The sequence below is a fragment of the Myotis nattereri genome, assembly GCF_964212035.1.
Source record: "Myotis nattereri genome assembly, chromosome: X".
In the NCBI taxonomy this organism is placed as follows: Eukaryota; Metazoa; Chordata; class Mammalia; order Chiroptera; family Vespertilionidae; genus Myotis; species Myotis nattereri.
Window position 1 is genome coordinate 144,451,131 of NC_138078.1, and position 72,089 is coordinate 144,523,219.

Genomic DNA, 72,089 nt, shown 5'->3' on the forward strand with positions numbered 1-72,089 from the left:
TCAAGGGGAGAATCCACTGAACGTCCTCTCTGCTGTTCTGCTGGGAGACTAATCCTCACCTTCCCTAGGGCCCCTATCCCAAACCCCTCCCCCACCCCCAACGACTCTGTTTTCAGATTCTGTAATCCACAGCGTCGAGGTCTCAATTCTCTGCAGCCGCACCCTCCCCTTTTCCAGGAAGATGTGCCAGCGCGGCAGCTCTGAGGACCCCGCCCCTTTTCCCAGTGCACCCACCCCCCAGCCGCAGGTCGACAGTGCGCATGCGCGTCCGCTGCAAGCCCCATCTCAGCCCCGCCCGCTTTCCCAGCACAAGCCCTCTCTTTGATGTCCATCGTGCGCATGCGCATTGGGCAGCTGGCCGGCTCGGTGCGGGCCCTTCTCTGCACGCCCCTTTCTAACGATCCATAGTACGCATGCGCAATAGTCGAGGACTCAGTCCGGTACCCTTTCCCAGCACACGCCTCCCTCCAGGTCCGCAGGAGCAGTAGGTCCCGCCCCCTCCCCAGCGAGCCTCCTTTTTCAAATTGTCACACTGTCCGGTGGTCCCGGCTCCTCCCCTACTCACACGCAGCCCGAGTACACAGTACCGCCTGGTCCCGCCCTTTTTCATAACACGCCCCCCTCCAAACAGGCCAAGCACATCTTGGTTCTGCCCCTTCCCTGAAACACCCCCTCCTCAAATCAGTATCGAGCTAGTGATTCCGTCCCGGGCACAGCCAAACCGGGTCCAATCCCCTCCCTTCCCAGCCGGATGGATCCAGAGCAATCCGGTCCTTCGGGCAGGTTTTCTCGAGATTCCCCAGAGGGTGGGGCTGACCCCTACCGGGCTCCGATCCAGAAGAGGGCCCCGCTGCTACTCACCTCGTCCTCCTACAATTCCAGAGTGCGTCCACTCTCTCCGAGCCCCTCCGAAACTCGGAGACTGCCCTCCCCCCTCCCGGCCGGAAGTGGTCCCGCCCCTTTCCGCCTCCCTAGGGGGCCTCGGTCTCAACCAGTCTGCCCTTCCCCCACTCCCTGCTCTTCATTCCTTAAACCCCCCTCCGTATTCCCTCTGCCTTGCTTCCTGCTCCCTATTCCCCAACGCATTCCCTATTGACCCCCATGGAACTCTTTATTCCCCTTCTTACATCCCCCTCCGTGTTACCTCTGCACCCCTTTCCCCCGTATTCCTTAACCCTTCTCTGCATCCCATATTTTCTTCTCTGGATTTGCACTTCCCCTCAGAATTCCCCTTCATATTCCCTGTCCGCCATCCAACATGCCCGGCTCTCCGTTTTTCTCTCCCTTCTCCGCCAGTCTCTGCTCCCCAGTCCGTGCAGCCTACTATTCTCTAAGTTCTCCTGGTTGCCTACATGCCACGCCAGGTCACTCCTCGCACAGCTGCAGGGATGCAGTCATAATTGCCCACCTGCCTGGCTACAGGTTCGAGGGAGCTGGAACCACCGTGTGGCTGGCCAGGAAACCCCAATCTCAGCGTCCCTCACCTTGTCCTCGAGTGAGTCCGGGATGCGTCTGCCCTCTCTGAGTCCCTCTCGAAGTCTCAGCCTCCTGGACTACAGCAGCAGCCAGCCCAGCCCAGCCCAGCCCCTTTCCGCAGCCCCCTGCCACCCCCCTTCTCCTTCCTCGGGGGTGGGGCAATGAGGCCCCGCTCAGGGTTGTCTGACGCCAAAGCTCGTGTTTATGCCACTGTACCAGGCTCGGTCTGAAGCCCTTCCAACCAAAACCACTCCCTCAAAGCAATTCATTCATTGAATGTATTTATTTTTATATCTTTATTCTTTCTTATTACAAAGGTAATGTGTTGTTGTGAAAATTCAAATAATGCAGAAATATTTAACATACCAATGAAAGGCTATGCTTATCTCCCAGAAATAACCGCTACTCACATTTTGATATACATTCTTCCAGATTTTTTTCTGTTGCATATATTAATTTGGGTTTTTTGCCCACAAAGGGTACACTATATCTACTGTCCTGAGACCTGTATTTTTTCCAGTTATATATTCTAGTCGATTTTCCACATTGCACATTTTTTTGACAGCTGCATAAATTTATCTTGTATAGATGTCCCATAATTTATTTAACCAGTCCAAGATACATGAACATTTATATTGTACCCTCCCCTCGTTTTTTTTTTGTTTGTTTTTTTTTTACTATTACATGCTACAAGGAGCATCCTTGTATTTGTATTGAACTTTTGTTGTTGTTGTTATTTATGGTATTTTTTTGGCTGACTCAAATGCCACAAAAAAGTCTTCCATTTTGAGACAAAATTTGTCAACTTCTTCTCAAAAGGTACATGGAATAGCATCCCCACCAAATGACATCTCTCATACGTTTGTGTGTCACATATATTACAAATATTTGTCATGTTATTTATGATTGTCTTTGCTATACAAAAGGGTTTCATTATTATGCAGTGAAATGTATCAGGTTTTCCTTTATCACAACTGGAGTCTCCTTCATGCTTAGCGGTGCTTGCCTGCTCCCTATTCCCCACTGTTTTATTCCAAGCACTTTTATGGCTTTATTCTTTACATTTAAGTGTTCGATCATTGCAAATTTTGTTCTGTATAAGGATTCATCTCTTCCAAATCATGGCAAGCCTTAAATGCCAAGATAAAGGCTTTGGTTTTGATCCTGAGAGCACTGAGAGATTATTGAAGGGTTCTAGGCTTGGATATGGCATAGACTTAAGTTTTACAGAGAACACCCTTGCTGCCTAACCCATAAGGAGCATGGATTAGATGACTTCCTGGAAAGAGGGACAGTAGTCATCCAGATAAACGATTGTGGTTTGACCTAGAGTGGTAGCAGTAGAGATGGTGAGAAGTGATTGAATTCAGAAGATCTTAAAAATAAAAAATAAAAAAAGCAACAAGACTTTATGAATAATTAGATGTGGAGAAAGGGGTGAGGAAAGTGTCAAAGGGAACTCTTGGAGATCTGACTTGAGAGATCAAATGTGTGGATGGTAATCCCTTTCACTGATATATGGAATATGAATGTAGGGGGAACTAAGCATTGATTTTGAGGTATCTGTGGGACATCTGAGTGGCAATGTCCCACAGGCAGTTGAATATACATGTCTGAAGTTCAGTAAAGAGTTTTGGCTGAGGTTATAGAACTAGGAATCATCAATATATGAATGGTCCTTTAATCTATGGGGAAGGGCAAGAGTACCTGGGAAGAATGTGTAGCCTTAGAGGGGGCCCAGGGAAGAGCGCTAGAGACCAGCAGCAGCTACTCTATAGGTGGAGGGAAAGGAGCCTGTGAGAGAGACGGATAAGTAGTGACCACGAAGAAAGGGAGAAAGGCTGGAGAAAGCCGTGTCACCAAACCAAAGGGAGAGAATGTTTCAAAAGGAGGGAAGGGTCAGTAGTGTTGAATGCTACCAAGAGGTCAAGAAAATGCCTGAAAAAATATCTAGGGTTTTACTAATCAGGTAGTGGTCTGGTCTCTGGTGACTTCGGAAGGGATTATTTCAGTAGGGATTTGTAGCATAGGTTGCTAATTGATTACCCCCAAATCCCTTCTCCTCCCCCTCCTTAGTAATAGAATATCTAATTTTTAGCTGGACACATAGCCTTCTGGAATTAAATGGATGAGGGCAAGCCCAGCCAACGTGGCTCGGCGGTTGAGTGTTGACCTATGAACCAGGAGGTCACGGTTTGATTTCCTGTCAGGGCACATGCCTGGGTTGCGGGCTTGATCCCCCAGCGTGGGGTGTGCAGAAGGCACCCGATCAATGATTCTCTCTCATCATTGATGTTTCTCTCTCCCTCTCCCATCCACTCTGAAATCAATAAAAATATCTTTTTTAAAAAATAGAGTAGGACGAGGGTCACACCCTAAGAATAGTGGAGTAGTAAACTAAAAAGAATCTGGATCTCTACCAATTTCTTGGTGCCACCCTACCAGCTTTAGACTACCTACCTCTGGATTTCTTTTAGGTGAGATAAATACATGTATGTCTTCTTTAAGCCATTGTTATTTGGGAGTCTGCCACGCAGCAGTTTCCTGATTGAAGTGGGTTGAGATGTGAATGGCAGGTGAGGTGTTCATGACAATGACTGTAGACTACTCTTTTCAAGACGTGCCTCAGCCCCCAAAAAAGAAAAAAAGAGGCCAGAAATGCCTCTGCCTAATTTCAAGGCTTTCCAAAAATCTAGCCCTAACTAGTTTTCCAACCTTTTTCTTGCTGTTTTTCTGACCACTATCTGTATATTCCAACCAAGCAAAACAACTATTATCAGATTGCCCTGCCTTCTCTTGCTTTAGAACCTTTGCTCACATGATTTCTTCATCATGGAACACACTCTGTGACATCTACCTTCTGTTTCAACCTCCACCATTTTTAAATTCCGCATATTTCAAGTAGCCTTTGGGATCATGGAGTAACTTTCAAGGAATGCAGACTCGGGACCTTAGGAGATAATGGATGCAAGGGACTCAGGCAAAAGCTCAGTCCAAGTCCATTAGAGGGGCATTTCCAAAGATTTTCAAAGCTAAACTTCCCAGTCCCCTCTCAGTGCCACCACCTTTGTAACACAATATTATAACCACCCTTACCTGATGTCCTGGGGGGTCAGAGAACAGGGAGAAAATTTGGGAGAAAAAAAGACAAGCCCAGCCAACTTAGGGCAGTGCTTGAGAGTCGACCTATGAACCAGGAGATCAAGGTTCCATTCCTGGTCAGGGCACATGCCCGGGTTGCGGGCTCAATCACAGTTGTGGAGAGTGCAGAAGGCAGCCAATCAATGATTCTCTCTCTCCCTCTCCCTTCCTCTCTGACATCAATAATATTTTTTAAAAAAGAAAAATGTGCTCACAATCTTCACCCTTTGACCAGACCTTTGACCTCCTCCCCCTTATAAATTCTTGGAATCTTTTTTTTTTAAATATATTTTATTGATTTTTTACAGAGAGGAAGGGAGAGAGATAGAGAGCTAGAAACATCGATGAGAGAGAAACATCGATCAGCTGCCTCCTGCACATCCCCCACTGGGGATGTGCCCGCAACCCAGGTACATGCCCCTGACCGGAATCGAACCCGGGACCCTTCAGTCCGCAGGCTGACACTCTATCCACTGAGCCAAACCGGTATCGGCAATTCTTGGAATCTTTTAAAAAAAAAAAATTATTGACTTTTTACAGAGAGGAAGGAAGAAGGATAGAGAGCTAGAAACATCAATGAGAGAGAGACTTCGATCAGCTGCCTCCTGCACACCCCCTACTGGGGATATGCCCGCAACCAAGGTACATGCCCTTGACCGGAATTGAACCTGGGACCTTTCAGTCTGCAGGCTGACGCTCTATCCACTGACCCAAACCGGTTAGGGCAAATTCTTGGAATCTTTTGACCTTCAGCGTCTACCCGTAAACTCTGAAGAACCTAGATAACTGAGTCCCAGACTGGTTTCCAGCAGCCATAAATCAGCAGACAAATACCCGAGATCATGTAGATCCTACATATCAACTAAGGGAAAAGATGAAAAGCTAATTTATCACAGGCAGCTCTGTTCAGAAGATAAGGAAAGACGGAGTATCAGGGGATGAAAGTGCCTAATCCCAGGACATCCAAGATTTCAGAAGCCTGGAGCTTAAATAAGAAACCCAGAATATCCTCACCACCAATCCTCTTCTAACACATTTCCCTTGTCCCAAACTACACAAAATCAGTAAGGCTAAGAGCAGGTGGTAATAGTTTCCTTCCAAGGTTTCCTACCACATCTTTGGGCATTTAAGTCATACAGCACAGGGCCTCAGACTTTCCTGTGCTTCATATTTCCTCAGCCATTCCCATGATTGGGAAAGGCCTAATTGCCCCTCTCCAAGGCCCCACTCCTCATCACTGTTGGGCCCTTTCTCCCCCCCCCCTCAACATACAGTGGGTGCAGCTCCCCCTCCTTTCCATTTCCAGACTCCTATGTCCTCTCTTGAGCTTGGTAGAATCTCATTTTTTCCTCCTTTTATGTGCAGGGCAATTAAATTAATTTTGTGTCCTCTAAGCTCTGAGGGCTATTATTCCACAGCAAAAAAAAGACTACATGTTAAACTAAAGGCACATTGTCCATAGATAAGAAAACCAGCTCCAGCCCTAATCGGTTTGGCTCGGTGGATAGAGCATCAGCCTGCGGACTGAAGGGTCCCAGGTTCGATTCCGGTCAAGGGCATGTGCCTTGGTTGCGGGCACATCCCCAGTAGGGGGTGTGCTAGAGGCAGCTGATCAATGTTTCTCTCTCATCAATGTGTCTAACTCTCTATCCCTCTCTCTTCCTCTCTGTAAAAAATCAATAAAATATGTTTAAAAAAAGAAAAGAAAAGAAGAAAAGAAAAGAAAACCAGCTACCCACTTTTGGACCAATACTCCTTCTCCCCTGCTCTTTGCACATTGAGTTCTTCCTCAGCACACGTTTGTGAAGTACATTCAAACCATTCAACAGACACTGAACACCAACTATGTCTAAGGGACCTAGTGAATGACAAAGAAATGACTTGAATCCCATCAGGGTGATGTCAGATACTAGAGCCTTCACCACTACGCTCTACTGCCTCCAATGTTTTAAGTCCCAGCATATCCTTTCCAACTCTCTTCATAAACATATGTGAGGTACACTATAGTATGAATTTCTTCTGTGGAGGCAAGTCTAACTGGATATCCACATACACATTTGGATATTGTCATAAAGTGTCATAAGATATATAATGATTTTGTTGTTGTGAGATAAACATAATTTTTAAAGATTTTATATTTATTAAAGTAATGTGTGTACAGGGCAACAAATCAAACAGGACAGAAGAGCCTATGATAAAAACCAAAAGTCCCCTGCCTTGACCCTCCCCTTCTCCATCCTACTCTCTCAAAACAAACTTTTAACTGTTCTTGTTTTTATTCTGCTGACTGTTCCCTTCACAACTCTAGATAATATGTATATACTTTGTTTCTTGGTTTATAAAATTTAGACAATGGCCTATTGATTCCCCAGTATGGCAATGAGAATTTTGTTGATGTACGCTGCCTTACTTTTCCATTCACTCCACTGCTGTATTTAACACGGAGATTTCTGTTTGTTGTTTTTTATTATTTTCATATGGGAAAAAGCGCCCTCAAACCTCCATTCTTTATGCCACCCATTTTTAACAGATAATGTGGACTGCCCACTTTTTAGGACAAGGATATCAGGGCCACTGCCCTCCCCATGCCAATTCAATGAGCCACATTGTCAGTTCATCTTTCCTTTACATGGTCCAAGTTATTAACATTTACATCTTGTTATGCAGCCATGGCCAGGTTTTTCGTGCTTTGCTCCAGGTTGACTCTCAAACATGAAAACCAATAAACAACACCTACATTATCATTACTATGTAAATATCTTTCAAAGTCCAGCCAAGTTGTGAGCCAGGAATACACTTCCTTCTCTTCAAATCCAACGTCACAATTTTTGATCCTCTCAAAGAAGACTGTTTCCACCATCAAGATCAAAAGGAATCTCAATTATATTCCATCAGCTTCTTATAATCATTTTATATTTTATTTTGCTTTATATTTGGACCATTATTTTCTTTTTTTAATATATTTTTACTAATTTCAGAGATGAATGGGGAGAGAGAGAGAGAAACATCAATGATGAGAAAGAATCATTGATCGGCTGCCTCCTACACACCCCACACTGGAGTTCGAGCCCGTAACCTGGGCATGTGCTCTGATGGGGAATCAAACCATGTCCTCCTGGTTCATAGATCGATGTTCAACCACTGAGCCACGCTGGCAGGGCCTATTATTTTCTTATGGGGGGGGGGAGAGAGAGAGAGAGAGATTCTTAAAGTCTTTTTTTTTCTTGAATCATTGGCCTGCATTTTATTCATTCATTTAACAAATATTTATTGAGTGTCTACTATGGACCAAGGCACTCTTCTAGAAGCTGAGAATATATCAGTGAGGAATACACACATTCTTACTCCCATGGAACTAATATTCTAGTGCGTGGAGAGAGGGAAAAAAAATATATATATATATCATGTTGAAATGTGATAAATGCTATGGAGCAAAATAAATCCGTGTAAAGGGATGGGGAATGCCAGAAATGGTGGAAGTTACTGCCATTTTAAATAGGTTGGTCAGAGAAAGACTCGGAAAAGGTGAGAGAACCTGGGGAAAGAACATTCCAAACAGAAAGAACAGTCAGTGTGAAGGCCCTGGAATGGGAGTGAGCCTGGCATGTTTGTTTTTTCTCATGCCTGCCATTTTTGAAGAACATAAAGGTCAGGGTTGCCAGAGTAGTGGAGGAAGGCAAGGAAGGAAGGAATAGCAAATGAGGATAGATAAGTAATGGGACTTATAGGGCCTGTAAGCCACAGTGGATTCCACAGGAGGGATTTTTTTTCAATGACAGTTTATATTCAGTATGATTTTGTATTAGCTTCAGGTGTACAGCATAATGTTTAGACATTTACATACTTGAAAAAAGTGTCATTCCCCCCTCCCCCGCCGTGATATTTTCAGTATCCACCTGGCACCATACATAGTTTATTATTTCGTTTATATGTGGAATCTAAAGGAAAATATAAAAGAACAAACAAAACAGAAACAGACTCATAAGTACAGAGAACAGATTGATGGTTGACATGGCGAGGGGTGTTGGGGGCCTGGAGAAAAGGGTGAAGAGATTGAGAAGTACAGATTGGTAGCCACTACATAGTCATGGGGATGTAAAGTACAGCATAGGAAATAGGAGGGTTTGGAGCAGAGTTAGGAGAGGATCTGGCTTGGGTTTTAAAAGAATCCCTCTTGTTGTAGAAATATACTGGTTGGGGGTGGGGGGCAACAAAGAGGGAAGCAGGAGGACCAGTGAGGAGGCTCCTGCAATGGTAATTGCTTGGGTTGGAACCGCTGTTTCCTGGGTTTGCTGTTCTGGGCACTTGCTCTGGAGTTTCTTCTTGGGCTTTGGAAAACTAACTTCTAATGTGCTTTTGACAAGTTGTCCTTCATTTTTCTCTCTTCCCTCCGTCTAGAGTTCCTATCATTCAGATGTTAACCTGCTGGATTAATCTCTATCTCAAATTTTCTTTCATTCATTGTGTTTCTTTAGTTTTTGCCCTACATTCTGGGAAATTTCCTTAATATTACTTCCCAGACCTTCTGTTAATTTGTTTTTAATTTCAGCAACTTCTTTTCCATTTCTAAGGAGTCTTTCTCTTCTCTGACTGCAGCTGTTTTGTGGACTCTAGTTCTTGTTTCACTCATGTTATCTTCTTGGTTTTGTTGAAAATATCTTTTTTTCCCTGAAAGTCTCTTTTGTTTCCAAAATTCCAAAATCGCTCTATTTGTTTCTTTTAATCATGTTGCAGGTCCCCTTAATTTTTCTGAGAATGTTTGGTTATCTCTTCCTAGTTAAGGGGAAAGGTAGCCAATGTGGGTTTCTCTGCTACTGTATAATCAAGGCTATTTTCTAGCTCCGGCTCTCCCCCATGAGAAAATTCTGATAGGAAATTTAGTGTAGACTTGAAGGAGGTGGCAACAGACAGATAATGAGTCGACCAAATACCAGAATGAGAAGGCTTTGTTCTGTGGTATCAAATGCCATAGAACAAGTCGGAGTGTTCCCTGCACAGTTTGCAAAATGTCATTAGAGATTGTGCTGAAAGTAAGTGCTGTAGCTGCATGTGCCCTATGTGGGTGGAAAAGGTAGGGGATAGAGGTTCTGATTGATGCTGATGTCCTGTGTGCGGAACTTTGAGAAATTTCCACTTTCTCAGCTCTGTTCCCCACCGTCACCTCCCACAGTACCAACAGACACAGTCCAGGGTATCTCTTGATTCCCAGAGACAGACTGATGAATAGCAACCTGGCATTACCCAACCTCCCTCCCACCTAGGTCTCTGGAAGGAAAGGGGGTGTCCCATACTTTTTAAAAAAATGTTTTTATTGATTTTTAGATAGAGAGGAAGGGAGAGGAAGAGAGAGATAGAAAGAAACATCAATCGGTTGCCTCCTGCACGCCCCCTACTGGGGATCGAGCTTGCAACCTGGCTATGTCCTCTGACCGGGAATCAAACTGGGACCTCTTGGTCCATGAGACCACTCTCAATCCACTAACCCACACCGGTCAGGCACATCATATACTTTATATATCAATCAGGTCTTATCCCACTCTAGTCCTAGCAGCTGATATTTACTGAACACTTACCATGTACCAAGCACTCCAAAAATAAAGCCTCAATTTTCATAGCAACTTTATGAAGTGGGTGCTATTATTATCCTCATCTTATAGGTGAGGAAACTGAGGCTACAGAGCAGTTAATTAACTTCAATATTATAGTCAGTAAGTGGCAGAACTGAGATTCAAATCCAGATGGTCTGAATCCAGTACTTCTATTTGGAACCACTCTGTTATATTCCCAGTCTTGCCCAAGCTTGTCTTGGCCACTGACTATTCTGGAGACTGTAAGTCTCATGCCTGTGGGACCCCTAATTTTTATGGGACCCTAAGTAAGTCCCTCCTGTCTCCAGGTTAAAGTCAGAGCCAACAAAGACCAGGATTGTGGCCTTGCCCCACCAACCCCTCTCTTATATCTGCTACCTTTTTAAGATGATCAATGTTAAGTGACCTTTCTCTGGCCTCAGTTACTGGGCTCCTGTGGATGTTTATAGGAAAGAAAACCCCACCCTGAGCCAACATAGCAAACAGACAGACCCAGCACTCTAGCATGTTTAGTTTCCATTCATCTTACAGCTGGATGAGGGGAAAAAGGGAGGCATGGACTGGCCCCTCTCCAGGCAAGATGCCAGCCCCAGCTCTTGGACAATCCTGACTTATGTGGGCCTCAATGCTACATTCAGAGACTTCTCCACCCTTCAGGATAGTCCCTCCCTCTCAAGAGAAGGGATACCTGGAGGTTTAAAAGAGCAAGAATTTGGACATTGGGCTCAGACCTTCTGGACGTGAACAACAGACCCAGGCCAGAGGTGGCATCATGTCTGGGTGGAGGTGCCTCATCTGTGTCAGCCTTTTTCTGACTATTCTCCTTGAACTGACATACCAGGGACCTCCTGGCCCCCCCTCATCAAGCACAAAGGTCAGTTTTGGGATAAGGGAACCAAGCTCTGGGATTTGTGAGAAAATTAGCTCCTTGGGGGGCGGGGGTAGGAGAAGGTTATTCAATCTGTTTCCTTGGACCCACAATTGATCATCTAGGACCAGAGAAAAGAGTATTTGTTGAGCATATGTCAGATGCTGCATTAGGAACCTTAGTTATGATTTCATCTAGTCCTGGCAGTTTCCCAGGGACATAGGCTTGACTAACTCCATCACACAGATGAGGATACACAGGCTCAGAGGTTAGGACACAGGAAGTGGCAGAACCAGAATTTGAACCTAGGTCCATGTGATCCCAACTGCCCTCATTTCCACTGAGAATAAAGTAGGTGTGCGTTATGTGTGGGCACATGGAGAGACCACGGCTTCAGGAAAGATGAGGAAGAAGATCAATATCTTACTTGCCGTGTGACCTCAGCCTCTGAGCCCAGTTAACACATCCATAAAATATGGCCAATAATAGTGGCTAGCTCATAGAGCCAATGTGGGGATTAAATAAGATTATGGATGCCAAATGCTCATTAGTTGTCTGATTGCACTTATCAAGAGTAATTCTTTACACCTGAGCTCTTGAAGAGGAAGATTAGATAGATAGATGATAGATAGATAGATTATATATTGATAGATATATAATCCATTGCCTTGCACAGTATGGCTCAATGAATGACAGCTGCTCTGTGTGTATATATGTACATATGTATATTTTATATACATATATATGTATATATATAAATCCTCACCCGAGGATGTGTTTTTATTGGTTTTTAGAGCGGGGGGGGGGGGGTGCTAGCAATCGGTTGCCTCCCATATTCGCCTTGACCAGGGATCAAACTCACATCCTAGGTATGTGCCCTGACTGGGAATTGAACCTGCAACCTTTTAGTGTACAGAACGATGCTCCAACAACTAAGCCTCCCAGCCAGGGCTGCTCTGTTTTATTATAAAGCCTTGTTACTGAAAGTAAAATCCATGGACCAGCAACATTAGTGTCACCTGAGAGCTTGTTAGGAAGGTAGAATCCCACACCAAAAAATTGCTGAATGAGAATCTACATATTCACAAGATCTCCAGGAGATTTATGTGTACATTAAAGTTGAAGACGCACTTATTCAAAGGTCCCTTGATTTGTGATCTTCTGTGATAGAATCTATGTAACCCACCTTCCTGCCTTCTCTCCCAGCTGTTGATGACGAGTTATTCCATGCGGTCTACTGTGGTTTCCCGCTATGCCCACACTTTGGTCACTTCTGTCCTGTTCAATCCACATGCTGAGGCCCATGAAGCCATCTTTGACCTGGATCTGCCTCGCCTGGCCTTTATCTCCAATTTTACTATGTAAGTCTGCTTCCAAGCTCGCCGCTTCATTCATTCGTGCGTACATTCGTTCATTCTTTGTCTTTTTAGCAGAGCACAGTGATGAAGAGCGTGCACTCTGAGGTCAGACTTCTTGAGTTTGAATCCTGGCTCTGCCAGCTGTGGGACTCAGGACAAGTTACTTCTCAGAGACTCATTTTACACATTGGTAAAATGGAGATAAAATTAGAATTCACCTTCAAGGATTAAATGAGTTCATATATGTGACAATACATGCCAAAAACAGTGTTCGGCACATGATAAGTCCTTGATAATATTAGCTTACTTATTTTTTAACAAACACTGATATTGACTGTAACTCACACTGCACTGGGTACTACGGAAAGAGGAAGATGAATTGCACATGGTCCCTGCTCCCAAAGAGTCCATGGTCTAACGGGGGGCATGGACAAGGAAAGAGATCATCTTAATAAATTTGCTGGAAACAAAGAGAAGTGAGTATAGGATGGTAGGAATGGTGAGGGCTATCAGGACACAGTGGTCAGTTCCCCACCCTTAGACACTCAAAGAACGCCTCACAAAGATGACACCTAAACTGAGTCTTGAAATATGAGATGTTCACCAGGCAAGCAGGGTTGGGGCAATGCTGGGGAATGTGGACAAAAGGAATCCAGGGGCAAATAAATGTTCCCTCATTAGGGGAACTGCAGGGACCTCAGTGTCACTGGAGTGTAGGGCACAAGCTGGGGAAGACAGGGGTCAGATGTGAGACTGGTGGAGGGCTTCCCATCCCAGACCAAGTACCTACCATCACTCAACTGCCTCAAACTGTCATGCGTTTGGACACTCATTAGGAAAAACTGAACCATGTACTCCCCAAATATGTATATTTGTTAATTCACAAATTACATAAATAGACTACTGAGCAAATATATTAGATATATTATAAAGCATATGTGAAAACATAAAGGATGAGAAAGAGAAACCCTATAAGTAGAGTGTTATCCCTTTCCCACACACTCATGATTTGTCCCAGCACTCCATGGAGCGTGAGCACCTCACTGTAGGCATAACCGTGGCCCATAATGAGGAGACCTGGTAAAGTTTTAAGCAAGGAGTGATGATAATGAAGTGGGGCGTGGACTGGTGGGGCCAGCCCAGCAGCAGGGAGCTAAGTTAGGAACCTGGGGCAGCCTGATGTGTATGGGTAACAAGTAAACTGGTCTCAGCTTGTCTGACCCAGTAGATGACAGTGCCTTCCTTGATATGGTGAGCATGGGAGGAGGAGCAGATAAGGGGAAGCTTGGGATGGGAGGGTCATTAACCCATATAGCACCTTAGTGTGAGTTAGAAAAGGGTGCTTGTCTTTGGGGAGAGGGACTCAGATTTGGCAGATGAGTGAGGCTGGCACAGGCAGAGTTTCAGCCTTTGCTCAGATTCCCTCCTGGCAAGGCAGGGGAGCGGTGTGTGTGTGGGGGGGGGGGGGGGGCGCGCTTGTGCAGTAAACAGCCTATGAGCCTCAACAGCAGGCCTGGAGCCTGGGCGTTGTCATCAGGAACCGCCTGGTCTTAATGGGCAGATGGCACTACCCTGGAGAGAGGACCGGTTGGTTGGAGGAGGTGAGAGGTGTGCTCCTGGCATTGACTTCAGAGGAGAGGTACAGGGTAGTCACGGAAGGCTTCCTGGAAGCAGGATTTTCCTATGGGTAAGAGAAGGGACCAGGATCACTGTATGTGGAGGACCCGGGGGGACCAAAGGCAAACAAGCATGGAGTATGGGGGCTAACCAGAAAGTTTTTTGGCCAAATGATGCAAGGGCCAAGCACTCAGACAGAATTTGGACTTTTGCTTCAATAGGAAAAAAAAAAAAAAACACCAAGAGAAAAAAAATTTTAAACTAAGCAAAGCAGGCTGGAGGAAATGTTCTTGGGCAGACTCTGTGGAAAGTATGCTGGCTGGAGGCAACAGACACACACAGAGACCCCAGTGTGTTGCTGCCAGAGCAGCTCCACCCTACACCCCCACACCCCCCCTCCAGGAGACTTTGGGGCAGTGCCAGTTCGACCCACCCCCACACTAGCCCAACCACTAGTCTGTTTCAGCTGCCTAGAAACACTTCCCGCCTGAGTGGTCTCTTCTGCAGTCTGCATATCCTCCTCAAGTGTTCCCAGAAGCTGCTGCTTTGGTCATATAACTTTATCCCCCACACCACCACCCCAATACCTGTGCCTCAGTTTCTCCAATTATAAAATGAAGACTGCTGCTCCTGCCTCTTACAGCGTCGCAGTAATGTTCTCTAGGACACTGAGCTACCTAGCACTCCTCAAAGGCCACCTCTGACCCTACCCTTCACTTTTCAAGATTTATCCATGACTCTCATTCTCCATAGCAAAAGTTTTCACTGCCTTATGAGTTTATTGAGTTTGGTGTTCAAAGTCCTTTTTTCTCTAGGCCCACCCAACCACTCCAAACTTCTCTCCACACCTCCTTTCCTTGCCCCTCTGCTCCAGCCAAATCTGACTAACTGCTTGCTGTTCCCTGAAACACCCTCTGTGTTTTCGTGCTGTTTGTCTGGAATGCCCATTCCACAAATAATTGTTGAGTATCTACTGTGTGCCAAGCCATATTCTAGGTACTGGGATACAGCGGCAAATAAGACAGATGAAAGCCCTGCCCTCAAGAAGCCCACAGTCCAGTGGAGAAAAGAGAGAAGGAAAATATAAACAAGGGAGTATAGATCACTTTGTAGATGAGAAGTGCTACAAAGAAATAGAAAGTAGATCAAGGGAAATAGAATGTGAGAGGGAAGGTGTTGCTTTAGAGTGGCCAAAGATGTCTCTCTGAGGAAATGACATTTGAGCAAAGACCTAAAAGAAGTGAGGGTATAAGACTTGCAAAGATCTGGAGGAAGGGTGTTGCAGACAAAGGGAATAGTATTTGCAAAGGTTCTGAGACACGAGTGTGCTGAACAAATTCAAGAAACAGCAAAGTGGCCAGTGTGCCTGGTGTCCAATGAATGGGGGAAGTGTAGGAAAAGATGGGGTTAAAGAAGTGACAGTAAGCCAGACTGTATAGGGCACTGGGAGCCCTGGTGAGGACTTTGGTTTTTACTCTCAGTTGAGTTGGGGGCCACAGAGAGTTCTGAGCAAAAAAAGGGGGGCACTGACTTGGGATTTAACAAGATATTTCTTACTGGTGTGAAAAGAATAGATAATAAGGAGGCAATGCTTTAAAGAGGGGGGCCAGTTAGGAAGCTATCGTATTTATCTGAGCAAAGATGTTGGTAGTTTGGACGAGGGTAGCAAATTGTAGGAGTGGTGGGAAGTGGATTGTGAATGTATCTAAAGATAGAGCCCAAATTCCCTGATGGATTATATGTGGAGTGTGAGAGGAAGAAGGGAGGCAAGCATGACTTTAAGATTTTCAGCTGAACAACTACTTCCTGAGATAAGGAAAACCAGGGCAGGAGCAGAATGGGGAGGTGGAGGAGATACCAGCAACTCAGTTTTTGAATATGTGAAGCTTTAGGTGCCTATTGGACATTCTAGTGGAGATACCAAGTAAGCAATTATAGCGGTCTGAATAGATTTAGGAGTAATCTCTCTATAAATGATAATTAAAGCCACAGGGCTAGAGGATCTCACCTAGAGAGTGACTGTAGGAAGAAGAGTGGAGGGGAGGGGAGGAGAGAGGAGGGAAGGGGAGAGGAAGGGAGGGGAGTGGAGGTCAAGGGAGGGAAGGGGAGGGAAAGGAGGAAAGGAGAGAAGAAGGAAAAGGGGAGGAGAGGGGAGGGGAAGGGAGGGGAAGGAGAAGAAGGGAAAAGAGGAAGAGAAGGAGCCAGCAATGGAGACTCAGAAGGCAATGCCAATGAGGATTATTTATCCAAATCCTCCCTGTCTTTCAGGCCCAACACCAAGGCCACACATCCTCAGGACCCTTTCTTGAAGACTTGAGCAAAAGTGCTCTCTCCCTTCTTTGAAGTCCTTTACACTTTATTACCTTCTTAGAGCAAGGGGAAAAACAGGGGTGAACAATTCCATTAGTATCCGATCAGTCTCTGAGCCAGATGCCTTTGCAGCAATTTGCATTCTGCTTTCACAATTTTTACCACCTGTACCACCTACTATATTATTTACTTAATATATTTTCTTTAAATAGATATGCTTTTTATTCTAAGCAACAATATCTATGAGCTCATGGGTTCAACATGCTACTTATATGTTCAATACACATTACAGTAAAAACATATCAACTATAATAAAAATGTTCAGTTGTGTCCCACCTACAATTATTTTACATGCCAAAACATGGAATTCATTCAACACTTTGAGAAACATAGAGTCCTAACATCAGGTCCATCATATGCCAACTGTTTCTATTTCCCCATATGACAAGTAGAGATAATGATAACTGCTTCACCTGTTTTTATCTCCCTCACTTCTCCTCTTTTCTCTTGTTCTTGCTCTCACTCTGGCTTTATGGTACTCTTCTGCCCTTTCTCTCTCTCCCCATCCTCCATTCTTCTCCTTCCTCTTCTTTATGTGTCTCTTTCTCTCTCTGTCTCTGACCATCTATTTTTATTTCTCTGTCACTTTCTGGCCTTCCTCTTTACTGCTCCATCAGGACCATCAACAATAAAGTCTACATTGCAGAAATCAAAGAAAAGCATCAGGCAAAGAAAATCTATGAGGAAGCCCATCAGCAGGGAAAGACAGCTGCTCATGTAGGCATCAGGTAAGGCTCCATCCGATCTGAAGCATGGCAAGTACATCTTAGCTGTATGATCCGGGGCTTACATGTGTTCTCTCTGGGTCTCAGTCTCTGGTAAAGTGGGGCCAATGATCTCTACTTCATGGGATTACATGAAGATAGCGTGAGTTCATTTGGCCTGTAAAAGAGTAGGTGCTCAATAAATGGGAGTTTACTTCTCCATTTCCACTTTCCTCCTGCCAGCAGGATGTGGCTTGTTTAAGAACTGGCACCTTCCGGTAAGGTTGTGTTCAAGTGAGATTTTTCTAAAGCAAATCCTGTTTCCTAACTGAGTTCCATTCTGCTGGCAGAAATGTATTGTGTTCCTTCAATGTTTCCTCCCAGCTTCCAAAAGAATTTCATCAAGCACGTAAATATTACGTTTGACCACTGCAAATTGACACAAGCTGAGCCTAAAGCATGGGAGAGGGGTGGTTGTGAGGGCCTGTGGAAGGGGAAGAGGCATCCTGTGTTAATTGAAAACTCTTTTTGTAAAACAAATCATTAGTCCCTATTGTTCTATCCTAGATTCAGATTTTCACTTGCAGAGTTTCCTTATGATAGAATTCCTCTGATAGAATTTCTCAGGAAGAATATTGAGTAGGGTGAATGAAGGAAAGAGACAGATTAATGAGTGGATGACTAACTGTGGGCAAGAGACTTAGTAAAACTAGAAGCCTTGTCAGGTCTGCTGGAGCCGGGCGGGGATGGGCAGAACTAGGTCATCTAATAGCTCCCCTCCCCCTCGTGACATCCCATCCCCTTCCCACCCTCCTCCCTTTCATGCCCAGGGACCGGGAATCAGAAAAGTTCCGCATCTCCACCAGTCTGGCAGCAGGCACAGAGGTGACTTTTTCCCTGGCCTATGAGGAACTGCTGCAGCGGCACCAGGGCCAGTACCAGCTGGTGGTGAGCCTGAGGCCTGGCCAGTTGGTGACAAGGCTAAGTATAGAGGTCACAGTGTCAGAAAGAACGGGCATTGGCTATGTTCACGTACCACCTCTGAGGACCAGCCGCCTGCGCACCAAAACCCACACAAGTATGTGGGCAGAACTACGGGTCAGCCATGAGACTGGCCTTCCCTGAATGGGAACCTTCCCCTTCTTCCTGGGCTTCCTTCTAGTACCTCTTCCGCTCTGCGCTCACATTGAAAAAATGAGAAGAAAACATGTCAGGAGTTAAAGATTTGGGGGTTAAAAACTTGGTCTGATCCTTGCAAACTATGTGAAACAGCAAGTCCAACCACTTCCCAGGGTTGTGATTTTCCTCATGAAAAAAATAAGGATTAGGGGAGGGGTTGCTGGGTGGGCTCAATGAAATCATGTGTTAACAATGCTGAGGGTTGTGGAAGCCAGATCTGGCTTTGCTGTGGAATCACGGCTGGGAATGGAAGGGCAGTGGGCGGAGAGCATACACTGCAGGCTGCCCTTGAGGATGTGGTCTCAGGCGCTGTGGGCCAGAGATGCCCTGGCTGCCAGCCTTGCTGTAAGTTCATCTAGACGTGTGTGAAAGCCAGACTGGCGACATCAGAGCCCCCATGTTAGGGGTACAGATTCTCGGACCCCGCCCTCTGGAGTCGGATTCAGTAGGTTAGGGAGGGGCCCAAGAACCTGTTTCTGACCAGGTGGCAGGTGAACTTGGAGTCTGGCCAGGTCAGAGAACCACTGACCAGGCCCACCCACCTCCTCTGAGAGATGAGTGGACAGGCACAGAGGAATCACCATGGCCTGTGGCCACCCTCACCAAGCTCTTTAGCTTGGAGCTCCTGCCTGGTTTGACCCCGATAACCCAGCGTGACAGTGTGGTACACGGAAGGAGAGACGGACACACAGACATGGGCTCCAATCCCAGCTTTGACCTTCCCCTAAGGTGGGGGCGCAGGCAAATCCCTGACGTGCTCTGCTTTCTTTTCCATCTGCACAATCAGGAGATGCCACCTGGGGCCCAGGAGAGTGTGATAAGACTCCTCCCTGCAAATCCCTGCTGCAGAGGAATGAAGGTTTGAGGAAAACGGCAATCCTTAGAATTATTGAGCAATTACTAAGATGCAAGGATGGCTTCACAGGCTTTACATAAAGTCTCTTTTAATCCCCACAAACACTGCCTGTGAAATAGGAGCGACAATCCTGGGGGGACTGAGGCTGAGAGAGTGGGAAGGAGTTTCCAGGGCCCCACAGGCAGCCTCTGAGCCCTTGGAGCCTGCCCTCTTACACCCTAGGCTAAAAATGGCAGCTCCCTCCCCCTGCTCCTTAAAGGTTAAAACAGAGGGTAGAGCCAGTCCTGTGGGGATAAAAACAGAACAAAGACCTCTGAAAGGAAGGAAGCCCGGGGAATGTATGTAAGCGGGGCCTCAGAGAGCATGGGGCTTCAGTTTGCCCCTAAACTTCCTGACAGCTGTAGCAGAGAGGGGGAGCGGGTGGCAGGATTCCCAGGTTGTCATTTTCTGGAAAAAAGAGGCACAGAGACATGTCTAAAAGGACATTTGTCTTGGACTGAAATTCCGGAGGAGTTGATCTTATGGCCAGCTCAGCAAACATCCGGGACCAGAGAGTCCTCTGTGTTTCCATGAGGCGCGAACGGCCTATTCACACACGTGATTCTGAGAGGCAGAAGGCAGAGGGGGAGAAAACACATGAAATTCTACCCCAGAGGAGAACCCTGATGGGCTGCAATTCCCCACAGCGGCAAGGGGCACAGGAGGAAACCCCGGCCCTGTCTGTGCGTCTGTCTCTCTCCACACACACAACACACGGCCCCTGGCAGGAGAGCCAGGCTGCTGGTCTACCTGGGGACATGCCACCAGGCCTCAGGATGGAGGGCAAAGGTGTGCATGAGGGTCAGCCTCCCAGAGCCTGGGAGCTGAGGGGAGGGCTGGGTCTGCCAGGCTGGGTAGGCTTGCTGGCAGAGGCAGAGCAGGCAGAGCTGGTTCTAGGATTTGCAGAGGAAGGAGTGTGGCATTTGGGCAGGTGGAATGGCATTGCAGGCAGGAGGAGCAGCAGGTGGCGCAGGGCTTACTCTTCACCCTCCCCAGGTATTGTTCCTTTTGCTGTCCCCTTGCTTGGCTTCCTGCTAGTGAGCCCTCCATGCCATCCCACCCACCCCTCCCCGCCTACAGGTGAGGCTGGCCCGCCCCCATCCACAAGAATTGAGAAGGGAGAGACCTGTGTGCGAGTCACCTTCTGCCCAACACTGAAGGACCAGGCTGCCTTCTCCAGCTCAGGCATCATGGCCGACTTTGTGGTCCAGTATGATGTGGTCATGGAGGACATCATTGGCGACGTGCAGGTGAGGGGCCAGGGGGATGGAGCGAGCATGAGCTCTGGAGTCACACAGGTCGGGGCAACAGCCTGGCTCATTTCCTTTTCCCCAGGGATCAGTGTGGACTAGCGAAACAGGGCGGGAAGATGTGTGGTGACACGTGATTGCGCAACTGGGGAGGCACATGTGCTCCCCCAGAGCACGGGGACCTGGACCTGTGCAAATTGAATCCAGCTCCAAATGCATCCCTTTCCAAAAGCATCAAGCCATAGCCCAGTCTTCACCCGTTTTTTGGGAAGTGAGCTATTGGCCAGGCTTAGGCCTCTCACACTCAACGGCTCTCACACGCTCTGCAGCTCTGATGCTCCCATGTTCTCTTGGACTTTCTTGCCATCTCCAAGTTTTAAAAAGTCCTTTTGCCTCATCAGAGCCATCTTCGTAAGCAGGGATCTCTTCAATCCTGAGCTCCCACAATCCTAAGAATAAGCACAGGTCCCCTGCACTACTGGACGGGTAGAGCCCTGCCCCAAACCCTGGCTTTGTGAGAATGATGGCACAGCAGCCTCAGAGGTCTGGTCTCCCCTGCCTTTCCTGCCACACCGCTCACTGCCTCCAGTGCACACTGACCCTCCAGCTGCCTCCCCACCACACCACACACCTCTCTCCCCAAAGCACCTGAACCTGCCTTTCATCTGTGTAGGAGCATTTGCTCCTACTCTCTGCTGCCCTGGGCATATCTCCTCCTGCCTCTCCCTACTGGCCAGTGTCCCCCTTGTCCTGAAAGGCCTTGCTGAAACACCACCTCCCTGATGAACACACCCCACTCACACTTCCTCTCTCTTCCTCGGGCTAATATAATCCTTTGGTTGCACCTCTCCTCATGCACTCAGTTATTCAGTAATTCATGGGTGGGCACAACTCCACCAAGCAGAGCTGCTCTAGCCCAGGGCTGTCCCCCCTGACTCTGAGAACTCAGAGACGCCAGGGACACAGAACCTACTCTCCCTCCAGAATGTCCTACTGTTGAAGGGGACACATACATGGAGCCTTAACATGCATCACACGTCCTAGTGTGTATTAAGCTGGAATGGGTGATGTGCAGATGCCTTTGAGGAGGGTTTTAAGAAAGCCTTCCTAAAGGGGTTGTCCTTAAATTAGCATGGCAAAAACGAATAGAGTCCGCCTCCACCTGGGCAGGTAGGGTGATGGGAATTCCATGCAGAGACAGGAGAGACAGTGTGTGCAGGGGCACAGGGCTGTGGCACAGCCAGCCTGCTGTGTAGGGGGAATAACAGTCATTTGCCCTCTCAGAATGGGAGCTGAGGGTATCCTGCCAGTAGGTGGCAGCAGGGGCCTTGACCTGCTGTTCCATGGTGTGTGGGTAAAGGTATTTATCTGCTTCTTCATTCTATAGCTTTTTCACCATTGCCTGGAGTAGAAATGCAGGTAGAATAGGTGGGATTGGCCATTCAATGAGATGACCCACACTCCCAACCACTGTGTATGCTGACTCCTGCATCCCCTCACCAAGAACCCTCAACTCACCTCTCTTTCCCACTCAAGTATGCCCAATTCCAAAGGCCAGCAACTCCCCCTTTAGTCATTCAGTCAGGACACCCTGGGAAGGTAATATGTGTCATGCCCACTGCTGGCTGATGTTGGAAACCTGAGGTGAATCACATACAGATCCTATTCACTGTCTCTGGGTGAACCACAGAGAGCCAATACTGACACAAGATTAGAAGTGCTCTCTCAATGACAAGTTATGATGGAAGCCATCGAGATGAGAGGAGGTGGCTCTCTGGAGGAAGTACAGACTAACCTGGGAATTTTTTTAAACTTTGGTCTTTAAGAATGTAAAGAAGTACACCAAGTTGGGAGGCAGACTTTGCATGAAACACAGAAGGGGGGCTGGAACTATCCATGGTGCGTAGGGAACTTCAGGTGGGTTGGGGTTGCTGGAGCATAGATTTCAGGCACAAGAAATGGCAAAAGGTGAGACCGAAGGTTCAAAGGCTGCAGGGGCAGGAAAGGAGCATGCCCTTTGTCTTGAGGTGATGAGGGAGCCAAGAGAGGGAATGACATTAGGGGGTTTTGGTTAGAAAGGCCAGATGAAGCAGGAGCTGCAAAGATGTATGGTTGGAAGGGGCCACCGTAGAAGCAGGGAAACATGACAGAAACACCTGAGCTTGGGCCGTGTGAGTTTGGGATGGAGAGGAGGGCTGGACCTGAGATATGCAGCAGAAGAAACCAGGAGGAGCTTGTGGCTGGCTGAGTGCAGGAAGGAGGGGCACACAGGATTGAGGCGTGACCCTGGGGTCTGTATCTGGAGTGACCATGTGGATGACGAGGCCTTGAATGACAAAGGTGCTCAGGGGTAGGATGGAGGCAGAAAATGAATTTACTGTTTGTGCAGAATCCAGTGGAGGCATCTTCAGACATCGAAGGGAGCAGGTCCAATAGTGAGTGGGTGTGCAGCTGTAGAGGGGGAAGAGTGGGAAACATTGGACTGGAGCAAGACACGTGAAGTCATCAGTGGAGCCTGGGCAGTTGAAACTGAGAGGGTAGCCAGATGACCCAGGAGAATGTGCAGAGCCCCAAGGCAGATCCAGGATGGCTGTTGCTAAGGCTGAGATTCCCATGCAAGGGGCTATTGATCTCAACCCTCTCGGTGTCCGGCCCCACCAGCTGCCAACAATCTGCTCAGAGCTGTAAATTCCCACCACTTCCCTCCATTGTGCTACACAAACATCATCATTTTCTGGCATGCCATGGTTCAGAAATATTGGGAAGCGCCGCTGAAGAGACAGGGGGAGAAAAGGCCGCCCAAGAAAGGGACTGAAGCACACATACCAGAGATGGTGGGAAGATAAGGCGAGGTCACCATCTCAGGTCCCAGGGTAAAAGGGTTTTGAAGAAATCAGAGTGAATAATCCATTGTGAAACTCATCAGGGAGGTGCAGTTGGATGGAAACTGAAATGTACTCCCTGAGCTTGGAAACCAGCTGGTCGTTGTTGCCTTTAGTGAGGAAAGGTCATTGCTTGGTGGAGGTGAGACCCAGTCTGTGGTCGGTGGGGGAGTGAGATGGAGATGAGAAGACCCTTATGAGTGCCCATATCATTTCCATGGCGTGCTACAGGGGGAGAAGCTGGCTGGCACTTGGGTGGGGATTGGGATCAATGGGGTTTGTCTTAGTGGATGGAAAACACATAAACATTTTTATTCTAAAGAAGGCCTTGTAGGGTATGTGGGTTGGGTTGGAGTGCAGGGGCCTGACTGGTGGAGCAGGTGCTAGAGGCTGGGAGTCCATGGGGTCCAGGGTGGCACTCTCTTGTCTTTCAGTAGAGAGAAGGAGTATATGGGGATGTGGACCCTGAGCAAGGGTAAGGTGGGCAGTCCAAGGGACATGGCCTGGCGTCCTGAACTTCCTTCCTGAGGAGGGGAGGGAGGCATGTCCTGAGAGTGGATGGCATGCCAGCTGAGGTGAGTGAGAGCTTGGTGACCTGCGTTGTGCCTCTGGCTTATAGGATGTGAGGTGTGGGGCCACCTGTGAGCCTGGGACTATGGCGGGATGGGTGTGTGATTTCTCCAGAAGCTCTGGCTTAGCCAGGTAGGGGAGGAGCAGAGGAGGGCTACTGGCCTCTGCTCTTGGCTTGGGCAGTTGCGGGGGGGCAGGGGGGGGTGGACCCAGGCCTCTGGGGACTGCTGTATGGTGCCGGGAAAAGTGGGCACAGAGCCTGCACGTGTACTTGGGAATTAACTCAAAGGCTGGGGTGGCGGGGAAGGCCAAGATGTCCTCCCGTGTCTTCTGAGATCCCCGGAGAGAAGGGGACATAGTGTCCCAGCCTTGTGCCCAGAGGGTGCCTGCGTGGCAGCGAGGAGAAGCAGCTGCTTACCCCAGGGCACAGCCAGCTTCAGGCTGCTGGGCAGCTCAGACCCTCAGCAAGCCCATACTTCCCTAAGCTGAGCTGACACTGGTCAGGGGGCCCTCCCAGCTCCCCCCTCTCCTTCCCTGGCTGTCCCAGCCCCCAGGCTCTGCACAGGGAGATTTGGAGTAGGGGGAGGGGCGGCAGCCAATCACAGCCCCCACAGCCTCAGGCCTCTGCACCTGGTCTAACCAATCCCCTCTGAACAAACAGCTCACTCAGCCCCTGCTCCCTCCTCCCCTCCCTGCTCTGCCCAGCAACAGCAGAAAGGAGGCTGAAGGAGGAGAGGGAGGCCCTGCTACTCCCAGCCCCTGGCAGCCATGGAGCTGGGCCCCAGGCTCGCTCTATAGAGGGAGGTTAAAACAATAGTTAAGTTCCTGGAGCCCAGGCAAAAGGTCCCCAGGGGCCCTCAAGGCTGTGCGAGCCCAGCTCTCATGGACAGGAACTCACATTTTACAGAGATCCTGCTCCTTGGAGCCCTGGGCCCAAGCCAGTCTCCACGGCTCTGGGGCAGGTCCTGGGCTGACAGTCTGAGCAGCAGAGACACGGTTCTGTGGAGGAGAGGGACGTGGAAGAAGCAGGCACATGTGCCCCTCTAACTAGAAACAGTGATAAGGCCCAGGCCGGGAAGGGGTGTTGTGTAGGAGACTCATGGGGGCCTGATTTACACCAGCTTTCACTGTTCTTGTGCTTTCATTCCTTCTGTCCAGATTTACGATGGCTATTTTATTCACTACTTTGCCCCCAGAGGCCTTCCACCGGTGGAGAAAAATGTGGTGTTCGTTATTGATGTGAGCGGCTCCATGTTTGGCACCAAGATGAAGCAGGTAATACGCAGCCTGGTGACCTCTCAGGCCTCTCCTTGTGAAGTCTCAGCAAGCAGGCAGAGCTGCAACCTGGGTCGCTGGGGCCAGAGACTCTATCATCCCACCAGCTTTGCTCTTACAGGCCTGGCCCCACTTTAGGGTCCTGGTACCTCACATACCAGGAGCCCTGTAGACCTGGAGCCACAGAACATGAGGAACATTGAAACATTGGACTATGGGGCCTGAACCATTGAGACCCTGCACCACAAAACTCCTGGGCTCAGACGGTCCCAGAATTGTAGAGTCTCTGAGCTAGAGTGCTCTGGTATCAAACACGTGAGTCAAAACATAAATAAAACCTTAGACATTTTAGACTCTGAACATTTCCAAGGCCACAGGCTTTTAAATTGTTATTTTTTACTTCAAAGCCAGAAAAATGCAGTGTGCTAGCATTGTAGTGCATAGAAACCATGGAGTCCTGTTCCATCTAGACTTAAATCTTGTATCCCTTCTCCCAAAGCACCCCTTAAACAGCAGTCAGCCAAAAAGATTTTGACTTTAGAGCCTGAATCATTAATGTTCTGGAAGCAGTATTTGTAGCTATGGTACTCTGGGTGTCTAGAGTTATAAGGTTCAAGTGTTCTGGGACAGTATAGCCTTTATATGTTGAAGTTCTGAACCACAGAGTCCATGGGACCTAAGGCTAACTGACTTTTGTTTTACCAAAGTGTAGCCAAACTTGGGGTAGGTAGATATTGAAAATTTTCTCCCTTTAGCCTTCTTTATAGAGGAAAGGATATAGCTAACTCCAAACCTTTCTAGCCTTCCTATTTCTCCTAACTGAGGACAACTTGTGCCGGTCATATACCAGGGGCACAGTTGCTCTAGAAGAGTGAGTCATAATGATAGAGCTATGCAATGCTTCCCCTCTCCCAACACATTGCCACTATATCAACATGTCTTTTGTAGAGCAATAGAAGGTGTCAGCTGAAAGAACTGGAAGCCTACACACAATTTATGAAAGGATCTCTAGGGATACACAAGACAAAGGAGAGGAGACAAAACAGAGGAGATAAAAACAAGGATCCTAAAAGAAATATTAGCCTCTGACACCTGCAATTGCAGCAAGTGGCAAACACAATTTCACTTCTAGCCAGGTAAACAGAAAACCTGATATTAAAGTCCTATTTTCCTCAGCACCTTTTACCTGATACATCATCTCTGGCTTTCAACAAAAATTTAGAATACATGTTAAAAGAAAATACACATTCTGAAGAGATAAATCAACATCAGAACCAGGCTGGTGTGTTGGAATGATCACAGTGAGAATTTTAAATAACTAACCAATATGCTAATGGAGAAAGTGGACAACATGCAAGAACAAATGGGCAATGTAAACAAATATAGGTACACTGAGAAAATTAAAAGGAAATGCTAGATATATAAAATACAGTAACAGGAATGAAGAATATCTTTGATGGGCTCATTAGGAGCCTGAACATGGAATCGATGAGCTTGAAGATATGTTACTAGAAACTTCCCAACCTGATAAGCAAAGAATAAAATGAAAAAAATCCTACAGAATATCCATTAACTGCATCCAATTACAAAAGTGTAACATATGTTGTAATGAGAATAACAGAAGGAGAAGAAAGAGAGACAGTAACAGAAGAAATAGTTGAAGGCATGAATAGATATAAATTTTCCAAAATAAATGCCAACCATCAAATCATAGGTCCAGGAAGGTCAAAGAACTCTAAACAGGAAATACCAAATAATCCACAGATAGGCACATCCTATTCAAACTTCAGAAAATCAAAGACAAAAAGAAAATCCTTTAAAAAGCTCATAGGAAATAACACTTTACTTATGGAGGAACAAGGATAAGAATTACATCAGATTTCTCTTGAGAAACCACGCAAGCAAAAAAAAAAAAGTGGAGTAAAATGTTTAAAGTGTTAAGGGGGGAGGGGGGGAAAACAACCCTAGCCTACAATTCTGTGTACAGCATCATTGTCCATCCAAAGTGAAAGAAATACTTTATCAACCAGGCAAAAGTTGAGGGAACTATTGCTAGTAGACCTGCCTCAAACAGGTAAATTTTAAAGAAATTCTTCAGAGAGAAGGAAAATAGTATATCTCAGACACTTGGATCTACATTTAAAAAGGGAGAGTGTTAGAGAAGGACTAAATAAAGGTAACATAAAATATTTGACTTTTTAATTAATTTATCTAACAGAAAACAGGTTGTTCAAAATAATAATAGCAATAATGTATTCAGTGAATATAGCCTACTGATAAGTGAAATTAATGACAGCAATGTTATAAGAGACAGGAGGGAATAACTGGGACTACTCTGTTACAAGGTACAGATGCTCCCTGACCCATGATGGGGTTATGTACCCAATAAACACATCATAAGTTGAAAATATCATGTCAAAATGCATTTAATACAACTAACCTACCAAAAATCATAGCCTGCCTTAAATGTGCTCAAAGGGCTTACATGAGCCTACAACTGGGCAATTATCTTGAGTTTCATCTCAAGAGTAATTGCCTTCCTCATCTTCTTCTCACCAGAAACAGATGACATAGACTGACCTTTTGTGACACGATGGGATGTGAAAGCACAACACACAATATCCAAAAAAATACTGTAGAGTGTCTGTTGCTTACCCTCATGATTGTGTTGCTGACTGGGAACTGTGGCTCACTGCCACTGTCCAGCATCATAAGAACCCACATACCCTATTTACTGAACTTCCTATAGACTTGAACCTATTTACCCTGTTTACTGAGCCTCAGTGTCATCACCTGTAAAATGAGGATAATATTAGTATCTTCTTCACTGTGTTGCTGTGAGGATTAAATGAGCTGATGCACCTAAAGCATTTTTCACAGTTCCTTGAACATAGAAGTATCCTATAAATGGTACCTAATACTAGAACCCACATGCCCTATTTACTGAACCCCCTATAGACTTCAGAGCTAGTTAGAAACACAGTTCCCAATTCTTATGGGCCTAGCCCTATGCTAAGTAGTGTCATGAGAAGGGAGCCAAGAGGAAGAAGTATTCTAAGCCTTGTTCTCAGAGGGCTCAATATCTGGATGGAGAATGAAAATATTCCACATAAAACAGTCAATAAACAGCCTGGGGGAAAAATGGCTGGGTGTGAATGGCATGGGTCAGAATAAGCATTCAAAGAAGGGCTGCTCAGAGAAGGAGCAACTGAAGGAACAGTGAAAATATGAATAAGTAAAGGGGAAGTGGGAAGGTCTGCTGTCTAAAGGACACAACAAGAGCAACAGTTGGGTTATCTGGGGGCTGGTGAAAAGACCAGACTGGAAGAAAGAGAGGGTGAGGTAGAAGAACAGATTAGATGAAACAGAACAAAGCATGCAAGGTCATTGAAAGACAGCTATAAAGACCTGGAATCACAGAGCTCTTAAACTTTAGGGCCCTGGAATCATTGAATTCTGGGTCATGGGGTCCATAGAACACATGAATCCTAAGTCTCTGGAAGCATAGAGCTTGAACCTTCCAGACCACCACTATCCAATAGAACCTTCTTGATGATGGAATTATTTTAAAATTCTGAAGTTTCCAGTACAGTAACCACTGGCCACTTGAAATATGGCTACTGCAAGTGAAAAAAAACTAACAATTATAAAATTTTTCTTTGGTTTTAACTAACTTACATTTACATTTTTAAAGACTCCACATGGCTAGAAGTTGCCATTGGATAGTGTCGTTCTGGGTTTTGGGCCATAGAGCCTATAGAGCATTTTGATCTGAGAATCCTATACCCACAGGATATTGGGATCAGAGATTCCTAGATCTTAGTACCCTGTACACAAAGAGCCTTTCAAACTTGAGCAAGACCTCAAGTCTTGGTCCATCTCCTTCACTTTGTCCATATCCCACAGACTAAAAAGGCCATGAATGTGATTCTTGGTGACCTGCGGGCCAACGACTACTTCAACATCATCTCCTTTTCTGACACGGTTAGTGTCTGGAAAGCTGGAGGCTCCATCCAGGCCACCATCCAGAATGTACACAGTGCCAAGGACTACCTGGGCCACATGGAAGCTGATGGTTGTAAGTATTAGACCTACCCACCCAAATGGACAGGCTGTGGTGATGTGGGAAATTCTTTTTTTTTTTTTAATTTATTGCTTAAAGTATTACAAAGGGTATTACATATGTGTCCATTTTATCTCCCCGCCCTAGACAGTCCCCTATGCTCCCCTATCCCCCAATGTCTTATGTCCACTGGTTATGCTTATAAGCATGCATACAAGTCCTTTAGTTGATCTCTTACCCCCCTACCTCCTGCCCCCCAACCCTCCCCGGCCTTCCTGCTGCAGTTTGACAATCTGTTTGAGGCAGCTCTGCCTCTGTATCTATTATTGTTCAAAAGTTTATAATGGTCTCTATTATCCATGAATGAGTGAGATCATGTGGTATTTTTCCTTCATTGACTGGCTTATTTCACTTAGCATAATGCTCTCCAGTTCCATCCATGACGTTGCAAATGGTAAGAGTTCCTTCCTTTTTATTTTATTTTTATTTTTTTTTTAATTTATTGCTTAAAGTATTACAAAGGGTATTACATATGTGTCCATTTTATCTCCCCGCCCTAGACAGTCCCCTAGCCTCCCCTATCCCCCAATGTCTTATGTCCACTGGTTATGCTTATAAGCATGCATACAAGTCCTTTAGTTGATCTCTTACCCCCCTACCTCCTGCCCCCCAACCCTCCCCGGCCTTCCCGCTGCAGTTTGACAATCTGTTTGAGGCAGCTCTGCCTCTGTATCTATTATTGTTCAAAAGTTTATAATGGTCTCTATTATCCATGAATGAGTGAGATCATGTGGTATTTTTCCTTCATTGACTGGCTTATTTCACTTAGCATAATGCTCTCCAGTTCCATCCATGACGTTGCAAATGGTAAGAGTTCCTTCCTTTTTAGAGCAGCATAGTATTCCATCGTGTAGATGTACCACAGTTTTCTAATCCATTCATCTACTGATGGGCACTTAGGCTGTTTCCAGATCTTAGCTATGGTGAATTGTGCTGCTATGAACATAGGGGTGCATATATCCTTTCTGACTGGTGTTTCTGGTTTCTTGGGATATATTCCTAGAAGTGGGATCACAGGGTCAAATGGGAGTTCCATTTGTAGTTTTTTGAGGAAAAACCATACTGTCTTCCATAGTGGCTGCACCAGTCTGCATTCCCACCAGCAGTGCACAAGTGTTCCTTTTTCTCCACAAGTGATGTGGGAAATTCTTAAAATGCTCCCTTCATTCCCCCATCCACCTCACCTCTCACAGTGCCCGGAATATCATGATTACATTTTACACAAATAAGTGCCTCTGGGTTTCTTTTCCTAGTGGAAATAGCACAGCTGATTTCACCATTTGTTTTAGAGCATATTCCCCCTTTAAATCTAAGTTTCCTGTTCTTTAAAGCACATAGAAGAACTTGCTAAGAGTTGTTGTTTTTTAATCAATAATCTAGATATTTATTTCCAAGCCTTTGAGTAAGTTGCTGTCCTGATTCTGGCTTTTGATCAATTGTTTCTCAAACAATTACTGAAGTCCCCCCACCCATCATCGCTTTCTGTCAATTCGGCCCTTTCTTGCCCTGGAAGTGTGGGGTACTGTCCTTGAGGAGCTGCCAATCTGACTAGAGAATGAAACATTCCCTCCTAGAAACAGGCAAAGCACAGTCTGAGATAGGGAGTGAGAAAAGCCAAGGACATGCGCGCCCCACTGTCCGCTCTCAGGAAGCCTGTGCGGAGGTGGGGACTCGGGAAGGATAAACAGTAGAAAGAGTTTGAGCAAAGATCAGGTGATATGACTAGGAAATTGGTGAGGTGTCTAGTGTGTCTGCAATAGGGGTAGAAGTAACTAAAAAGATGGTCTCACAGTCTGCTCCCCAATTAGGGACCGACATCAACACAGCTCTGCTGGCAGCTGCTTCAGTGCTGAACCATAGCAACCAGGAGCCTGGGAGGGGCTCCAGTGTGGGGAGGATCCCTCTCATCATCTTCCTGACAGACGGGGAGCCCACCGCTGGTGTGACGACTCCCAGTGTGATCCTCTCCAATGTCCGTCAGGCACTGGACAACAGAGTGGCCCTTTTCAGCTTGGCCTTTGGGGATGATGCTGACTTCCCACTGCTACGTCGCCTGTCCCTGGAGAATCGAGGAGCAGCCCGGCGCATATACGAAGACACCGATGCAGCCCTACAGCTGCAGGGCCTCTATGAGGAGATCTCCATGCCTCTGCTGGCAGATGTGCGTCTGGACTACCTGGGCGGCTTGGTTGGGGCCTCCCCTTGGGCTCTTTTCCCCAACTACTTTGGTGGCTCAGAGCTGGTGGTGGCAGGCCTGGTGCAGCCAGGTGAGCAGGAATTGGGCATCCACCTGGCAGCCCGTGGCCCCAAAGGTCAGCTTCTCGTGGCCCGCCACAGTGAGGTGGCCACCAACAGCAGCCAGAAGGCCTTTGGTTGCCCAGGTGAACCAGCCCCCAATGTAGCCCACTTCATCCGCCGCCTCTGGGCCTATGTCACCATTGGAGAACTGCTGGAGGCACGCTTCCGAGCCCGTGACACCACCACTCGCCACTTGTTGGCTGCCAAAGTCCTCAACCTGTCCCTTGAATACAACTTTGTCACACCTCTGACTTCATTGGTCATGGTGCAGCCCAAGGAGGCCAGTGAGAAGGCCAGAAGACAGACTTCCACCACAACTGGGCCAGGAACCATCATGCCCTCTTCCACCAGCAGGCATGGCCTAGGGGCAGGCACAGCCCGGCCAACCTTGGTGCCCAAGATCTCTCCCAAATCAAGGCTTGTGAACTCAAAGTTTTACTTATCCTCAACTACTGCCTCTACAAAGAAGATGGGCAGTTCCAGGGATTTGGAGCCCCTGGGTCAAAGCCTTAGTTCCGTATCCACCCCAGCACACCCAAGGCCCAAAATTCCAGCACAACACAATTCTGGCACCTTGGCTCAGCCAACTGTCAGGACAAAACCTGCTGCCCTTGTGCCCTCAAATTCTGATGCCTTTGTGCTTATGAAGCCCAGCATTCCACCTCACCAGAATCCTGGGACCCTATTACCCATAATTTCTGAGACACAAGTTCCACCTATGAATCCTGGAACCCCATTCCAGTCCAAAGTTGGCACTATGAAACATGTCACTTCATTGCATTCCAAACCTGGTGCTCCATCACAACCTAAACTGGATGCCACCTCACACCCCCAGCCTAAGGTACTCACATCACAGTCACCTAAAAATCTGCCACGGCCCAGGCCTGGTGTCTCCACACTTCAGATCCCCAAATACCCACCACACACCAGACCGAAGGTTCCTGTTCCCAAGACCCTAAGCAACCTGTCATACCCTAGACCTGGGATCCTCTTACCCAAGACACCTAAAGTCCCATCACCTCTTAAACCTAGTGTCCCACCTCATCAAACTTCCCCAAGCTTATTGCTTTCTAAACCTAGGACACCAATCCCCAATGAACCCAAAACCCCATTACCCTCCAGACCTGTCAGACCCAGGCCCCCACCTCCTCAGAGCCTAAGCACAGTCCCAAGTACAATCTCAAATCCCACAAGCCCCAGCAGTAACACAACAACCCCTGTCCTTGGAGAACCCATCCCTACTCCCTTTCACCCCACACTGCCCTCTCTGCTGCCCCCTGGAAGGTTCTTGCATCAGCATGGCCTGCTGTCAGGGCCCCAAAGCACAGGGGAAATTCTGGGACCATCTGTGTCAGGAGTACCAACAATGGGTCTACCCAACAGCTCCAAGCCTATGCCAGAAGGCAGCCCCCCAAACCTGCCAGTCTTGCTGCCTTCTAGCACCCTCCCTGAGGCAGTCAGCCTGCTCATTCTCCCTGAGGAACTGGAGCTACTGTCTGAGTCAATGGTGGAGTCCAAGTTTGTGGAGTCCTTGAACCCACCGGCTTTCTATACCTTCCTCACTCCTGACGAAAATGGTGAGTGTCATGGGCAAGAGGGAAAGTCATGAGAGGGAGGTCTGAATGGAGAGCACCAGGAATTAGGAGTGTGCAAGACTTGTGCAGATTCCAGTGACAGTACAGCTGCTTGCTTATTTTGAAACTTTGAACCAGCTACTTAGCTTCTCTGGGCCTCAGCACATAAGCACAGAATGAGGCCCTAGGAGAGAAGGGATGTTAAAACTGAGGAGGCTAAACAGAAACAAGCTGGGGCTTTGACATTTGCTGTGTTGGAAAAAACAACTGCTCATGCTTTCCAAGTAGGGGAGGGTGTGGGGTTATAAATGGGAGCATCACTGGGCAAGGAAGGTCTGATTAGTTCTTTTGTGTTGTGTGAACAGCACTGTTTAATGAAAGGGGTATAAAAATTAGGGAAGATGATGACAATTATCTTTAAATTTCCCCAAAACTGTGAAATAATAACACTTAACATGTTGAGCTCTACTTTAGTCCCTCATTTAATCCTCACAATAAATTCTTAGTATCTGAATTTCACACCTGTGGAAACTGAAGCACAGAGAGGTGAAGTAACTTGCTCCATGTCACACTGTAGTAAGAGATTTGAATTTACATAATCTGGTCCCAGACTGAATGTGCTTCCCCACTCCACTATTCTGCTTTCTTGAGAGGAGTGACATTTCCTGGGTGACCTTATAGGGCAGGATTAGAATCACTTGGGGGTGCTGTCAGGGCCCCAAAGCACAGGGACACAAATTTGGGCATGACATCTTTGACATGCTCTTCTCCCTCACCACCACCCCCTCCCAACATCTCATCCATGTTCAGTTACTGACAATGCTACCTCTAATATATTTGCCAATGCACCCACTTTTCACTACCCCGATGATCACTACTATAGGACAGAATACCATTGTGTCTCACCTAGACAACTATTCCAGCCTCCTTACTGGCCTCCCTGCTCTCTTTAGAGAAACTCTTAGCCATTCTCCCACAGCAGCCAAACAGATCTTTTAACACATAGATTACTTCATTTCCCTTCCCTAGTTAACCCCCTAAGATTTTCCTTCTCACCTAGAATGAAGCCCAAAGTCCTATTTATGGACTTCATGGCCTTCTCTCTACCCCATACCTCTCTGACCTCACCTTCTCCCACTCACTCTCTGAACTCTAGCCCCACTGGCCTCCTCTCTGGCCCTCCAATGGCCCCTGCTCCCTCTTGCACCTCCACTCAGGGACCTCTTTCAAGCTGTTCCCTCTGCTTGATAATCTCTCTGACCTGTCTTGCCCTGTCCCCTTCCTACCACCCTCATCTTTTCTGTTGCTACTCACACTCCAGCTCATGACTTTGATCTCAACTCAGATGTCCTTTCCACCCATCCCACCACCCCAGACTATAGCAAGTATCTGTTAACTCCCCCAATCACTCTATTATTTGTTATAGTATACTAGAGGCCCAATGCACAGAACTCGTGCAAGGGGCTTGGCCCTCACAGCGCCTTACAGCCTTGGCCGGCCCTTGCAGCCTTGCAGCCCTGGTGGGCTCTCACAGCCCCAGCTTCGTCTGGGACCTTCCGGATGGTCGTTCTGCTGTTTGGTCTAATTAGCTTATTAGCTCTTTATTATATATAGGATATCACCATTGATAATTATTATTTCACTTATGTCTGTCTCCCTGATTAAAATATGAACTTTATCAGGTCAAAAATCATGACTACCTCATTCACCACTATATCCCTGATGCCTAAACAGTGCCTGAATGAATGAATGAATGAGTGCTATGAGGAAGAATTTTGAGCATAAATGAGCTGGAAAGACTACGATGCTGTGGAGAGCATAAGGTCCTAGTCTTGGCAATATGCCAGTCAAATTGGAAAGCCAATGAGGACACTCCCAATCAGAATGCAAGTATGCCCTTTGGTAGGTCCAGAGCATCTTTGCCTTAAGAGTGTGAAAAATGTATTCCATTTCTTTTGCACTTGGCAGGAAATCCACATTGGGAAGGCGATTCTGAAGAGATCCTGGGAGGACCTGGAGGCAGCATGGAATCTCAGGGGAGCTCTGCAGGGCTAGCCAAAGGTGAACAAGGAACTCCACTTGACAAAGATCCCTAAGCTTTCATTTCCATTCAGTTAGCATTCTCATAGGCATTGTGTGAGTCCAGAGGAGAGGCAATGCAGTAGTTTTCCATTGCTGCTTAACAAATTACCACAAACTTAGTAACTTCAAGCAACACCCTTTAATTATCTCACAGTTTTTTGTTTTTTTTTTAAATATATTTTATTGATTTTTCACAGAGAGGAAGGGAGAGGGATAGAGAGTTAGAAACATCGATGAGAGAGAAACATCGACCAGCTGCCTCCTGCACACCCCCTACTGGGAATGTGCCTGCAACCAAGGTACATGCCCTTGACCAGAATCGAACCTGGGACCCTTCAGTCCGCAGGCCGACGCTCTATCCACTGAGCCAAACCGGTTAGGGCATCTCACAGTTTTGTATGTTAGAAGTCTGGGCACAGGTTAGTTGGATTCTCTGCTTAGGGCAGTGATGGCGAACCTTTTGAGCTCGGCGTGTCAGCATTTTGAAAAACCCTAACTTAACTCTGGTGCCGTGTCACATATAGAAATTTTTTGATCTTTGCAACCATAGTAAAACAAAGACTTATATGTTTGATACTTATTTTATATATTTAAATGCCATTTAACAAAGAAAAACCAACCAAAAAAATGAGTTCGCGTGTCAGAGGTGTCAGAGGTGTCATAGGTTCGCCATCACTGGCTTAGGGTCTCAAAAATGGAAATAAAGGTGTCTATCAGATTAAGTTCTCATCTACCAAGTGCATTCAGGTTGTTGGAAAAATTCAATTCCTTGTGTTTGTAGGACTGAGATCCCTGTCTGCTTGCTGGCTGTTGATTGGAAGTCACTCTCAGCTTCTAGAGGCCACCTGGACCACTTTCGTGTCCTAGAACTCTTCTGCATTTGTAGCCACATGGTCCCCTCCATCTTTAAATACAGCCATGGAGAATCTCATGTCAAATCTTTCTCATACTTCAAATATCTCTGACTTCTCTGACCCATATTTAAAGGGCTCATGTGATTAGGTTAGGCCCATCTGGATAATCTTCCTATTTTAAGGTCAACTGAACCACATAACATAACCTTTTTATGGGAGTGATATATCATCATATCACAGTCCTGGAGATTTCACAGGGTGTGTAAACTGGGGAATCTTGGGTGCCATCTTAGGATTCTACCTACCAGGCAGAGAGTAAGAGAAAATAGCATTTGAGTTGGCCTGGAAAGATAACTAGAAATGGATCCTTGGTAGCTAAGGAAAAGAAAACATTCCAGGCAGAGGAAAACAAAAGCAATGGGTCACTAGCAAGAGCAGGCAGGACATGCATAAGAATAGTTCAGTTGGGCTGGAGCATAAAGAGAAGAGCGAAGAGCTAGACAGGGGCTAGATTCCAGAAAAGACTTAAATGTAAGCTCAGGAATTTGACCCGTATCTGGGAGGAGATGATTGAGAGGCCAGAGTGTTCCAGAGTTCCTAGAAATTTGATAGATCAGTCTCTTACCAACACAGTCCTCCTCTCCTTTGCAGGCATGTTACCAAGCATCTTCACCTTCTCATCCTCGGGTAAGCCAGCCACTGTCACTGTACTGTGTGAGTATAGGACAGCTTGTGCACCGAAAATGGGGCTGGGCTTGCTCTTGGGATATAGACATGGCCTCCTACATTCCCCTCCTCTCCCTTGTCCTCTCCCTCCACCCATTACTTCTAAGGCCATAATCTCAGAATTTTGTCTCCTGCCTTGCAGTGGATGGTGACCCCCACTTTGTGGTCCACATCCCACGTTCAGAAGAGAGAATATGCTTCACACTGGATGGGCGCCCAGGGGACCTGCTACAGCTCATAGATGACCCAAAGGCAGGTGAGAGCCCCAAGGACTCCACTCCATATAACACCATAGTCAGATATACTCATGTCCAACACCCCCAGACATCTTTGGACTAATCCTTACAAACACATAGCACAAGTAAAACCCAGACACATGAAAACACACATAAATGTACTCTAACATCAACACACTCACATATATGTATATACATACACTAGGGCACACAGTAAACTCACACAAATATAAACCCAGACACATATTTTGACATCCTCCATACCCACACACAGTAACATACAACTATGTACCCAGATCCACATTGACATACAATACATGCTCAGATATACACAATGACACAAACATCAGCACACTCAGACATACATGCACTGATACCCCAGATTCATCCCAATACTCAGGAATTCAGCACTCACAGGCACACATACTCTGCTACTCTAGACATACAAAACACACCAATGCACACAAATACTCACCATGACACACCCAGATACACATCAGTATCTACCAACACACAACCAGGCACACACAACATAAACTATTGACCAAGACATGTAGCACTAACATATCCAGAAACACACATAAACACACAACCAAAAAAAAAATAGATAATCTAACATAGCACCTTCCCCAAATATGTACAGATGTACTGGTAGGTCCAGAGATACCCATGTAAACATAATCAGACATAAATTTACACACTCAGAAGCAAACACATGTGTGCAAACAACCCCACTGGGGTGAACATGTGCAAGCTACAATTATGCCCATGCATTGTACAGGAAGGAGCAGCTGGAAGGGCTGTGGTAGAAGCACTTTCCCCAGGAGCTAGCTCTCTAACCACAAATCAGGGCCCTGGGCCCTGTCTGAGCTGTGGGTGACCAAATAAATGACTATGTGAAAGACCACGCTCCAGGCACGGACTCTTCTCTCTCCAGGGCTGCATGTGCATGGACAGCTGCTTGGGGCACCACCAAGGCCAGGCCACAGGGACCAGATCCGTACCTACTTTCAGATCATCACAGTCACCACAGACAAACCCCGGGCCTACACTATCAACATCACTCGCAATTCCATATCTGTGCAAGGCGAGGGTACCTTGCTTCTGTCCTGGGACCAGCCTGCCCTGCTGAAGAGGTCCCAGCTGGAGCTCCACGTGGCTGCTGCAGCCCGCCTCACCCTCCGCCTTGGGCGCCACCTCGAGTTCCTAATCCTCCGGCACCGCTACAGGCACCCCAACAGCCTGCAACTACCCCATCTGGGGTTCTATGTGGTCAATGGCTCAGGCCTTAGCACCTTGGCCCGTGGCCTGCTGGGTAAGTGTTTGCTGAGGCTGAGAAGGGCCAGGGAGCACCAGTCCCAAGAGAGACTCTGCCAAGGTGAAAGGCCAGTGAGCACCCAGGACCCTGCCCTACCCGCCCCTCAACTACAAAGAAAAACAGAGCCAAGATCTACCCTTGGGGAGCTCCTGGCCTGGGGAGAATACAGACCCAGACCTGGACAGTGATCTCAGGACCTATCAGTACTGATATAAAGCAGACCAAGGCAATGGAGGAACCCAGAGTGGAGCACCTTGCCCAGCCTTAGAGCCAAAGAAAAATCCCCTGGAGGAGAGAGACCCATAGTCCAAAAGGCTGACCAAAAGTGGTAGAGGAAAGGAATGGAGGTTAGAAGAAATGGAGCCTGAGTGGTCAGAGCAGAATGCCCGGATGAGGAGTTTGGATTTATCCTGAAAACAGTGGGGAACTATAAAAGTTATAAGCAGGAGAAAGATACAGTCAGATATGAGTGTAAAAAGATCCTTCTGGGATTTCTGTGAAGGGGGACTGCAGGAAGTCAGACTATAGGTCAGAAGACATTGGCAGAACCTGAGCAGAGGCCCACACCAAAGAGTTTGGGCAGTGATGCTGGGTTGGACATACATTCTTACTTCCTCTGGGCCTCCCCACTCCCCTCCTGTCCTTCCCTCCAATCTGCCCTCTCTGCCTCCACGCCTGACTATTCCTCTTCTGCTGCCTTGATACACTCCTTCCATAATACACTCCTGTCCCATTTGGTTGCTCATTTCCCACAACGTCCAGCCTCTTCCCTCCTCCAGGCCTTTGCTTCCCCTCATCCCTCCCTCTTTTCCTTCAGATTTCCTGCATTAGGATCTTTTCAGAGTTCTCAGTGGGGACTCAGGTCAGTGCCCTGACTGGTTCTGCACCTTCCTCCCTCAGGGCAGTTCCAGCACACAGACATCCAACTGGTGGCAGGGTCTACGGGGCCATTCCTGCGGAGGCACCAAGGCCCAGATGTGCCTGTGATTCTAGGCAAGAAGCTGCTAAAGGACTCACCAAGGCTGCTGCCCCGCTGGTCTTCCTGCTGGCTAGTGAACCGCTCTCATGTACAACAGCTGTTGGGCCGCCCCTACCTTGCCTATGTCCTGTGATGGCCCCTGAACCCCAGCACCAGGAGACCTGAATTTAGGAGACTCAGAGGCCAGGGCAAGGGGTGAGCCAGAAACAAAGACCTAGGAGCATGAAGACACACACAGGGAAGCACACATACACATGCACTAAGTGACACATATACAAAGACATACAAACACACACAGACATGCGTATCTATGGACCTAGAGACTTAGGGACTCTTGCCTCCTCACAGTTCTTCCTGTCTCCAGTGTCCACTCTCTTCAATCCATACTCCACACCAGCTTTAGAGATGACTTTCTTGAAACAAAAAACTGGCAGAGCAGCTGGCCCTACTCACAACCTTCTCTGGCTCCCATGGTATATTTAAGGCTCTTGGGGTTCCCTTAACAAACCATGTTCTCTCCCACCACTGGGCCTTTGCATGTGTTTTTCTTTCTGCATGAGACCCTGTTCCTTGTCTTCATGTAGGTGGATTTTACACATCCTTCAAGTCTTAGTTGTCATCTTCTCTAGAAGGCCTTCCCTAGCCCCTCTCTGGATTGAATTTAGCCCCCGTCTATGTTCCTAAAGCTCACCCCATCCCATCCAAGCTCATAGCATTTATCATACTATGTAGTAATTATCAGTTTACGTGTCTGGATCCCTGACTTAGACTGTGAGCTCTTTGAGGGCAAGGACCTTTTCTGAATCATCTATGTATCCTCAGTGCTTGGCACATAATAGGTACTTAGTAAATATTTGCTGAATGAATGGATGAATGAATGCACAAAAAGGAACCAATGACACAGCAGGAGACACACGCACACATACATACAACTAAAGACAGGATCACACACAAAGACACCAACAAGGACACAGACACAGATGGAGAAACTGTGGTAGAGACATTCAGAAATACAAGGCATAAGGATCTCAAAACTAAGAGAATAGATATAGGGAAACATAGGCATACAAAGAGGGGGACAGGGAGCCAGAGTGAGAGCATCAGGGACATAAACCCAGAGTTCTCTTGCTAGGCCTATATATCCCCATTTTGAGGTGCTGTCCCTGTCACAGAGAGGCAGGGAGACAAAAACAAGATCACCAGGGATAGGCACACAATGACTATTATGAAGACACTGAAACATAACAGCATACAAACTAAGAGATACATATGCACAGAGATCCAGACACAGGAGCAGAAGTGTCAAGACACACAGCAGTACATAAAGACAAAGGTGACCAGGAGGCATCAGTCAAGACCATAGTCCAAGACACCAAGGAGAAAGAAGTAGAAACACACAGATACACTGACATGCTGACTTGTGTATATGGTGTTGGGGATGAGAAGAGAACACAGGGCCAGAGACCTACAAGTATGTAGAAACAGACGTTACACAGACCCATACTTGGTGACAAAGACTCAAGGACACAGTCACATGCAGAGGAGCACACTAAGAATGAGACAACAGCACAGATTTATACATTTAGAGATCCAGTGACAAAGACATGGGTATGCAGACACGTGAACAGTGACAAAAACCAGCAAAGAGATGGGGGTCAGACAAAGTAACAGAGATATAAGGACAGGCAAGTGGATTCCAGGTATAATGGGGACACTGTGGCAGGGACACAGGAATTCAGAGACAGAGCTCCTAGAAAAAGTAGAAATGGGCATGTGGATCCACAAATACAGTCATTTGGATACAAGCTAAACATAAGAACAGAAACACAGGGACACATCTGGTAGGATCAAGATAGACACACAGGAACAGATACACAGAACATAAGCAAATGGTCAGAGACACAGTGACAAGGAAATCTATCCGGAAAAGCAGGGATGCAAAGACACGGAATCTAGATATACCTGGGCACACCCAGAAATAGAGACACACAAACAGGCAACCAAAGCTACAAATGAAAATGAAAGGATGGGAACTGTGAATCAGACACAGGAACACAGAGATAGTGGCTCTAAAATAAAAAGATGTGGATCCCAATACCAGACACAAACAGAGATGGGGACACAGAGGTGGTGAGTCAGTTCAAAACAAAGCCAGGGACAGAGCCAGACAGAAAAAGAAACAGATGCAGAGAGACACCCTGACAAAGAGACTCATAGGAACAAGAACACAGTAATGGGGACCCAGAGAAAAATATCAAGGGCTAAAAAGGAGAAAGAGTTATTGAGTAACAGAACAACTTGAGACACAGCCACAGCAACTAAAGAAACAATAATACAAAGATACTGTCAAAATCTGGGAAAACTAAATGGAGAAGTGAGATAAATACCAAATCACAGACATGGAGAGCAAAGTCCCAGAGACAGACTCAAGAACTCACCAACAAAGGGCACATGGAAGAAGGCATATGTGGGTTCATGAGCACAGACACAAATACAGATGCTCAGAAAAAGATGCCCATACACAGGAATACAGAGACTTTGGGATACACTTAAACTGGATCACCAAGGTTCAGGGATAGGCAAAAACTTGGGGAAGTATAGAGACAGGAACACCCAGACACAGGAGGCACAGGCATTAGATCACATGCAAAGACACAGGAACATGCAAAGATTCAAGGACTTGTAAAGTATCAGGAAGACACAAAAACTCAGTGATGCACGAAAAGGGATGCACAAACACTTGAACACAGTGGCTCATTGCATGCCCAGACAATGAGACACAAAGATCCATGGGCACACTGAGACAGGGAGACACAGACAGTAGACTGCAGAGGCTCAGGATGTGCAAACACTCAAGTACATTAAAGGATAAGATGCATAAGGCACTAAAACACAGAGATGAGGACATAGAAGCAGGGTAATATAAACAGAGACTGAGGGACACCCAGAGATGGGGATACACAGACACTGAAACACATAGACTAATAGGATGTACAACACAGGAATTCATAAAGAATGGGACACAAACTCACAGACTTATGGGGGCCAAGGACATGCAGATACTGGACCACAGTAAACAATGGAAACCACAGACACCAGAACACAGACATTGGGACACAAAAACCTTGGGAGACTGAAATATGCAGACATTGGAACACAACCAAAAACTTGCTGGTGCAGATATTAAGATACACACAGCCATCCGGAAACAGGCAGACACTAACATCCACAGAGACACTGACACATACCAACATTTAACACACATGGACACTAGACCAGATATCAGAACATACAGGGATGCTGGTGGACAGAGACAATGGGACCATATATTGCTACACACAGACACTGGGATACACAGGCAGAAGGACACATAGAACCTGGAACAGACACACACACACTGGGATACACACCACTGGGACACAGGAAACTGGGTAGAGAGGCTAAAGCACACAAAAACGAAGCTTAGAAACATACAGTAATATGCTGACACTGGGAAACGAACAATAGATACAGACACTGGGCTACAGATACTGAGGTACATGGAAACACTGAAACTAAGAGACACATGCAACATGCAAATGGCTACAGGGGTACACAAATGCTAAGACATATAGAAACTGAGGAATGCAGATAATAGGACACCCAGGCATCAAAGTACAGAGAGGCTATGATCTACAACAGCGGTCACCAACCTTTCGGACCTCACGGACCACCAGTGGTCCATGGACCACCGGTTGGCGGCCACTGATCTACATTATAGATACTGGGAAATATACAGACACTGTGCCTCACAGTCTTTTCAACACACAGATACTGGTGCACAGTTGAGGTAGACACAGAAATTGGGACTTATAGTGAGGTTCAAATACACTTGGATACATAAGCATGGAGATACACAGACACTTGGGTGTAGAGACATTGGGAGAAAGCCCTGAGACACATAGGCACTTGGAGGTACAGACACTGGGAGACCCCGTCACTGAAACACCCAGGCAGAGGAAAACAGGGTGCACAGACACTGATACAAACAACCACTTGGACATGCAGACACTGAGACACATAGATATTGACACATACAAATGTTGTACACAGATAATGGAACACACAAACACTCGAGTCCTCAGAAATTGGGACATACTAGTACAGACTGAAAAGCACAAACAGTGAAAAACACAGGCACTTGTAGCCAACACTTAAAACTACAGATACTGGGACACACAAACACTGGGCAGTGACAATGGGTTAAAGAGGGCAGACTGTCCTGGCCAGCGTGGCACAATGATTGAGCATCCACCTATGAACCAGGGTATCATGGTTTAATTCCAGTCAAAGGCACATGCCTGGGTTGTGGGCTCGATCCCCAGTGAGGAGCGTGCAGAAGGCAGCCGATCAATGATTATCTCCCATCATTGATGTTTCTCTCTTTCCCTCTCCCTTCCTCTCTGAAATCAATAAAATATTTTGTAAAGAGGGCAGATTACAGAGATAATAAATATGTAGAAGGGAGAAATCATGACAACTGATTTAATTGCAGGTGAGAGAGAAAAGAGTCTAGTATGACTTCCATGTTTATTTCTACCGTGGACAACTAGGTGAATGATGCAGCTATTTCTTAAGATGAGGGAACATAGGAAAAGAGGTAGGCTTTGGTGGGGAGCCTACGTTAGTTTAAGGTGTCTGTAGGCTTCCCAAATATCTATTCATTAATTAATCTCACCTCTTTCTCCAAATGTCTTGAGATTTCAGAGATTTCTTTGTTAGGATGATTTTGGTTACAAGCAGTAGGAAATCCAACTCAATTGCCTTAATAAAAGGAAGTTGTTGGCTCAACAACTGAAAAAAAAAATCAGCAGGGTAGATTTTAGCCCGGCTGGCGTGGCTCAGTGGTTGAGTGTCAACCTATACACCAGGAAGTCAAGGTTCAATTCCCAGTCAGGGCATATGCCTGGGTTGCAGGATCGATCTCCAGTGTGGGGCATGCAGCCGATCAATGATTCTCTCTCATCGTTGATGTTTCTATCTCTCTACCCCTTTCCCTTCCTTTCTGAAATCAATAAAAAATATATTTATTTTTTAAAAATAAAAAGAAGTAGGGTAGGTTTCAGATGAATACTGAAGCAGTTTACCAAGGCAACATCCAGCTTCTTTCTATCTCTCTACTCTGCCTTCCACGGAGTCACTCTACCCTAAGCTTGGCTCCCCTAATCACAGGATGACTGCAGCAGCAATGATCACTAAACAAAAGTCCTGAGCTTCACTCTAACTTGGGTCCATGCCCACTTTAGAACCAATCATTGTGTCCTGGGATATAGGGTGTGTGCTACCTGGCTTAAGCCAAATCTGGGCCCATTCTTGGATGTAAGGGTTGGGGCAGCTCCACAAGACTACATGGCAGCTCCTTATTGGATTAGGGGTGAAATGGCTGCAGGAAAGATCACCAATCATATCACTACATTAGAATAAATGGTATGGCTATCATAAACACTATAAACCAGGTCAAAGGAATAAGGACCCAGTAGTAATTGTACCAGAAGACCTATGCAGGATAAAGCTACTGCAATGCAAGCAAAAAGCTAGAGCTTCCTAGAAGCCATGACACAAAATGACAACAGTGGTGAGCTCTGAAGGTGATCATCATGTAGCTGTTTCTTTGTAGTAGCAAACGACTGCTGTCATAACTCTCAATCCACTCTATCCTTTATGTAAGTTGGGTAGAATCAACAATTTGGCAATGCTGTTATTAACAGAGGATAAAAGTGAGACCAATAGAGTGTGCATGATTTACTCTGAAGGACAAAGCAAGTCAATGGCAGAGCCAGGACCAAAACTCCCAATGTGTCTTAGCTGTAAGGAATAGAAATAAACCCTGGCTGATCTGAGTAGAAAGGAATTTGTTAAACAGGTATTAAATAGCTTACAGAGTCTGAGAGAGCTAGAAAACCAGATACAGAGACAACATAGCCAGGAATGATGCCCAGAATACCACCTCAGAATTTTCCCAGGGGAGACACTTCTCATGACACCAAAGAAACTGGATACCACCGTTTGCACTTCCCACCCAACTGACCCGTCCACTGCCTCTGGAAACAAGATGTAGCTACTGAGACGGCACTAACCCATCTCCAGAATAGATTCCATGCAGCTTCTTAAGCATTAACTCCTGATAACAACTCTAGGATAAGCCTATCCAATTGGTGGAGCCTAGCCATGTGTCCAAGACCTAGTTGCAAAGGAGGCTGGGCAAGTGAGTAGGTGGCTTTTACAGCTTCCATGGTGGCAGGTGGGTTCTGCTCATAAGGCAGGGAACAGGAAAGGAAGTGGTAACCAAAAATAGTGGTAAATACCCATTATGCCTGGCTTACTGCCACCCTACCCAGGGCTTCTACAATGGAGCCCCTTATTCTGCAACTAATTGCTCAATAAGTATTTCCCAAGAATGGTAAGCTAGCAGCACTAGAAAGAAAGCGTAGTGGGTGGGAGAGAGATTTCTTCCCTGCCCTCCTTCCAGGCTGGTTGTAGTGCTTCCCAAACACAAGAGCCCTTTGGAAAACAGCACCAAAAACCCTAGAACAAGGTTTAAGGATGAGAGGGCTTCGAGAAGAAGTGAAGCTTGGTCTGTACCTTCAAAGATGGGTAAACTTCAGAGGGAAAGACCAGGAAGAGAATATTGCATTTAGTCTCTACCCTTAACTCAGCTTTCTTATCTGGTTCTTACCTGGTCACTGGCTGTCTGAGTACCTAGTCACACTGGAGCCAGAAAACCCTTGAGATGTCTAGACACTGAACATCACCAGTGTCTCCGGGGTCCCAGACTAGAACTCGAGGGCCACTCTGAGGTCAGCAGCAGACAGACACCTAGTACAAATGGCTGGACAGTGCAGACTGATTGAGGCCTTGCAAGGGTCTCCTCCAAGGTTACCCACTTGAGGGGTGATCACACACGCCATTTCCTTCTCCCATGTTCTATGACCTCAAGTCGGTCAGTTCCTCCCTCTAAGTTTCAGTCTCCGCTCTGTACATTGGATGGAATTAATTCTATTTTGCAGGGCTATGTGATTAAAAAAATAAGTATCTCTGTATGTGTGTGTGTATTTACATGTATATTACACACACTTTTAGTGCCCAGCTCAAGGCTTGACACATACATGGTACCCGATGTTATTATTTTTCCCCACAGAAAGGCAAATGGAGAAATAACTTTTAAGATTACCCTCTCCACACTTCAAAGGAATAAAATTATAGGACAATATCTCCAATGAACATAGAGATGCAAAAATTGTCAACAAAATATTAGCAAACTGAATTCAGCAAATACATTTAAAATATCATGCACCATGACCAAGTGGGATTTATTCCTAGGATATAATATATATATAAATCAATGAACATGATATATCTCATAAGCAAAATAAAAGATAAAAATAATATGATCATAGCAATAGATTCCGAAAAACATTTAACAAAATTCCCCTATTTATGATAAAAATTCTGAGCAATATAAATAAATGGGACTACATCAAACTAAAGAGTTTTTGCACAGCAAAGGAAACCATCAAAAAATGAAAAGATGACCTACTGATTGGGAGAATACTCACCATGATACATTTGATAAGGGGTTAATACCCAACTTTTATAAATAACTCTGACTACTCAACACCAGAAAAACAAACAATCCAATTAAAAAGTGGGGAAAAGATCTGAATAGACCCTTCTCCCAAGCGAACATAGAAATGGCCAATAGACATACAAAAGATGCTCAACTTAAATAATCATAAGAGAAATACAAATTAAAACCACAATGAGATATCACCTCACTGCTGTCAGAATGGCTATCATCAATAAATCCTCAAACAACAACTGTTGGCAAGGATGTGGAGAAAAGGGAAGCCTCATGCACTGTTGGTGGGAATGCAGATTTGGTGCAGCCACTAGGGAAAAAAATGTGGAGCATCCTCAAAAAATTGCTTTATGCCCCAACAATTCCACTTCTAAATATATATGAGTGGGTAAAGAAGAGATGGTACATATATACAATGAAATATTACTGGGCCATAAAAATGATTGAAAACTTACCATTTCCAACAGCATGGATGGACCTACCAGCAGTGGGCAAACTACGGCCCGCGGGCCGGATCCGGCCCGTTTGAAATGAATAAAACTATTGAAAAAAAAGACCGTACCCTTTTATGTAATGATGTTTACTTTGAATTTATATTAGTTCACACAAACACTCCATCCATGCTTTTGTTCCGGCCCTCCGGTCCAGTTTAAGAACCCATTGTGGCCCTCGAGTCAAAAAGTTTGCCCACCCCTGACTAGACCCTAGGTCCTAGAGCAGTGATGGCGAACCTATGACACACGTGTCAAAGGTGACATGCGAACTCATTTTTTTCAATATATTTTATTGATTTTTTACAGAAAGGAAGGGAGAGGGATAGAGAGTTAGAAACATCGATGAGAGAGAAACACCGATCAGCTGCCTCCTGCACACCCCCTGCTGGGGATGTGCCCGCAACCCAGGTACATGCCCTTGACCGGAATCGAACCTGGGACCCTTGAGTCTGCAGGCCAACGCTCTATCCACTGAGCCAAACCGGTTAGGGCGCAAACTCATTTTTTGGGTTGATTTTTCTTTGTTAAATGGCAATTAAATATATAAAATAAGTATCAAACATATAAGTCTTTGTTTTACTATGGTTGCAAAGATCAAAAAATTTCTATATGTGACACAGCACCAGAGTTAAGTTAGGGTTTTTCAAAATGCTGACATGCCGAACCCAAAAGGTTCGCCATCGCTGTCCTAGAGGGTATTATACTAAATGAAAAAAGCCAGCCAGGTGCCCTAACTGGTTTGGCTCAGTAGATAGAGCGTTGGCCTGCACACTCAAGGGTCCCAGGTTCAATTCCAGTCAAGGACATGTACCTTGGTTGTGGGCACATACCCAGTGGGGAGTGTGCAAGAGGCAGCTGATCGATGTTTCTCTCTCATCAATGGTTCTAACTCTCTATCCCTCTCCCTTCCTCTCTGTAAACAATCAATTAAAAAACATATTTTTTAAAGTCAGTCAGGGAAACACAAGTACCATATGCTTACACTTATATGTGGAATCTACAGAACAAAACAAAATAAATGAGCAAACAAAACAGAAACAGACTCGTAGATAGAGAACAGACTGATTGATGGCAGCCAGAGGGGAAGATGTTTGGGGGGCCAGGTGAAAAAATGAAGGGATTAAGCAGTATGAATTGGTAATTATAAAATAGTCAGGGGATGTAAGTACAGCATAGGGAATACCATCAGTAATATTGTAATAACTAAGCATGCTGCCAGTTGGGTACTGGCAACATCAGGGGGTGTTGCTTTGGAGAGTATATAATTGTTTAAGCAGTATACTGTACACTTGAAACTAATACAAGTTAATACTGAATGTAACCTGTAATTAAAAAATAATATTTAAAAAAAAGAGCTGCCCAGTCAATGTGGCTTAGTAGTTGAGCATCGACCCTTTAATCAAGAAGTCTCTGGTTCGATTCCAGGTCAGGGCATATGCCCAGGTTACAGGCTGGATCCCCAGTAGGGGGCGTGCAGGAGGCAGCCAATTAAAGTTTCTCTGTCATTGATGTTTCTCTTTCTTAGTTTTTTATCTTTATTGTTGAAAGTATTACATATGTCCCCTTTCTCTCATTGATGTGTCTATCTCGCTATCCCACTCCCTTCCTCTCTCTCTAAAATGAATAAAAATATAGTTTAAAAAGAAAAAAGAACTGAGTTTTCATCCTAAGTATTTACTTGTGTATCTGTATTGTTCTCTATTTGTGGCATTTAGCTCCTATACCTATATTCATTTGTCCACTCCAGTTGATTGAGGAATGGACAGAAAGTTCTTTTGAATGTAATCAATGTCAATATGGATTATCAAGAAAGGATCATCTAAGGCTGTTAAATCAAGCCTGAAATTGTGCCTCTTGGACTGGATCTTTTTTGCTTGTTTCCCACCCTTCTTATATCTGCTCACTGGATAATGAAGACAGGTTTGAGGTTTGAAATGCTAAAAAATGCTGAATATATCCCATTTCTACGGGAAATTAGAGTTAAGGGCCAAATAGACGAGCTTGAGAAATTAAAACTATCCTCAATGGCATAAAGTTGTTTAACATTAACATGTCTCAATATAACAAGATTCTCCTGGTTAATCAAATATTTTTTTAAATATATTTTATTGATTTTTTACAGAGAGGAAGGGAGAGGGATAGAGAGTTAGAAACATCGATGAGAGAGAAACATCAATCAGCTGCCTCCTGCACACCTCCTACTGGGGATGTGCCCGCAACCAAAGTACATGCCCTTGACCGGAACCAAACTTGGGACCCTTCAGTCCATAGGCTGACACTCTATCCACTGAGCCAAATCGGTTAGGGCTTAATCAAATATTGATGATACACTCACTCTCTTTTTCCAGATAAACAAAATGCTCACATGTATCTCATGTTCAGGACTTCTCACTTACTATTCCACAGACAGTTGCTTGCAACAGTAAGCAACATTTGCATAGCAAGAATACCCCAAGGGATAAAGTTGAATTCAATTGAATCTGAAGAACAACAAAACTTTCTTTAATTTTTCACTTAGTTTGATTTACAGGCTGGCTTTTTTATCATTCCCAACCGTACATGGGAATGCAAATTAAGGTAGAACTTATAAAATAGAGAATCTAATAAATTCAGAGAAACACTAAATTCCCAATTCAGCATTTTTCTCACTATAACTGTTATTATATTTTCCCAACATTTTTGTGCTCTTTTTGAGCATCAGCATCATTCCTTGACTCAACTTTAGTAACCTATCCTTGTCAGGCATTCTGCTAGGCGCTGCAGTTGCAGAGGTTGATTGGACCCACTGCCTACCCAAGACAACTGAGCATGACAAATATCATTACCAGGACCAGTGAGCTCTTCAAAGGGCCCTGAGAGCATTTGAGACCTGAAAATAAGTGTGTTGGTTCTAATATATAAAAAGGAAAAGTGCAGCCCTAGCCGGTTTGGCTCAATGGATAGAATGCTGAATGTCAGCCTGCGGACTGAAAGGTCCCAGGTTTGATTCCAGTCAAGGGCACAGGCCCAGGTTATAGACTCGATCCCCAGTAGGGGATGGGCAGGAGGCAGCCGATCAATGATTCTCTCATTGTTGATGTTTCTATCTCCCTTTCTTCCTCTCCCTTCCTCTCTGAAATCAATAAAAATATTTTTTTAAAAAAAGAAAAGTGCAAAATTGAAAATAGTTCATGTGAACTCGAATGTCTACAAAATACAGTATTTGGTCAATTTTATTAACTATTTAATTCAGAATTCATAAAATTTGGAGTATCCATTACATTTAAAAACAACTTTTAGATTAGACTTTCTCACATCACAAAAGTTCCCAAGTCAGCAGAATTTATTGCTGGGGAATCCAACCCAATTATAAATTGAATGAGTTACTTATAGACAAATGTTTTCAAAAAGCAAAACTATATCAATCCTTTCAAAACGTGTTACAGAAGGAACATATATTTAACTAGAGGCCCAATGCACAAAATTTGTGTAAGTGTTGGCCTTCTTTCCCCGCTGCAGGCACTGGCTTCCCTCCGCCCACCAGCAAACACCCAGGACTTGGGCTTCCCTCACAGCCCCGGCTTCATCTGGAAGGTCTTCCAGAAGGACATCTGGAAGGATGTCCGTTCTAATTAGCATATTATGCTTTTATTATTATAGAGGAGAGATGTGGAGGCATTTTAGCTTGTTTGAAAAGTTATGCAGTGAAGTCTCCAAAAGTAAGAGAGCACAAAGCCCTCTGTAGAGATCTTAGGGCCTGGCACTAACCTTCAAAAGAATCACGGGCCTCAGGCAAGCATGATGGCCTTTTATCTTTTTGCTTACATCCCATTTAAAAGGATCTTGGAAAACTCTATCGCCTTGTATATTTTTCAGTTGACATCTGAAATGTTTTCATCATATTTAACAACTTTCAAAGGCTGTCATTTTCAGCTCACTGTACACATTTCAATTCAACTGTCGCATCATTCTTTTAAATCTATCCAATGGACTCTAAATACCATAGCCATGTGACTGTCAGAAATTTTATAGCATTTCTCCTTCAACTGGATTTACATTCCACTTCCCCCACAGAATTTTATCTTCCTAAAATATTTTTATGTTTTAACATTATTTCTTGATCACCCTGTCACCACATATCTCAGCAGCAACAATGACAACAACTACTATAACATTTTTTATCTTCTGGGACTATAAGTCTCAAAGTATTAAATTTTTCCTTCAAGACTGAGTTGTTATTTCTGTGGACACAGACAATGGGGTGGTGAGGGCCTGGGGCAGGGGAGAACAGGAGGTTAAAAGAAGGACCTATGAAATACTTTCAACAATAAAGAGTTTTTTAAAAAGGCTGAGTTGTTACTATGATGATAATTGTTAGTATATAATTGATTTAAAAATAACATAAATTACCATTTAAAATAGCATAAAAGGTAAAAATAATTTGGACATGCATCCCTTAATGAGATAAATGGAGCTTTTTAAAAATTAGTTCATGTATCCACGGATCAATATAATTTACTGCTAGAATGAAACAGCATTAAGCAACACTCCTATTCCTGTTTTTAATTTATACAGATTTAAGCACTGATAAGTAAGTAAGTAGACGGAAATGGAAGAGGCTGTGTTATAACAATGTCACTCAATTCTTTGAACTCCTTATAATTATATGCTAAAAATTACATACTGATCCACCATCAAAATCATTTAGAATGATTTACCAACTGCCAAATCCATTAGGTTCTTCTTTCCCATTTTGCTGAAAGCAAAGAATTGGAAAATATCTGGTTCACAAAAAGATGTATTTCCTAGTAGGACAGTAACTCAGTTTCTCAACACTAAAACAAGTATTTGGAATTCCCCCTTTATTGGATACCCAGAAGCTTTTTGACACTCCAGGGATAGGGCCCTAGGGTAAGAGTTTGGATGTGTGTGAGATCTGCCCTTCTTTGTAAAGAGAGAGAAAGAGGATTGTTAAAGGAGAGGGAATGAAGAAGAACTGGTACTCAGGAAGATCAGTGCTAGAAAACAGGAAATATTGAAGTTGAGGATCTGAAAATTAATTCTCTTAAAACTATGTGCTTCTATGAGCCCCTTATAAGGCCTTTGTGTGACACCAGGAGTAATTTTATCCATTTAATGGCTGTTGGCCTAATAGCCTCAATGTAATTCCCAGATGATCAATACACTGTTAAAGAAAATGCATTTGGCTTTCCAAAGCAATCTCTCAAATAGTTGCTTTACCACTGCTCAGGGAGCTCCAGATGGCCGGAAGGATTGTGATTGCCTGTGGTAGATAAAGAAGCTGTGGCCTAGCCCGGCCAGTATGGCTCAGTGGTTGAGTGTTGACCCATGAACCAGGAGGTCACGATTCGATTCCCAGTCAGAGCACATGCCTGGGTTGCAAGCTCAATCCCCAGTAGGGGGAGTGCAGGAGGCAGCCAATCAATAGTTCTCTCTCATCATTGATGTTTCTATCTCTCTCTTTCTCTCCCTTCCTCTCTGAAATCAATAAAAATATTTTTTAAAAAGAACCTGTGGTCCAGAGAGAAGGAAGCCTTATTTGTACAAGAGGCACAGCCAATGATTCTAGTTCCCTATCGCCAGCATCAGAGCTGAGCCACTCCACATTGCCTCTCAAGCTCATGTCCTAATCAGTTGGGCATCAGTAACTACTTATTAAAGGCTTATTGGGTGCCCAACATTATGCCCCGCAGCCCCATCTCTGTCTTTTTATTCCCCGCTAAACCTTTTACTCTGGGTGACTAACTCATCCTAAGTTAATTTGCTGACATTTATTGAGCATTCATTGCCAGTCAATAGTGCTTATAAAATCTCATTAGCAAAATCTCTTAGCAAATCTCATTTAATCCTCATAAAATCACAATGGAGTAGGCACTACTTTTACAGTGTTTTAAAGGTCAGTCCTTATCAATGGGGCTGCCTTGGGTGAGATAATATTTTATTGTTTTCACCACCGTAAAACAGAAATGACAAGATATCAGGAGATCAAGGCTGGGTAGTGGTTTTCAGTCACGTCTCTTCTCTATTTTGGCAATTCCAGGTATTACCTTTATTCAAGCCCTTTGCCTGGAGATAGTCTCAGGCCCCAGACCTGGATTAGATACAGAGAACACAATTTCATATTCAACCTGTGTCTGAACCCCAGCTGACCCAAAGGGGAGATGTTCAGGGCGGCCACATAGGGCTGTGAAATTGGTGCACAGCACGGGGCGGGGGCGGGGGTGTGCGGGGGGGAGGGGAGATAAGAGATCAACCAAAGGACTTTTTTGCATGCATATAAGCATAACCAATGGACACAGACAGTAAGGGGATGAGGGCCTGTGCTGGGGGGTGGGAGCAGGCTGGGAGAGGTCAATGGGGGGAAAAGGAGACTCATGTAATACTTTCAACAATAAAGAATTTAAATGAAAAAAGAAAGAAATTGGTGCACAGCACAAAGTTGCCGAGTCAAAAGAGCAAGTGGGGCCAAAACTGGTTTGGCTCAGTGGATAGAGTGTCGGCCTGCGGATTGAAAGGTCCCAGGTTCGATTCCGGTCAAGGGCATGTACCTGGGTTGCGGGCACATCCCCAGTAGGAGGTGTGCAGGAGGCAGCTGATCGATGTTTCTCTCTCATCGATGTTTCTAATTCTCTATCTCTCTCCCTTCCTCTCTGCAAAAAATCAATAAAATATACTTAAAAAAAAAAAAAGAGCAAGTGGGGGCTATAATCCAGGACATGCTCACTTGTCAAGTCCCAACTACAGGACTGCAGCCACCCTGTAACTGCTTGAATGGATCACCTCTCTCTCATGTACACAGGGCATCCTATAGGCTGCCATATGTCCTGGACATGTTCTCTCTGTTGATTCACTTAGTCACAATAATATAAATAGTGTGTAGTGATTTTCAGTTTTAGAATCAATCTATATGCAAAGCCTGGAAGACTTACTCATGCTTTTGGATCAGAAGAGACATGTCTTCAACATTGAAAATGTAACAACAGCCTGGCCAGCATGGCTCAGTGGTTGAGTGTTGACCTGTGAACCATGAGGTCATGGTTCGATTCCCTGTCAGAGCACATGCCTGGGTTGCGGGCTTGATCTTCAGTGGGAGTCGTGCAGGAGGCAGCCGACCCATGATTCCCTCTCATCATTGAGTTTCTATGTCTCTCTCCCTCTCCCTTTCTCTCTCTGAAACTCAATTTTTTAAAATGTAACAAGAAAAGAATGACTGCCGGTAGGTGGGAGGTAGAAGAAAAAATAAATTGCGTAGTTAGGGTGGAGATATTAAGTACAGGTAATGGAACAAACATAATCAAATTAGGCTTTTAACTCAAGAAGTTAGAAAACAGAGCCAAAAAATAAATGAGGAAGCAGAACAGACTGGTGAAAACCACAGCATAAATTACTTACTTGAAAAATGAAGAAATAGAGCTATAGAATCCATTGTTACAAAGGTAACCAGAAGAAAAATGAAAAATAATAGTATAACAAGGCTACCGCCACTCCTCTGTGCAGCCTGGGCCCCAGGGCACATCTCTCCACTGGCTCTTTGACACCCTCCTCCCCTCCCCAAAGTCTCTCCAGCCTCCTGGGGAGGGGGTGAGCCCAAACAATGCAGACAGGGCCCCTCTCCCTGTTTTGCTCTAATTCTCTATCATCCATCTTAGATTCTGACTCTAAATCTTTTTATCACTCTTTATATCTCTGTCACTCTTTCCATTTCTCTCCGTCCTTCTGTAACTGGCTCTGCTCCCCTGGCTCCTTCCCCATACATTTCAAATCTGCACAAGTCTATCCTATTAGTAAAAAGAAAATACTTCTCCCTGGACTATGCATACCACACCAGCATTTTCCCCTCCTCCAACCTCAACCCACAGCACAGCCAAGCTTTTCACAAGAGGAATGTACACTCTGGGGACTGGCCTGCTCATCTCATCTCCCCTTCGACCCTCACCCCCACTGCAAGCAGGCTCACCCTGGTCCCTTGCTCAGCCTACTCTAGGACCGGTAAGAAGGGCTCCTTGCTCTCATCTCCAGAATCCTGTCTTCCTGAATGACCCTCTCCTCCTACCCCTTCTCCCTAACTCTCTCCTCTCCCCACCCTTCCTTCTTCCCCCTCTTTTTTTGTTTTGTTTTGTTAATCCTCACCCGAGGTTTTTTTTTTCCCATTGATTTTTAGAGAGAATGGAAAGGAGGGGGAGAGACACAGAGAGAGAAACATCGATGTGAGAGAGACACATCGATTGGTTCCCTCCTGCACACACCCTGGTGCCTCCCACACATGCCTCGACCTGAATGGGGGATCGAGCCTGCAACCAAGGTACGTGCCCTTGACCAGAAATGAACGTGGAACCCTTCAATCCTCAGGCCAACACTCTAACAACTGAACCAAACCAGCTATCCCTTCTTTCCCTTCTACCCACTCCACCTTGCTCTGTCTCCCCAGCCCCTCTCATCTGCACAGCCCTGTTGCTAAAGTTCCTCAGGGCCAGGCCGGAGCCCCCTTTTCTTCTTTGTTTTCGTTACTCTGCACAATTCCCCGGGGTAATCTCACTTGCCCTTGTGGTCTCAACCACCAGTCCCAGCCAGATTCTCACTCTTCCCGAATCTGAGGAAGCTAAACCCCAGTCCTCCCCTGAAATGTGCACAATGGGACATTCTCCTCACAATTTGAGGGGATCATGACCTCCTGGATGTCTGTCTGTCCATGGCCACAGAACCACTTTGCCAGCTACTTCCTCAAAACCCTGTGTCCCTCTGGTTGCTGAAACACCCCTCATTTCTGCCCTTCTCCCACTTCTCTGGCCGCTCCTTCTCAGACTCAGAGCTGGCACACTCCTCTGCCTCTCTTTCACTCTTGCCCACCTGAATCTTCAGGGCCCTGACCTCTCCCTCTCCAAACACCCTCTGAGAGAGGTATTGCCATCTATGCCCCTGTCTTGGTAGAGGAGGAGTCCTTGGGGTGGGTCTTGGAGATGAGCAGGAAATTCCTGTGGCAGCTGTAAGACTCCAGGGTATAGGCAGATGACCTCGCTGGGAAGAAGGCCTAGTTGCTGCCTCCTGGGCTTCAGACATTGGACATTAAATACATGTTCTGCACTTAACGATTTTATAGTCTTCATCCTGTACTGACTTTATCAGGATGCCCTAAATGTGCCATTTTAGCTTTTTTTTTTCTTTTATATATATATATATATATATATATATATATATATATATATATATATATATGATGTGTGACTTTATTTTATTTTTTTTATTGTCTAAAGTTTTACATATGTCTCCTTCCCCCCCCCCTTAACCCACCACACCCCCAGCCATTCCCACCCCAGGCAAGCCCCCACCACCCCAGTGTCTGTGTCCATTGGTTATGCTAATATGCTTGCATACAAGTCCTTTGGTTGGTCTCTAACCCCCCCTCCCCTGCCATTTGTCTCTGGATCTATTCTTGTTCATTAAATTATGTTGATCATTATATCCCACATATGAGTGAGATCATGTGATATTTATCTTTCTCCAACTGGCTTTCAGCAGTCACTGCTATTTTTCCACAACAGTCATTGGCTCATAAATCATCTGAATGGTGTCGGGGGAAAGCCTCAGAAGTTTAAATTCAGGATTGACTCCAAAGAACTGACACGTAGCCTTATTCAAATTCATAAGAGTTTTAATAGGAGAAACTTACATACACAGGCAAAGCAGCTGCACTCCCAGTGGTGGCCAGCCAGGAATTACCCACACCCCTCCCAGGATGGGGTCTCTTTTTTACAGGGGTAATAGTAAAACCATATGGTGGGTAGTCACGTAGACCACCAGAAAGAACAATGCATTCCTAAGTTAACAGATTCAGGCAGTTATCATACTCTATACATTCATTAACGTCCTTCCTAGGGGTATGACGTTTATCTTGAGGCGGCTGTGTGGGTAGTCAGCCAAGCCTGAGGCTACAGAGAGTCAAACAGTCACAGGAAGGTTAAACAGAGAGTCCAACATTTCCCAGACGCCTTTCCTGATGAAGCCATGTTGCGTTTCTGAGTTTCCCTACAAATGGTAACAGTTACTAAAAATCCTACCTCCACAGATACAGACAAATCCACAAATTGTCCAGAAAATTTCTTGTGCAGGTTTGGCTGAGGAAAGACCAAAAAGGGTGACACCATGAACGGGAATGTTTCCACAGCAACAGGATCATGTACTGGGCAAGAGTTAAACAGAATGAGATAGATCTACACGTACCGACAAGATTAGAACTCAAGTCTATTGCTGACTGAAGCTGCAGATAGATATGTAAAGTGGGATTCCTGTAATGAGAAGGGACTGAGGATGGAGCATATAGAAAAGGGAAGAATTGCATTGTGGAAGGGACTGAGCAGAGGAAAGCCTATAGAGAACACTAAGAGTGGGCAAGACAGAGAGACCCAGGTGCGGGTAGGACTTCTTAGATCAGCCTATTGGGAAAAGAAGGTCTTGATGTGGGTGGGACTCAGCAGGTCACAGGTCTATAGAGGAGAATGTCCCTAATGGAGGTGGAACTGAGTAAGGAGAATGTCCCTAATGGAGGTGGAACTGTGTAGAGGCCTACGGATAAAATGATGGCCCCCTCTGCCTGACTTGAGGCTTGCTCACAGAGAAGATAAGAGCCCTGTGTTAGGAAAAACTAGTGAGAGAAGTATTGTTGAGAAGATCACTAGTATAGACAATGCTGAATATAAAACTACCTGTAGAGACTAGAAGGACTCCCACCTGTATATTGGGAAGGACCCTGACCTGGACGTACTAGTAGAGGATTCTGGTCTGGCTTCCTAGAATGGAAAGGATCCTAATGTGGGTCAAGGTAACCATAGTTATTCCTATTCTGCCTGTAGGGGAGAAACAGATCTGGACCAGAGCATGGCTGACCAGACGCTTGAGAGTAATGAGGAAGACTCTGGGTTCTGGGTAAGGGTTTCTGCTTAAATAAGTGGGGGAATAGCAGGTGGTGTGGCCCAGGATGTGCCAAGCAACATCAGGTTGGAGGTTGTCCTCACATGTACTGAGTAGATTAAGGGTCTTGGTGTTTGACAGGCATGAATGAGTCTCTGAGTGTGACTTGAATAGGTATAGAAATGAGCAGAGCAGAAGCGGGGGGCTCCTGATATGAGAAAGGACTGTCCTGATACATGTGAAGAGCACTTCAGGGTCAGATTTGTATTGATGAGAGCCAGCTCAGAGACTGAGTGATGGGAAGGAGGGTTCTGTCCTGGGCAAGGCATTACCAAAAACGTCTACTGTCTGGAATGGAGATTTTTTTCAAAGATCTCTGTAGGTCGATGATATGGTATAAGTCCCAATAGTAACCAAAGCCAAGAAATTAATCACAATCAGTTTTCACCCACACTGACTATAAGTGTGTGGCTTTCTCTCTCCACAGTTTACTAAAGTTGCCTTACAAAGACCTTTATTACTACCTGTAGGGCTGAACCCTTGTAAGCCAATGCTTCTCAAACTCCCAGGTAAAGAACTCTTTGTGACAGGATTTAGTAAATATTACATAATATTTTCCAAGATTATAAGCATTTTATGCAAGCTGTGTTTTCATAAATGATTGAATGCTATTTATATGGGTAATCATATTACTATGGTACTAAATCTCTGGTGTGTGAAACAATTCCGTGCCTGTGTCATCCAACCTGGTGGAAAGTGAGGAACCACATCTGGCCCAGCCCTATTCACATGCAGCTCAAAGACATTTAAAACAGCATAGCAATGATCACAATGCAGCAAATTTAACTTTCTGTGTAAATGAGGTTGCTATCAACATAGCCACATGATCAGTTTCCATAGAAATACAGGATGTCAGAGTTGCAAAGAACCACCAGCTTGAATTCCCTGAGTTTTCAGATGAAGAAATGCGCCTGGTTCAGCTTTGCTTGCAAGCATTTACTGACATCTCCTGTGTTCTGGGTGCTGTTCAGGATATATGGGGGAACACAGATGATGCAGACAGGGTCCCTGCCCTTGAGTGGCTCACAAAGTTGAGGGGGAGACACATGCACAGACCATCTGAATCGAACCTCTCTATGTGGTGCATGTGTCACTCCACAAAGACCCCACGACATAGGTCAAATCCCTTTATATCAATGCAGACACGGCTGATGGTGGTTTGGTAACTCATCTAGTAAATTGTAGAGCTTGGAATATACACTCAGGTTTGCAGTCCTCTTCCCACTCAGCATGGTAAAACTTCACTTGTTTTGTAGATGCTGGGAGGCAGGCGTCATTCCTAATGACACAGCCACTCCTTCCCAACATGGTTCACAGCAGGACAATCCACGCATCCATCAATGCAGGGAATCCCTGTAAAGTGCTAGGTCTGGGCACTGGGTCAGATCTAAGAAGATCTGTGTGAAAACAATGGGACTGGGGTACTGCTTTCTAACCATTTATTAATCTGTAGGACAGGCATCTTAGAAAGTGACAGATTCAGGAAAGATGGAATCTTTAACAGCATGAAGGGTTGGTTACCTTACTGTCCCTGCCCTTTAAATGGAACCTATTCCTAAGATAGTGCAGCTTCACAGAAACTGCTGTTACCCCAGAAAGAGGAAGCGAAAGGCCTGCCTCAGATCTCTGTACCTCTCTCAGCTGGGCAATTTCATCTTCTAGGGTCCCTTGTGGGGTGGAAAATACTAAAAGACATCTAGTAATCTTTCCCTAGAAGGTGTCTCCTGGTAACAGTCTGGACAGTATTTCACAGATTTTAAGAATACAGGGGCAGCCCGACCAGCATGGCTCAGTGATTGAGCATCAACCTATGAACCAGGTCACGGTTCAATTCCTGGTCAGGGCACATGCCCAGGTTGTAGGCTCGATCCCCAGTGGGGGGTGTACAGGAGGCAGCCAATTGATGATTCTCTCTCATCATCTCTCTCTCCCTCTCCTTTACTCTCTGAAATCAATAAAAATATTTTTTTAACAAAAAAAGAATATAGGGGCAAATAGAGCCACAAGAAAAGAAGGTGGAGTCTGTGAAATAAAATACACAATATCATTATGAGAGAACTTGGTTTAATGAAAATAGCATGGGACTGAGGAATCAGACATACCTAGGACCTTGTGACATTGAGCAAGTAATTTAACCTCTCTGACTCTCAGTTTGCTCATTTGTAAAATGGAGCTAAGGAGTTTAAATTTGTAAGTGGGACCAAATATTAATCAAAGGCTGCATAAATGTTGATTGCCAACATTTGCTAGACTTATGCATAGTACAATAAGATTTGTTGACTGACTTTAAAAGCTTAAGGGAGAACTAGGACTTGACACTTTAATAATTTAAGTATTAATCTTTAAAAAGTAATCTTTGAATAAGCTTTTCTAAGCCCCCAATCCACTCTGAAGGCACCAAAATAATTAGTGAACATTCATTTCTCACCCAATCCAAACAAACCCTTTCAATCTTCATCTTACTTGGTATTTCAGCATCATTTAACACTATTAGCCACTCCCTCTTACTTACAACCTTCTATTCCTTTGTTTGCAGAACAAACATCTTCAGGTTTTTCTCTGACCCTGCTACTTTTTTCTTCATACCTTTGTGGGGTAATCTTCCTTAACTTGACCATTAAATGTGGTTCCTCAAGACTCAGTTCTAGTCTTCCTCTTACACTCTCTTTTCTTAGGGATATTATTACTACTGATGACTTCAATCACCACCTATTTCTATGTTTGTCACTGTGTCAAGAGTCCTTAAGATGATCTCCACATTCAGTAACATTAGGAGGACTCATAGACTCAGCATATAGTCATACTTTGGGCTAAAATTTGTTACAGTAAATGGATACAAACAAAAGAAGCAAATAGAAAGGCGGATGGGACAAAGTCTGAAGGAAACCAGGCACAATCTTCCAAGATTCTTCTTCTACTGGTGTCACACAGAGCATGCTTAATTCCTCTAGCAACCGGTGTGACAAGCCATGTGAAATCTTGTCTACCAGAGTGGTTCATCGTAGACTCAGCACCCAGGATTTTTTACTGGGACTAGTCATGTAGATACCTTCTCCATAGGTCCCCTCTGCCTAGCACAGTGATAGCAAACCTTTTGAGCTTGGCGTGTCAGCATTTTGAAAAACCCTAACTTAACTCTGGTGCCGTGTCACATATAGAAATTTTTTGATATTTGAAACCATAGTAAAACAAAATATTTTTGATATTTATTTTATATATTTAAATGCCATTTAACAAAGAAAAATCAACCAAAAAAATGAGTTCGCGTGTCACCTCTGACACGCGTGTCATAGGTTCGCCATCACTGGCCTAGCATGTACCAAAATTCCAGACTCCCAGAATGAAAGCAAGTGTTCAGAATAAATTACATGGTTTTTTACGGACATTTTAGGCACAGTGAGCCACTCATGTCAGTTCTGGGGATGGTAACAACCCTCCTGAGAGCCAAGTTACAGCCAACAGCCAACCTTGCAATCAGGCACTTCAAAGGATAGCTGCCAAGCCTGCTATGTTAAAACTTCTCTGCACACTTATAAGCTGCATCTCCAGCCCTGATGCCTCCTCTGAACTCCAGGCCTATATTTATAACTCCACTAAGCTTCCAGTTATTGAACATTTACTCTGCCCCTGGCACCATTATAAGCACTTTAAATATACTAAGATACTTAATCTTTATAACAACCATATGAAGTAGCATAATTATCTGCATTTTATAAGTAAGGAAATCAAGGCACAGAGAGGGTTAAGAACTGACTTCTAGATTATGGAGTTAGTAATTCAATCCCAGTCACTATGACTTCAGAACCCATTTCTTAATAACTACTCAGTATTGCCTCAACATACCCAAATGAAACTCAACTTCATTTCTCTTCCAAGTTCCCTTATCTCTGACAGTCATCATCATCTATCCCACCAGGTAGGACACATACTTGGTAACTTTCCCTCTCCCACATCAACATTCCCTATAACCAACTTATCACTAATTTATGTCTATCTTTCTTTTACACATTTCCTGAAGCTATCCAGGTTTCTCAATCTTTGCCTTCACTAGGCTAATCTGAGCTCCCATCAGGTGGATCACTGCAATAGCCTCTGCATTGATGGCTAATCCTATGGAGCATACGGATGTAAGCAACCACTGAGTGATTGTGGAGTAACAAGATGGAAGAAGCCCGGGCTGTGGACAGAATTCACAAAGCCAATCTGACATATCAGCTTGGAACTTGCATATAAAGAGAAGTCCATTTCTGTCTTTTTTAAATGACTGTTATTTTGAGTCTTTATAAAATGCAGCCATATCATAACTGATATAAAGTGTTTCTTCCTTATGGAACATGTGCTAAGGACAGACCAGAACACTGTACATTGGGAGTCATTAGAAATATTATTTTACTTGAAAATACTGGTAACAGATATATTATGGAGAATACAAAACTCAAATGAATTTTTAAATATGTTTTTATTGACTTTAGAGAGAGAGGAAGGGAGAAAGAGAGAGAGAGAAAAAAGTGATCAGCTGCCTCCAGCATGCCCCCTACTGGGGATCAAGTCTGCAACCCAGGCATGTGCCCTGACGGGGAATCGAACCAGTGACCTCTCGGTGCATGGGGCGACACCCAACCAACTGAGTCACACCAGCCAGGGCAAAACTCAAATGATTTTTTAAGATAAAGCATAGGATGTCTAAGAAATCTAATTTCCCACTTGCAGCAGGTTTATTCTAGCCCTGTCCCCTAGATTCTCCTAAATATCAATTTACTCTCCTCACCCACTATGTTAATAAAAATTGAGCACCCCTTTCTGGGGTACATACCTGAAGGCCACATAGTCTTCTCCTTCTACTCACTGATTTGGAGAATAGCAAGCCACTCAGATAAGTATGGTAACAAAGGGTTTTCATGGGTAATACTGCTCGGGAAGGAAAACATCATATTAAAGTCAGGAGAAATTGTTAGAAACATGTATGCAATGAATACTTGTAAGATATTCTATGTAGTCAAGGATTTTGAGAATATTTTGTACGTTATGTGTTGCTGGTAGAAGGATTTGATTAATATTATTTTGATCAAGAGGATTAGATTAATATTATTTTGTCAACAAAAACATCTATCAATATAATAATATGTTTGGAAATATAGGAATAATAAAAAATAAGAACCAGTCTATTATGCAAGGAGCTTGGAAGTCTTCACTCAATCCTAACAAGTAAAAAGCAAAACATTTTGTCAAATCAGTACCTCTTCTTAGATCCATTAGAAAGGTTAGGTTACAGAGTAAACCACTGCCCCCCAGACTGGAGATAGACAGGAAAATACAGACAATCACAAGTTACTAAAGCAGAAACCCATGAGCAGAAAACTGGATAGTTCAGGGTAGGAAAACCTGAACTATAATTTATAAATTGCTGGAGGCTCAGTATGGCTCAGTCTGAGAGATAAAACTTCAGGGGGAGGCAGTCAGAGGGACCTCACACATTTGTGAGTTTTACTTTCAAAAGCTCAACCAAGCTCTTACAGTGAGTATCAAAGTCCCCTCACTTCCAGCAAGGGGGAGGGAAAAGGAACCATGTTGAAATATGCCAAAGAATGTGGATCTTTTCAACAAGGCCTGCCCTCAAGAGAATCTTGAGCCTAAACTATTGGGGTTTTATTAGAGCCTAACCAAACCAGGACAAAAGAAATACCCAACTCCATCTGCCTCTAGACATCCCATCCCACCTAAGGGGAGAAAAAAAACTGAGAAACACTTGTTAAGTTCACAGTCTAGAAGTACAGGCTCACTAAAAAACTTAGACCTAGTCATAGACCTACTAGAGGCCCAGTGCATGAAATTCATGCATGGGTAGGGTCCCTAGGCCTGGCCAGCGATCAGGACCGATCAGATTCCCCACCTCCCTGCCTCCTCACCTCCCCACCTCCTCCTTCCCTTGCTCCCTCAGCACCACACCACCGCTGCTGGTGGCCCACCATGTTCCGTGCCGCCCCCTGGTGGTCAGTGCATGTCATAGCGAGTAATCAAACTCCCGGTCTCCTGGTCAAACTCCCAAAGGGACACTTCGCATATTAGCCTTTTATACTAGTATAGATAGATAGAAAGTTTCCCCTCCCCACACCTTACTACCACATTACTAAAGGCCTATTTTCAGCAGTTCATTTCACCCAGTACATGATGTCTGGCTATTTTTTTAAAACCTATAAGGCAGTGGTTCTCAACCTTCCTAATGCCGTGACCCTTTAATACAGTTCCTCATGTTGTGGTGACCCCCAACCATAAAATTATTTTCGTTGCTACTTCATAACTGTAATTTTGCTACTATTATGAATAATAATGTAAATATCTGATATGCAGGATGTGTTTTCATTGTTACAAATTGAACATAATTAAAGCATAGTGACTAATCACAAAAACAATATGTAATTATATATGTGTTTTCTGATGGTCTTAGGCGACCCCTGTGAAAGGGTCATTCGACCCCCAAAGGGGTCGCGACCCACAGGTTGAGAACCACTGCTATAAGGCATACTAAAAAACAGTTTGAAGAAATAAAGCAAGCATCAGAACCAGACTCAGATATCGCCATGGTGTTGGAATTATCAGACCAGGAATTTAAAACAACTATAATTAAGACTTTCAGTCAAGCTGTAACCGATTTGGCTCAGTGGATAGAGCATCAGCCTGCGGACTGAAGGGCCCCAGGTTCAATTCCCGACAAGGGCATGTACCTTGGTTGCGGGCACATCCCCAGTAGGGGGTGTGCAGGAGGCAGCTGATCAATGTTTCTCTCTCATCGATGTTTCTAACTCTATCCCTCTTCCTTCCTCTCTGTAAAAAAAAATAAAAAATATTTTTTTTAAAAAAGACTTCCAGTCAAGATGGCAGAGTACATAAATGCTGTGCTTGCCTCCTCCTAGGGCCACATCAAAATTACAACTAAATTATAGAACAACCATCATTAAGAACCACCTGAAGGATAGCTGAACAGAAGTCATGTAACTGAGGATATAAAGAAGCCATGTCAAGACTGGTAGGAGGGGCAGAGATACAATGTGGTGATTAAGAATCAGGAAGGATTCCTGACCGATTTGACTCGGTGGATAGAGCGTCAGCCCCATGGACTGAAGGGTATTGGGTTCAATTCTGATCAAGGGCATGTACCTTGGTTGCGGGCTCAATCCCCAGTAGGGGGCATGCAGGAGGCAGCTGATCAATGTTTCTCTGTCATTAATGTTTCTAACTCTCTATACCTCTCCCTTCCTCTATGTAAAAATCAATCATATATATATATTTACACACACACACACACACACACACACACACACACACACACACACACTAGAGGCCCATTGCAGGAAGATTCCTGCAAGAATAGGGTTTCCTGAGACCACAGCGAAGCAGAGAAGGGAGCTCCCTTCTCTGCTGCCTCGCTCCCTCCCTTCGCCTCTTAGCCCTCGGCTCCCTCCCTTCTCTGCCACCTGGGCTCTCTCCCTTCTCCACCGCTTTGTTCCCTCGCCAGGTCACAGATCCAAGGCCCAGATACCCTGGGCAGTGTCGGGCGCTACAGGCCCTGCCTCGCCGGGTCAGGGGTCCAGGGCCCGGGGCCCGCGGGCAGCATCGCATGCTGCCAGCCCCGCCTGCAGCATACAAATTAGCTGCCATCTTTGTTGGCTGTTAATTTGCATATCATGCTGATTAGCCAATGGGAGGTGTAGTGAAGGTATGGTCAATTGCCATGTTTATCTATTATTAGATAGGATTTTTTTTTTTAAGAATCAGGAAGGAGCCTGGCCAGTGTTGCTCAGTGGTTGAGCATCAACCTATGAACCAGGAGGTCATGGTTTAATTCCTGGTCAGGGCACATGTCTGGGTTGCAGGTTCAATCCCCAGTAGGAGGCATGCAGGAGGGAGCCGATCAATGATTCTCTCTCATCATTGATGTTTCTATCTCTTCTCTCCCTCTTTAAAATCAATAAAAATATATTTTTAAAAGAGAGACAAAGGAAGACATTGCATAATGATAAGGGAGTCAATGAAAGAAGAGGATATAATAATGGCAAACATCTATACACCCGAATGGAAACACTTAAATATATAAAACAAAAATTAGCAGCCATAAAGGGAGAAATTGACGATCTACAATAATAGTAGGGGACTTGAACCTACTTAAATCAATGGACAAACCATCTGGACAGAAAATCAAGGAAACAATGCCCTTTACCCTCACATTAGCCCAAATTGACTGAATAGATATTTATAGAACATGTCTTTCAAAAACTGCGGAATACACATTCTTTTCAAATCTCAATAAAATTTATAAAAAAACTGAAATCACGTCATGCATCTTTTACAACCACAAGGCTATGAAACGAGAAATCAATTACAAGAAGAAAACTGGGAAAAAACAAATGCACTTGAAGACTAAACAACACGCCACTAAAGAACCAAAGGATCAAAGAGTAAATCAAACAGGAAATCCCAAAATACCTTGAGACAAATGAAAATGAAAACACAGCTCCCCAAAATTTATGGGATGCAGAGAAAGCATTTCTGAGAGGAAGTTCGTAGCTATACAAGCCTACCTCAACAAACAAGAAATCCAAAATAAACAACCTAACATTATGCCTACACGAACTAGAAAAAAAGCCAAAGTAAGTAGAAGGAAGGAAATAGTAAAGATCAGAGCAGAAATAAACAAAATAGAAATTAAAACAAAAGAAAAAATCAATGAAACAAAGAGCTGGTTCTTTAAAAAAATAAGAAAATTTGACAAACTTGTAGCCAGAATCATCAAGAAAAAAAAGAGAGAGTGCCCAAAATATATAAAATCATAAATAAAAGAAAAGTTATAACTGATACCACAGAAATATAAAGGATTATTAAAGAATACTATGAATGCCCTGGCAGGTAGTTAGAGCAATGGTTAGAGCATAGGCCAACAAACAATTTAAAATGATTGCACTTCAGAAGATACAATTAAGGAAATAAAAAGACAAGCCATTGACTATGAGAAAATACTCGCAAATCGTATTTCAGATAAAGGACTTATATCTGCAATATATAAATAATGCTTCAAATTCAATAATATGAAGACAAACAACCCCACTATATAAATAAACTATTTGCATAGACATTACACCAAAGACAAGAATGGCTAATAAGCACATATGAAAATTCTCAACATCATTAGTCATAAGGGTGATGCAAATTAAACCACAATGAGATACTACTGCACAGCTGCTAGAGTTGCTATAATAAAAAAATAGAGCCTGGCTACAGTAGCTGAGTGGTTGAGCATCGACCTATTATGGTTCAATTCCCGGTCAGGACACATGCCCCGGTGCGGGCTCGATTCCCAGTAGAGGGCGAGCAGGAGGCAGCCGATCTATGATTCTCTCTCATCATTGATGTTTCTGTCTCTCTCTTTCCCTTCCTCTCTGAAATCAATAAAAATATATATTTTTAAAAACAGACAATAATAAAAGTTTAATATAAATTGAAGAAATTTTCATTCATTGCTGGTGGAAACATAAAATAATGCAGCCCCTGGAAAATGGCTTGGCCATTTCCTAACAAGTTAAAGAAAACAATTTTATCATATTATGCAGCAACTCCACTCTTAGTAGCAAAGCATGGAAAATGGAAACATATGTTCACTCAAATTTTGGGCATAAATGTTTATAGCAACATCACAATAGACACGCTATGGAAAAAATTCAAGTATACATCATCCAGCGGCTAAATAAACAAAATGTCATAGGGCCCTAAAATGGAGCATTATTCCATATTAAAAGGAAAGGACTACTGAAATATGCAACTTTATGGAGGAACCTCAAAAACATTATGCTGAGAGAGTCCAAAGGCAAAAGACTCCATATCATATGATTTTCTTTATAGGAAACGTTTAGAAAAGGCAAATATATTAGAGACAGAAACTAGGTTAATGGTTGCTTAGAGCTCAGGATGGGAATTGGGATTAAGGGTCTATGACCGAGAATAATATAACTGTTCTAAAAATAGATTGAGGTGATGAAACCACAATTCTGTAAACTTACTAAAAATCATGATATTAGACATTTTATTTAAGTTGATATACAATATCACATTCATTTGAGGTATACAATAGAATGATTTAATGTTTTATATTCCTTATATATGAGTTATGATCACCATACTAAGTCTAGTAATCATCTGTCACCTTGAAAAGTTATCACAAGATGGACTATATTTCCCTCTCCTCTGGCAACCATCAGTTTCTATGAGTCTGTCTTTTTGTTTCGTTTGTTTTTAGATTCCACATATAAATGAAATCATATGGTATTTGTCTTTCTCTGTCTGGCTTATTTCACTTAGCATAATAGCCTCTAGATCCATCCATGCTATTGAAAATGGCAACATTTTGTTCTTTTTATTGCAGAGTAATATTCCATTGTATTCTATTAATGAATACCTAAGTTACTTTCATATCTTGGCTATTGTAAACAATGCTGCAATGAACATGGAAGTGCATATATCTTTTGAATTAGTGTTTTTGTTTTCTTTGGATAAACACCCAGAAGTGGAATTGCTGGGTCAAATGGTAGTTCTATTTGAGTTTTTCGAAGGAATCTACATACTGTTTTTCATAGTGGCTATAGCAGTCTGCATTCCCACCAATAGCACAAGGGTTCCCTTTTCTCCACATACTCACCAACACTTATTAGTTCTTGACTTTTTGATAATAGCTATTCTGACTGGTACAAGGTGGCATCTCCTTGTGGTTTTGACTTGCATTTCACTGATAATTAGTGCTGTTAAGCATCTTTTCATATGTCTATTTGCCATCTGTATATCTTCTTTAGAGAAATGGCTCTTCATGTCCTCTGCCCATTTTTTTGACCAGATTGTTTATTTTCTGGTTATTGGAATACATGAGTCCCTTATATATTTTGGTTACCAACCCCTTATCAGATATATCATTGGCAAATATATTCTCCCATTCAGTAGGTTGTAGGGTTATTTTCATTTTGTTGATGGTTTCCTTCACTGTGCAGAAGAATTCTAGTTTGATGTAGTCCCATTTGGTTTTGTTTTTGTTGCCCTTGCTTGAGGGGACATATCCAGAAAGATAATACTAAGATTGATGTCAAAGAGTTTACTTCCTTTATTTTCTTCTAGGAGTTTCATGGTTTCAGGTCATAAGTCTTTAAATCCATTGAGTTTATTATTGTAAATGGTGTAAGACAGTGATCCAGTTTCATTTTTTGCATGTATTTCTGAGCTCTCTGTTCTGTTCCATTGATCTATGTGTCCGTTTTTCCTTCCAGTACCAGACTGATTTGATTATTATAGCTTTGTTATGTAGCTTTAAATCCAGGAGCATGATAGTTCCAACTTTCTTCTTTCTCAAGATTGCTTTGGCTAGTCATGGACATTTGTAGTTCCATATAAATTTTAACATTGTATTTTCTAGTTCTGAGTAGAAAGCCATTGGTATTTTTTAGGGATTGTATTGACTGTAGATTGCTTTGGGTAGTATGAATATTTAAATGATATTTATCTTTCCTATCCAGGAGCACAATATATCCATCCATTTATTTATGTCCTCTTCAAATTCTTTCTTTAGTGACCTATCGTTTTCAGAGCAAAGGCCTTTCACCTCCTTTGGTAAGTGTATTCCTAGGTACTTTATTCTTTTTGATGTGATTATAAATGTAGTCTGAATTTCTCCTTGTTATAAGTGAATAAAAATGTGACAGATTTCTGTATATTAATTTTGTATCCTGCTACTTTGCTGAATTCATTTATTCTTATAATTTTTTGTGCAGTTTTTAGGGTTTTCTATATATAGTATATGTCATCTACATAGAGTGGCAGTTTTATAGCTTCCTTTCCAATCTGAATGCCTCTTATTGCTTTTTCTTGTCGGAATGTATTGAATAAGAGTGATGGGAGTGGGCAACTTTTTCTTGTTCCTGATTTTAGAGGAAAAGCTTTCAGGTTTTCACCACTGAATACAATGTTAAGTGTGGGTTTCACATATTATGTTGAAGTAAGTTTCCTCTGTACCCACTTTGTTGAGAGTTTTCATTACAAATGAATGTTGAATTTTGCCAAATGCTTTTTCTGCATCTATTTAGATAATCACATGAAATTTTTCCCTGGTTTTGTTGATGTGGTGTATCACATTTATTGATTTGTGGATACTAAAACATCCTTGCATCTCTGGGATAAATCCTATCTGATCATGGTATATAATCTTTTTAGTGTATTGTTGAATTCGGTTTGCTCATATTTTGTTGAGAATTTTTGCATCTATGTTCATCAATCATATTGGGTTGTAATTTTTTTTTTGTAGTGTCTATATCTGATTTTGGTATCAGGGTAATGCTGGCCTTATAGAATGAGTTTGGAAGCATTCCTGTCGTTTTAATATTTTGGAATATTTTGAGAAGGATAGGTATTAATTCTTCTTTAAATGATCGAATTCAACTCTGAAGCCATCTGATTCTGCACTCTTGTTTGTTGGGAGCTTTTGTTTTATTACTGCTTCAATTTTGTTGCTAGTAATCCATCTGTTTAGGTTCTCTGTTCCTGCCTGATCCCATATTGGAAGGTTGCATTGATCAGCTGCCTTCTATACTCCCCACACTGGGGATAGAGCCTGCAACCTGGGCATGTGCCCCCTGACTGGAATTGAACCTGGAACTCTTCAGTCTGCAGGCTGATGCTCTATCCACTGAGCAACACTGGCCAGGCTGGAGCTTAGTATGTTTAGAGCAGAGTCAGAGGAGCTGAGGGTCAAATACATCATGTTTATATTGATTATTTTTTTTATAACAAGTTTATGGTGATTTTTTTAAAAATAACATATTAATGTCTTAAAAAGACCATAAGAGAATCAATAGACTAGCTCCATCACCTACTGGTTATGTTACCCTTAGTCAGCTTAATCTCACTAAGCTTCAGTTTCTTCATTTATAAAATGAGGGAAAGTATACTCATCTCAGAGAGCCAAAGTGCAAACCTATATAAAGGGTTGTTTGGATTAGGGCTCTTTTGGATGCAAGGATCAGAAACCTAGTTGAGCTAGATCAAAAGTCAGAAATGCAAGGGCAGGAAGTCAAGCATGTAAGAGCTCATTAAGCCTGGAGCTGCAAGAAAATTCTGGATGAGCCATGGACCTCTGCTCTAGAGCTTTATCATTAACATGGCTCATCTACACTACATGTCTGCTTCTCTCTGCGCATTTCCCCCATGCTCCTCATTCAACTCAGAATGTCAGCTTGCACTTCACCTGGTCCATAATGGCCACTTCTCATCAGCACCCTGGTCTACTGGACCTGTTGGCGCAACTCTCCACAACTAACTGACAACTTCCCTCTGGAGCTCTTATTTCACAATCCCAAAAGAGCAATCTGATTGGCCCACCTCATCCTTTCAAGTGGGTCATAAAACTCACAGGTTGTGGGGCTGGTCTTGGATCAGGTGCAATTGGCTGTACCCATAGTTAGGCCTAGCTTGACCATTCAGCAGAAGCTGTAAGTAGAACAGATTATCCCAGAGCGGGTGTAAGGATGGCAGGCAAGAAGTGACATTTCTGGTGCGTGCATGTGGCAGAGGGATTGGCACATAGTAGGTGTTCAACAAATGGTCATAATTATTAACAGTAACAT

The 72,089-nt window shown here is 44.4% G+C and overlaps 2 protein-coding genes across 5 annotated transcripts in view; one reads left to right on the forward strand and one right to left on the reverse strand.

Moving 5' to 3' along the window:
- Positions 1-1,577, reverse strand: part of LOC308536166 (melanoma-associated antigen D2) — an 8,245-nt gene extending 6,668 nt beyond the window's left edge. For 2 of the 4 annotated variants that reach the window (XM_081115241.1, XM_081115239.1), the window contains exon 1: positions 1,485-1,577. The gene's annotated coding sequence lies outside the window, so the exon portion shown is untranslated. Of the gene's footprint in view, positions 1-59; positions 224-861; positions 1,341-1,484 lie in introns of those variants that run through there. The other 2 variants (XM_081115240.1, XM_081115242.1) reach the window with 2 other exon arrangements.
- A 9,400-nt stretch (positions 1,578-10,977) lies between these two features.
- On the forward strand, positions 10,978-39,496 carry ITIH6 (inter-alpha-trypsin inhibitor heavy chain family member 6; the record flags this gene model as incomplete). Its single annotated transcript, XM_081080904.1, has 13 exons — positions 10,978-11,079; positions 12,280-12,434; positions 17,036-17,146; positions 17,953-18,200; positions 20,277-20,446; positions 25,057-25,173; positions 29,080-29,251; positions 31,105-33,171; positions 35,137-35,229; positions 36,756-36,791; positions 36,973-37,086; positions 38,004-38,381; positions 39,285-39,496. The coding sequence occupies 13 exons, from the start codon at positions 10,978-10,980 to the stop codon at positions 39,494-39,496; spliced, it is 3,975 nt and encodes a 1,324-aa protein (XP_080937030.1).
- Positions 39,497-72,089: the final 32,593 nt, after the last annotated feature.